Below are 72,089 nucleotides of genomic sequence, written 5' to 3'. Positions count from 1 at the left end.
ACATGTAAATGGCATTGAGCAGCCAACACCTCCTTCACTTCACTTCATTTAGCCATGCAGAGAGCTTCTCCCATTGTCGCCTGGCACTGCTTGGATGGGAAGGACGGGGTGCTCACTTTCTGACTCTCTGCCCCCCACTTTCTGAGCACACTGAAGTGTTGGCCCAAAAATTGGAGAAGCCAGTTGGTGACCTGATCTGCCACTGATCCAAACCCAAGAACAAGAAGTAATATTGCAGCTTTGGTTTTCCTTTTTCTTGTTTTTTCTTCTTTTACTTTCACTTATTGATCCTTTCAGTAACATATTTCCTGTCATTCGCTCCACTGTATCTATGGAGGACTAGTGTTGTCTCCCCAGGACAGGACTACAGAACCCTAAGGGTTCACATTAATGCAGTGTGGTATATAGCATGAGATTCGCACAGGAACCACACCGCATTCCTCTGCAAATCACATGCGATTTGTGTGCAGTGCAATTGGAGCCGTACATTTTGTTTCACATGACTGTCATATGCCTTTAAGTGTTCTTTGTATTTTGTCTCTGCTCCTCCCTTTCCTCTGGTTTAGTTCATGCTGTATAGATAGCTCCACCCTTTCCCAGTAACGCATTTCAGCTTCAAGCTTCATGTCATGAAGCACATCACATTATGATCTTTTGACCTATCCGATGTTCATTGTAAGATTCTCTCAGTTTATGGAATAAACTTCACAAGTGTCAGGAATGGACTTGACAGTAATGGTGGGACTCACCTGCCTTGTGGGCTGCAGTACCAGGGCTGGCCAGCGGGTGCTCTCAGCAATCAGAGACTCAACCCTGCAGTCAGCCAAACACCTGAAGCTGATTACGGAGGTGTATTTAAGGGATGGCCAGACCTGCAGTCTGGGCCTTGGTGTGTGTTTTTCCATGGGCCCCTGTATCTTGTTACCTGCATTCCTGTTCCTGTTCCTGCCTGACTGACTTGTTGCCGACCCTGCTTGATCCTGACCTCTGCTGACTTCTCCTGTTTGATCCCTTGCTTGTGACCCCTACCATTCTCTGCCTGACCCCCTGTACCTACCTGCCCGTTAGTTGCTGTACCCGGCTCGTGACCTGACTACTCTCTGCCTGCTCCTCCTGTTCCTACCTGCCCGATTGTTATTGACCCGGCCTGCCTGACTACGCTTGCATTGTATGTATTGTTATCTGTGGGTGGTTTGGTTTGGTTCGTTTGCACTGTGTTATGTTTTAGTATTGCACTGCCTTTTGTATTGTTAGTATTAATAAATTATATTGTTTATAACATATCTGAAGCCTGCGTTTCCCTGCATCAGTTCACATACCTCTGGTCATACCCGGAGCCCTGACAACAAGATCTACAAGGTGTCATCTGGATCGAGTCACTGCCTGTGTTATTCAACTAAGATTGGAGTTATCGCTATCTCATCACAACTGTAAGTTTCAGAGATCACACTTTCAATGCTTAGATTGGAGAGACAGAACACACCCGCACCAAAAACATGCAGGACCCTTTTTTGGTCCGCACTAGAATCGGGTATTCCCACCTATATGATCCGATTCTGCACATCGCACCGCGTTTTGTGGACCGATTTCGGGGTGTTGTTAACATACACACCTGCAGCGCTTCGCATGGACTGGGCGCGATTCTGATGCGGTGCAGAATTCTGCAGTGTGAACCAGGGCTAACTCTTCTCTGCAACATAAGAAGGAGGGGTTTTGTAGTCCACATAGTGAAATAGGCAGTGTTGATGACAATGTGTGCGATTTCAGTGCAGTGTTGTCAGCTCATTACAGGGCATTGTCAGCTCACTGGATTTCTGATGAGATTGATAGGTGTTTGTTGCACTTATTGAACAGATTGAACAAACCACATTCAATAGTATATTTAATAGATCAAAGAGGAGCAAATAAAGAAGTTCACTGTTGGGGTTTCCATACACTTTACATTTCAGACAACTTTGTTATACTGAGCAACTTCCCTCGTCCTTTTTCCAGCACGGCCCCGGCTTTATGCAAAGTTCCCCGCTGCTTTAGTGAGCATTAGCCATTCCAAAAATAAATGTATTGTTCTCTATAAAATTGCCAGTCAATAAGCTATAAAGCGTTCCTGCTACCAGAGTGCGGCATCTGTGGAAAATGTCAAAATAAATGGACTGCAGAAACAGAGAATTTGTACCATTGTAGTAATCAAAGTTCTGGAAATGCTTGCTTGGAGAGATATCTGCAGACGTGGCTCCGAGGGACGTACGGTTCTGTTGTTTTAGCGCAGCTTTTACATCAAGATCTGCTGCCGAAAAACAAGACAAATTGCAGTTTAATGCAACCCCGGTTGTTCCGCTGACTGCTTGTCAAACCCGTTGAAAAGTAACGTTTCTTCATTTTAGTTAACAGATTGTCGCCAGCGCTTCCTAAAGGTGATTTTGTGCCACATTAAAACAAGCTTCAAGAGGAATTCTGAGCCGGCTGACAAAACATCATTTAACCCAGTTATGTATTCATGAAACAAATTATAATTAATTATTAAATGTATTTTTATATAAATACCCAAACAGATCTTTATATTGGCATCCTGTAGTCTAGGGGTCTCCAAACTCTCCAAAGAAAGGGCCAGTCTACTGTCCTTCAGACTTTAGGAGGGCCGATTGTGCCCAGTGGGAGTAAACAATGCCCGATCTTTGGTATTGGGGGGAGAAATAGTTGGTGCCAGTGGGAGGAACTGTGCCCATTGTTGGTGTCAGTAGAAGGAATTATGCCCCATCGTTGGTGTCAGTGGAAGGCATTATGCTTCAAGGGCCAGATAATAGCAAGCAAAGGTTCACATCCGAACCCAGGGCCTCAGTTTGGAGACCACTGCTGTAATCTGATAGACAGTAGCCTTCAAACTGGGGACAGTGCTGTTAGTCAACAATGTGAACATGCTTAAAGAGAACTGGTCATCAACTTACAAAGTTGCAGGTATCGCATAAATATCAAGCATTTCAAATTCTTATTTACAATGTGCCCTTGAACTTGCTTGTACCACTACTCCCGTAGGGGCCGTTGGTAATAGCTGGTTCTTCCCAAATAGTACAAAGGCTTCCCATCCCCACAAGATACCAGGGGCGGACTGACAACTCATGGGGCCCCTGGGCAATAGGGGATCATGGGGCCCCTGTGTCCTTGCCCAAACTCAAAAAAATCTATGAAAAAGGTACCAGGGTCTACATGGAACTAGCGCGCCAACTTGTCCAGGGCCTCAAGTACGTGTGTGGTGTTTCCTTGGATGTGGCTCCGTTGCTTTCAGAACTCACTGTCTCGCCAAACTCATTACTCTCAAGTCCTCTGGCTTAAGTTTTGGTCTGCGAAACAGACTCCTAAGAAGCTTCTGGCAGATTTGCTCTTCAAGGGTGAGTGGCTATGGGTGAGCCACCCAGAACGACATCATCGAAAACCTTGCGGGAGTGAAAAGTACCTTTCTTTGGCAGTCTAGAAACGGCAAGGAGCTGAGGTACAAGTGGATGCATAAATGGCTTTTTGCTCCCCAGGCTCCTCGGACAAGGGCTCCAAGTCCTTCAAGGCTCCCTCTGGTGGCACAAGTCCACAAAAATCCAAAGAGCCCACAGACAAGCCTTCCAGTGCATGAACGTTTGCCCCTATCTGTTTCCACGAATGTGGGGAGGTAATTTTTGTTGTCTAAGTAGCCTGGTTACAACCTAAACGATTTTGTTTTGTTTTGTTCATAAGACATTAGCAAAGAATTCTATGTTGTGTTGCATATCTAAAGTGTAAGTCCAACCAAAACTTCTTTTTTTGTCAGGGTTTACTGCTCATTGAGGCTCTGTTACAGAGATTTTCCCTCACTTTCACCAGATAGGAAGGCTGAGATTTATCCAGGTGAAATGTTGAAGAATTGATAAGGCCCCTTCTTCCATCTTCTGCTCGTATCTAACACCCTATGGCCTTCAGTTCAACAGGATGGGTAACTATGCCAGAAATATTTCAGTGTGCGTCCAGCTGGCCATTATTACTGGTACTGTGTCCTAGTTAGTCTTCCCAACCCTAACAGAACTGCTTCTACAACGGTGATAAAAATGAGACAAGTAGAAGCTGTTATATTGCTCTCTATTTTCAGAAGGTTGGCAGAATCCTGTTGCTCACTTTTGCAGAGAAAGAAAACATCCGAGTTATTGTCTGCAGAACATAGCAGTTTAGAAATAATGACTAGGCTTGGCACCTGACTAAGATGATGGGGTGGATACAGAATTTTAGGTTTGGGAGAGAAAAAGTATGTTTATGTGTGTTCCTTTTACAAGGAAATGTCACATTTAATGCATTTTACCTGTTTTTTATGTAATCTCTATACAGTTGAGTATAGTAAAAATAATTTTTTTTGTTAAGTGCCATCAGGTTGATAAAAAAAGTCATAAAAAAATTAAAATATGCTGCAGCTATAGGAGGCCAAGCACTTCAGCCAGACACCCCATACACATAGGTTCACCAAAAAGCCAAAGTTGATTACCTGACCGATTAGACATCTCGTCAGGAAAAGTATATCTCTTATTCTCATATTGATTAATGTTGACAGTGTTTCTCCAGAATAATCTTCTCTTTGGGTCTTCAGTTTTTCTGTGACTGTATCTAGCTTTCTCATTGTTGGTCATCCTCTCCCTTGCTCTTCAGCATTTCCAAGTATATTTGTCTTTTCCAATAAGTTAGTTCTACTCATAATATGTCCAGAATAGGATGGCTTGAACCTAGTCATCTGGGCATCTATTGATAGGTTGGGTTTGATTTGTCTGTCAAAGGATACTTTTGTTTATGATATTCTTAGAAATCTTCATTAAAAGCAAAGTTAAAGACCTCAACTTTCTTCGTTAAAAGCAGCTTTCAAAGGCATCAACTTTTCTTATCTTGCTTCATTAATGTGAAGCTTTTACATACATAGAGAGACGATTAGGTGCTGAAATTCAGACCAAATTTCATGAATTTGAATGTCGTGAGGCATAACCAGATTTTAGTGATATTTTTAGAAGATTGGATTTCAAAATGTTTCTTGAAAAAGGGGATCAATGGCTGTTTCTGCCTGATATCTTCTGCTGCTCCCCCCCGAGCACCCTTAGCTTGACCTGCAGTGCCAACAGGTCTCACCCTTCTATCATAGCCCAACTGTGGGCTTAGGGATCCCCAATGTTTGCCCTTCCTACATTGGGTCGCCACTGACCTTCAGTAAAAAAATATATATATATATATATATTGTATACAGTATCTCCCAGAAGTGAGTACACCCCTCACATTTTTGTAAATATTTGATTCTATCTTTTCATGTGACAACACTGAAGAAATTACACTTTGCTACAAGTAAAGTAAGTGGCAGCCAAAGTGAGTCCACCCCTAAGTGAAAATGTCCAAATTGGGCCCAAAGTATCAATATTTTGTGCGGCCGCCATTATTTTCCGGCACTGCCTTAACCCTCTTGGGCATGGAGTTCATGAAGGTCAAATTCGGGTACCCCCCCCCCCCCTCCCCATAGGTGCCAATTCTTAATGGGGAGCGGGGGACAAAACATTAAAGTTGAATTTCCCCTTATGGGTGGAACTCCGCTTTAAATTATGGAAGAAGAAGAAAGAGGATTGGCACAGCAACACTGCATATTTGAATTTGCAAGAAGCAACTCCAAGATCGGGTGAATATAACAGCCGGAGTTGATTATTTTTATATGGAGACTGACATTTTTTTCCTTTAAGCTGATAGAGGCTGCTTGTATCTACAATATCAGTATGGACTGGTCCTTTTAACACTCCTGAAATCACCTCATAATAAAATACCAATTTTGTGCTTAATGAAGCCTTTAAACATTTCTGACCTTTACAAAACGTAACCTAGTGATGGCTAAAACCAACAACTCTATCCACAAGAAGGATAAACAGGATTCTGTTTTTTTTCTTTGCATTTCTGTTAAAAAAATCAATATTTAGTTAATTACTGAAAATAATTATTCCTTCAGGATTCCCACAGTGTGACAGCATAGCAATTTAAAGGAATCACTTGAATTTGTATGTATGTGTCAAAGCTGAGCCTATAGCCCAGGCTGATCAATAATATTACATTATAGTGTGACACTGAAAGGTCAGCAGGCTCTTTGATTAATGGAGCCTGGCCAAATATGTCACAGTATTTCAGTAAATCTTTTTTTTTTCCTTAAAGGTACATTGCCTTCAATGACCACTCCAAATATTACTTTATATTTTAAAAAAAAAATAAAAGTAATAATGCAGTGATTTTTTGAATTTGGGAAAGGGTGACAAAGATATGGAAAAATCTGCTGGGTTTTTAATGCTGTGCTGTGTCCCCTTTGGGGAGTTTTCTTTTTACTTCTTGTCTTGGTTACTACACAGGAAGTGAATATTTTCAAGGATACAAGGGGGACATCTGCTGGCTAGATAGAAGGCTACGTACCATTAGTGCGAACATACGACGTCATAAAACTTTCCAAAACAGGCATACCTGCAAAATAAAAGAAGGCATATTTAGCTTTTCCCCTGTCAGAATGCCCCAGTTCAGTAGAAATCTTAATCTGATGTCCGCTGGAAAACCAAAACTGAATCCTGGTTCACACCTATGCATTTTTTAGTGCCTTTTTGCATTTTGCAGATACTCACTACAGTCCATTTAATATGGTTTTCTATGGGACAGGTTCACATCTCTGTGTTTTCAGCCGCTGCATTTTTGGAAAGGGTTAGGAACTTTTCTCTTCCTGCAGCAGATCGCAACACGCATAGGTGTGAACCAGGCCTTAGGGGAGGGTTGACCATCTGGGTCTTCTGCAGCTCTTCATCATTGCAGGACACAGCAGTAACCAGTTAGAAACCATGGGGCCCCATACAGCCAACCTGACCCCCCCCAAAAAAACCCTATGCTTCAGCTATGAATGAACACAGTGCGTAATCGGTACTGATCACTCATTGTGTTTATTCAGGAAAGGAAAGGTCTGGCAAATGTGACATATTTACCGGACCCCTCTCCCACTCTTCATCCTGAAGCATCCTATTGTGTACTTGCAGCTGGCGGTGGGAAGGAGAGGAGCGAAGCCTGCAGCACTGTGGGCACATAGAGGGGCTTGGGCAGCAGGGGGAAACGTATAGTTCACAGGGAGGGTGATGGGTGCAGCGGGGTGGGGGGCAATTGCTGGAACTGATCCCCTATATGGCTCTCCATATAGCATCTGAATGCCAGTGGAAGGGAGAGGAGAAGAAGCCAGCTTTAAGCTGCTGCAGAGAAAGTCATACGGGGGAATGGTTCCAGTAATTGCCCCCCAGCCGTGCCCACATCCAATTCACCTAGTTTCCTGGGCCCCCGTGCTGGCCCCATACAGGAGGACTGGTGGTACCCCCTTATCCACGGCCCTGGCAGTAACATGGCAGTTAGCAGAAGTGACTAGTGAGAAATGTAGGGGACCCTGAAGAATTGATCATCCTGGAAGTATCGGTGTGATGATGGACTTTGGGGGACGCCTCCTGCCAAATGGAGCCATGTTCAGCACTGCAGGTGGTAGTAGAGTACAGTAGTCCATTACTACCTAACAGGTTTGCTTTTGAGTCAAATGTGTCTGGGAGATTTTTCTATACTTCCTGTCCTGGAGATGCAGCAAGAAGTAAGAGGACATACAAAATGATTCCCTCTCTTAGACAGCTGTCCCTGGAACAGGCACCCCAATGGGAAGAATAACCCTTACAACTTGTTCTGGAAACAACTATAGAATTGTGGGTTCCCCATTACTTTCTGTCCGTGGTTACCAGGACAAATAGAAGGGTAAATCTCCCCAGCAAGGACACAGACAGCAAAAAAAAAACAAACAATACAGTGACAGGGTTTTACTTTTAACATGCTTTATGCATTGGCATGCATCTTTAGATTCAGTCTGTCCAGACAGTATGGTCACCTGCAGACCTAGGACCATCCACAGGCAGCTTAAGTCCTCATGCACACAGGATGTTTTTACAGCGGCTGTTTTTGGCTTTTGATGGGTTTTTTTCTACAGCCAGTAAACCCCCCCCCCCCCAGCATGTTATCCTATGTGTCCATGCACACATACACTGGAATCAATGTTTTTGGCTGGAAAAAAAACCCAGGACTAGTGGGTTTCTAGAGGAGTTTTTTGGCTTTAAAAACGTTCTAATGCTGAAAAACTCAGCAAAATGCCACAAGCTGGTGTTTTTGGACATTTTTGTGACCCCTCCAAAAAATTTTTGGGGGTAAAAAAATGCTACAAACCACAAATGCGGGAAAACGCCTCAAAACGCTAAAGAACAGCTGAAAAACTCACGATTTTAATGTGACTTTACACAGCTAACCTTACCGGCGCTATCAAAACACCCCGTGTGCATGGAGACTAACTCTTTAGTAAGACACAGAAGCTGAATACAACTCAATTTTACTTCAGCAAACTGCAGTACAGAGGATGTTTTTGTAGTCTTTTGAAGACATTCCTAAGCCCTTTATCTGCAAAGTGCTAACAGTAACTGAAGGAACATGGAGGGAAAAAGGGAGGGTCTAATTAGGACTACGATAACGTCCTCTAAACAGGAGGGGAGGACAGAGGGGAATACCAAAGCACAAGTAAACAAGTAGTGAGTCTAAAACCACCACTAGATGTCAGCATACTACAGAACAATAATAGTCCGATGCAGTTCCATACAACATAGAAAAAAAGAAATCTAGGAGAGACAGAACAAGGGTTTTAATCCACTCACAAGTGAGTATATCAAGGACAGGGGGACACGATAATGTGCTCTAAACAGGAGGGGAGGACAGAGGGGAATACCAAAGCACAAGTGAACAAGTAGTGGGTCTAAAACCAACACTAGATGTCAGCATACTACAGAACAATAATAGTCCGATGCAGTTCCATACAACATAGAAAAAAAGAAATCTAGGAGAGACAGAACAAGGGTTTTAATCCACTCACAAGTGAGTACATCAAGGACAGGGGGACACGATAATGTGCTCTAAACAGGAGGGGAGGACAGAGGGGAATACCAAAGCACAAGTGAACAAGTAGTGGGTCTAAAACCAACACTAGATGTCAGCATACTACAGAACAATAATAGTCTGATGCAGTTCCATACAACATAGAAAAAAAGAAATCTAGGAGAGACAGAACAAGGGTTTTAATCCACCCACAAGTGAGTATATCAAGGACAGGGGGACACGTTAGACATGAACTGTAGCACTGGGTACAGGATAACTTTTGGTAAATGTAATTGTTTTCCTAAAAGATGTCCATGCCAAATAACATTCACACACACACTTCTGTTACCCTCCAAGAGAACCTGTTGATGACCCAAAGAACCATGACCATTTAGCATTGACCATTAGGCCTTTGATGAGGTGAAAAATATTTGTGCGGTCCATTGAGGACCATAATATGTTTTCTGAGTGGCCCTTTAAATTGTTGCAGGCCTAACAAATGTCATTAATGTTCCCCAACATAACAAGCACCGTGGAGCAAAATGATTCTTTGATTTGTCCCTAGTTAACCTTCCCTGGCGCTAGATGCCTGGCACAGAGGGATGTTTCCAGGAACCCAGCTGTGCCCCAACTGCCCCGAATGCAGAACTTGTTTGTTTTGAAAAAGCTCCACACTTCTTAATATTGAAAAGCTTTTCTGCAGAATGTCACACGGGAACCTTGGAGCAACAACAAACCACTGAGCCAAGTTCATAGATGAGTGTGTTTGCTGGGTCTGCGTCATCAATGTAACTCCAGGATCACATGAATGGTGGAAACACAATCATATAAGGAATTACATCAATTGGAAGAAGACGTGTCCATTGGGACAGACCCAACGAGGACAGGGGGTTTTTTTTGGAGGGGGTGCAGGCTAGCCTCTTGCCTACTGACCATGGGCCCTGGCATCTGAGCGGGGATATTCTTTGGGAGGTGTGTGCCTGGGGAACCTTTTGGAGTAGCTTTACTTCACGGCCATAAACACACAGACCCTGAGAATTAGAGGACCCTGATACAGACTTGGGGTCTCTGTGCCCAAACATCATTGACTGCTTCTACCCCCCTGACTCAGAGACTCTAAGCAGATCTTAATCTGCCCAAAACAACCTGATCCTGAGGTCCCTTGCTGTAATCTGTTTATTAAGGTGTGATGGGTTTACTGTGTCTTTCTCCCATTGTTAATGGAGTCATCTATTGTTTGTGTATTGGCTAGTCCTCCTGGAGGTTCCTACATGATGGGATTAGTCTGGTGTCAGCTTTACCTCGTTAGCTAATCAGTGTGGGATGTTTATCCCAGTGTGTAATATTTGTGTTTATTGGTCACGTGGGGACAACCCATATTTCTGAAGTGTATAAAAACCTGTATTTCTGGTTGAGGGTTAGGGACTGATGCAAATGTACAATATATATGTAAAGCGCTGCGAAAATTTATGGCGCTATATAGGTACCTGAGTTAATGGAGTCACCTATTGTTTGTCTATTGGCTAGTCCTCCTGGAGGTTCCTACATGATGGGATTAGTCTGGTGTCAGCTTTACCTCGTTAGCTAATCAGAATGGGATGTTTATCCCAGTGTGTAATATTTGTGTTTATTGTTCATGTGGGGACTATTTCTGAAGTGTACAAAAATGTAGGTTTTCCATTAGCTGGGATGGTGTTGTATATGGAGCTGTAAGAGAGCCATGGTTGCAGAAACTTTTCATCTCTTTCGACATGCTGGTAGGTTAATTGGATCCTGTCTAAATTGGCCCTTGTATATGAATGTGAGTTAGGGACCTTAGATTGTACGCCCCTTGAGGGTTAGGGACTGATGCGAATGTACAATATATATGTAAAGCGCTGCGAAAATTGACGGCGCTATATAGGTACCTGAAATAAATAATCTCTTTCATTTTTTTTAACAATAAAAAAACATGGATAGCTCGAATGACATGACCTCAGAAATGTGTTTACTGTATCTGTCTCCCATTATTAATTGAGTTAATGGAGTCACCTATTGTTTGTCTGTTGGCTAGCCCTCCTGGAGGTTCCTACGTGATGGGATTAGACTGGTGTCAGCTTTACCTCGTTAGCTAATCAATGTGGGATGTTTATCCCAATGTGTAATATTTGTGTTTATTGGTCATGTGGGGACATCCCATATTTCTGAAGCGTATAAAAACCTGTATTTCTGTTCAATAAACAGTTCCAGCTTCACCTAAGCTAGTGCTGTATTTCTGTTCAATAAACAGTTCCAGTTGCACCTAAGCTAGTGCTGTCTAGTCCTTGGGTGTGATCCCCAGCTATAATACCTTCGTCTTGTGTCCCAGCAGCGAGGAAGCTGTTCTCTGACGGAGATACTCAAGCGGGATATCAGGTGGTCCATCACATCCATCATGTTCAACCATATGGAAATAAAATGCCTTGCATCTGCAGAACCCTAAACCCATTGATCCAGAGCCAGAAGAAGGCAAAAAGAGCCTACTAAAGGGTGATCCAATTTGCTCCAGCAAGGGAAAATCCCTTCCCGATTTCCAAAGGTAATCTAATACTTTTTGAATCAGCATAGCTGTAGTTCTAAGGTTAGGTTTACCCTTGAGCTTGAGCTTCCTAAAGCATTTTGGAATGTTTTTATTTTTATCTTCAAGCGACAAGTTTCAAGCAACACGACACACGAACAGGCACCATGGAATGTAATTGGAATCTTGATTTTGAGCTTTTAGGTGCTTCCAGAAATGGGCTTCCAATCGCCCAAGTGTGAACCTAGCCTGCAGCCATTTAAACTGTGTGCATTAGAAACACATCCAGACTCTTGAAGTGTGTTCCCCATTTCCACAGCTTTTGCAATAAAGAACTGTTCCTGTATACTAAAATGAAACCTTTATCCTTCCAGTATGAAGAAACCTTACAGCTCCACGCTCATGAATACTCCACCTTGGAGATCTCGGTGGTGGCCATCAGTCACACTCCACAGCTGGACACAGACCACAGGAAGTCACACTCCAATAATGTCTGTATTATCCAACTTTATAAAACATGGTTAAAGCACATTGCAGGGCCACCTAGAACCACTCCTCTCAAATGCTTTTCACCCAATGGTGGCATGACCAATGGTGGAGAGCATACTGCACATTCGTGACTCTTGAAAGTGGGAGAGCGCTCACTCCTGTGATACTGGGGCAGACCCAATGTTTAGTGCGTTCCAGATCCTAGGCAAGACAGGGTGATCTCTGTTTTTTGCTCAGGCTGTGGAGGAGTCACCATTGGCCTATAGGTATTGCATTTAAACAAAGCCCCTGTAACAAGATGCGTGATTGGCTGAGCAATCAGTAGAGGGTAGGGTAGGGTAGGGAAGCACAGTGGCTAAATGGTTAGCACTTCCACCTGGCAGTATTAGGTTCGTTGGTTTGAATCTCAACCTCGGCACCACCTGCCTGGCAAGACAAGGTGATCTCTGTTTTTTGCTCAGGCTGTGGAGGAGTCACCATTGGCCTACAGGTATTGCATTTAAACAAAGCCCCTGTAACAAGATATGTAAAAGGCTAAGCAATAAGAAGAGGGTAGGGTAGGGCAGCATAGTGGATAAATGGTTAGCACTTCCGCCTGGCAGCACTAGGGTCGTTGGTTCGAATCCCAACCACAGCACCACCTGCCTGGAGTTTGCATGTTCTCCCTGTGCCTGCGTGGGTTTCCTCCGGGTATTCCGGTTTCCTCCCACACTCCAAAGACATGCTGGTAGATTAATTGGATCCTGTCTAAATTGGCCCTAGTATGTGTATGTATGAATGTGAGTTAGGGACCTTAGATTGTACACCCCTTGAGGGCTAGGGACTGATGTGAATGTACAATATATATGTAAAGCGCTGCGTGAACTGACGGCGCTATATAAGTACCTGAAATAAATAAATTGTTATAACTTGACATTTACTAAATAAATACAGAGTACGGAAAACAATGCAAACACAGTTAGAAAAGCAAAAGCTAAACATATAGTACATGGCAGTGTGAAAGTAGCTGTTACTGAACAGAGGCATCTAGGAACAATAGATTACAGAAATGTATGACTAATACCAGGAACTAAGTGAAGTACGTATGGCTACTGGTGCTTCCCCTATGGCAGCATCCCTCTTACAGTGAGGCAGGCTGGATCTGGTAGCCCAGGTGAGCAACTGGAGGAATCTTAGGACCGGCTCCACAGGCAAGTGAAGAGGGAGTCTCTGATCTGGATACACAAATGGCTATAGATACAAGACCCTCCACATCAGGCTCAGCACTGGTCTTCTCAGGAAGCTGTGTGCTATTGTGCCCCAACCCAGCTGTCCACACATTATTATTATATTATACAGGATTTATATAGAGCCAACAGTTTGCTCAGCGCTTTACAATATAACGGGAGACAATACAGCAACAATACAGTTCAATACAAGAGGGATAGGAGGGCCTGATCCTGGGAGCTTACAATCTAAGCGGGAGGGGCTAGTGGTACAAAAGGTAATAACTGTGGGAGATGGACTAGTAGGAGGAAGAGAAGATTCCATTATTAACTGAAGGCAGGATAGGCTTCCCTAAAGAGAGAGGTTTTCAGAGATCGCTTAAAAGTGAGCAGAGTAGGCGATAGTCTGGTAAATTGGGGTAGAGAGTTCCAGAGGATGCGGGAGGTTCTGGAGAGGTCCTGGAGACAAGCATGGGAGGAGACAAGGGAGCTAGAGAGCAGGAGGTCGTGGCAGGAGCGGAGAGGACAGTTTGGGTGATATTTGGAGACAATATTGGTGATGTAATTTGGCGCAGAATTACAAATGGCTTTATATGTTATTGTTAATGTTTTGAATTTTATCCATTAGGCAATGGGAAGCCAGTGGAGGGATTGGCAGAGAGGGATGGAGGACACTGAGTGGAGGCCAGTGGAGGGATTGGCAGAGAGGGATGGAGGACACTGAGTGTAGACCAGTGGAGGGATTGGCAGAGAGGGATGGAGGACACTGAGTGGATGCCAGTGGAGGGATTGGCAGAGAGGGATGGAGGACACTGAGTGGAAGCCAGTGGAGGGATTGGCAGAGAGGGATGGAGGACACTGAATGGAGGCCAGTGGAGGGATTGGCAGAGAGGGATGGAGGACACTGAGTGTAGGCCTGTGGAGGGATTGGCAGAGAGAGATGGAGGACACTGAGTGGAGGCCAGTGGAGGGATTGGCAGAGAGGGGTGGAGGACACTGAGTGGAGGCCAGTGGAGGGATTGGCAGAGAGGGGTGGAGGACACTGAGTGGAGGCCAGTGGAGGGATTGGCAGAGAGGGGTGGAGGACACGGAGTGGAGGCCAGTGGAGGGATTGGCAGAGAGGGGTGGCAGATACAGAATGGTTAGTAAGGTGAATGAGTCTGGCAGCAGCATTCATGATAGACTGAAGAGGGGATAGCTTGAGATGAGGTCGGCCAATGAGGAGGGAGTTACAATAGTCGAGGCAAGAGGTAACCGGGGAGGGACTAAGTTCCTTAGTGGTTTCCGAGGTTAAGAATGTGCGTATCTTGGAGAGGTTGCGGAGGTGAAATCTACAGGATTTGGACACACTTGAGGATTCTCAGCACCTGGTGACAGATTACATGCCCAGTCACTTCTGTCTTATCAGGGATGGTCTCTCTGAGCACCTCTGGGCAGGAGAGTGAGCACAACATACACCTTGGGCATGTCCAGGGGGTTGTGGGAATTCAGAAGATTGTGATAAAAGGAGTTAAAAAATCCCACACCTACCTCTGAGCATGGTACTGGGGCCCCGAAATGCATGGATTCCCATTATTTTCACTTTTTTGAAACTACCCCAACCTACATCTATTACTTGCTGACATATGTGACATTGGTTTAACCATTTTGAAAATGTTTCTATGTAAAGCCCCTGTGAAAGCACAATATTATATTGCGGCAAGGACAGCGCGTCTCACATAAAGCTGACGTTTCCATCAAAGTGACCTAAAACACAACGGCCCGGACAGGCATTAGAAGACGTGACAGCTAGGTACGCGTCTATTTATTGTACCCGCGCTGGCCATCACTTCTTTTCCACTGAAAAGATCAGCAGCCGCGTTGCTGGCAAATCACAAGACAGATGAGGGCACGACGCAATGTGACAGTCGGAAACGGCGGGCAGGCTTCCAGCTTCTATCCTGGCACTTTATGAAAATGGAGCGGGCTATAAAAATGAACAAAGCGCTATATCAGCCGCACACAACGGATTCCATAAGCAGACTACATAATAGCGTCATGTAGATTTTCCATTAGCTGGGATGGTGTTGTATATGGAGTGGTAAGAGAGCCATGGTTGCAGAAACTTTTCATCTCTCCTTTTTTTTAACAATAAAAAAACACGGATAGCTCAAATAACTTGACTTCAGAAATGTGTCTTTCTCCCATTGTTAATTGAGTTAATTGAGTCACCTATTGTTTCTGTCTGTTGGCTAGCTCTCCTGGAGGTTCCTACATGATGGGATTAGTCTGGTGTCAGCTTTACCTCGTTAGCTAATCAGCGTGGGATGTTTATCCCAATGTGTAATATTTGTGTTTATTGTTCATGTGGGGACTGCCCATATTTCTGAAGTGTATAAAAATCCTGTATTTCTGTTTAATAAACAGTTCCAGATGCACCTGAGCTAGTGCTGTCTAGTCCTTGGATGCAATTCCCAGCTATAATACCTTCGTCTTGTGGGGGGTGCCACAGGTCACTGCAATCAATCCTGCATTACCTTGCCTAGCAGCTACAGGCATTTCACTGCTCGTATTTCAGGCACCCTTACTAAAGTCTATGCAACCAAAAACGCATAACTCAGATGCTTTTTCCATCTTCATGTGACTGATGACTAGTGACACAATGGTCAGGCGTGAGGAAAAGCCCACTGAGAATAATGGGATTCTCCACCTTGAACGGTGGTGCTGAGATAAGGACAATTACAGGCAGGGACAGACTGACAACTCATGGGGCCCCCGGGCAATAGGGGATCATGGGGCCCCTGTGTCCTTGCCCACATTCAAAGCACACCCAAAAAAGCCTATGAAAGGTGCCAGGGGCATTTCATTTACTGACCCTGGGCCCTCAGGCAGTGCCCGAGCAGGGGCGGACTGACAACTCATGGGGCCCCTGGGCAATAGGGGATCATGGGGCCCCCGTGTCCTTGCCCACATTCAAAGCACACCCAAAAAAGCCTATGAAAGGTGCCAGGGGCATTTCATTTACTGACCCCGGGCCCTCGGGCAGTGCCCGAGTACTCAAATGGTCAGTCCGCCCTGATTACAGGATAGGCCACCTACAAGACTGTATTGTGTCCAGGGAATATTCCTGACTTTTTTTCTTTCTCTTTCTATTTGTCCTTGCTTGTAAGGCAAGACAAGTAAATGGTGCATCCTGTGACTGCCTGACCGTCTATCGAATTGTAGGACGTCACCTGAGGTTCTTCATAACAAGGGGAATCGGATTAGAAGTCCATTGTGAATATGGAAATTCACATTCATACACCTTGCTGAGACAACATTTTTCTACAATTGCAGAAGGCATCATAACAGGGGAGGACTGATAACTCATGGGGCCCCCGGGCAATAGGGGATCATGGGGCCCCTGTGTCCTTGCCCAAACTCAAAAAAGCCTATGAAAAAGGTACCAGGGGCATCTCATGGGGCCCCCACTGACCCCGGGCCCTCAGGCAGTGCCCGAGTTTCCAAATGGTCAGTCCGCCCCTGCATCAGACGTCATTGCTGCACGTGCGGTACTCTATGATGCTGCCACTGTAAGAGAGGTGAATGTCATTATCAAAAAACATCTAATGATTGAATTAGGGGAGAGATCTTAGCTAAGGCGTGGAGAGAGGAAGGCATCTAGTATTTAGCTGTATATTTATGTAAAGTGGATCTAGTATCAAATATATGTGCAACTTTGAAGAATATTTTACCTCTCGCAAAGAGCTCACAGTACACCCCCTGACAATGACTTCATCAGTTTATCTCTCCAGAAGGACAGTGCCATCTTTGTTCAGGCATCATTCAGGGTCACCATCCACTTTCTGGACTGAGATGCCAGCTCAGGGATGACATAATCAAATACATTTTGGTGTGTGTGCAGTTCTTGGCTGTATTCACAAATGTCTGACACAGATCAGCCTCTGTGCAGCTTCTCATCTTCTGAATTGCTACGAATTTACATTCTACATCAGTAGGGGAAAGAGGAGACTGAGGAAACGCTTCCTCCTGCATGCAGCAGACTGATGACATCATCTCACTGACCGGAGCTTAATTTTAATAAAAAAATATACAGTATACCAATGCTGTGGATTGTGATACGCCAGGAATACATGTATACAGATATCTAGCTTTTCATGTTATAGAACCTCAATGGTAAAGTTTGTCATGGACAAATGAAGAATAGGAATGCTAAAAATGCAAGAAAAACGCAAGAAAAAAATGTCCCTTTAAATTCTATGGGACTCTTCTCATCACTGCATTGTGGGTGCGGTGCATTTTGAAAAGTCCCGCATGTTGCATCTTCTGGTGCACTTTTCAAAACCACACCAAAAATGCAGCTCCCCATTAAAATAAATGGAAAAGTGTCAAAATGCATCAAAAATGTACCGCGGTTTTGTTTTTGGGTGTGTTTCTTAAGTCACATGTCCATGTGTCACGGGAGTCAGGCACGCAGAAAATGCACCGGAAATGCATCAAAAACACATATTAATGCATCTTTTCAATGGAGCAGTGTGAAAGCACCCCAACATCAGAAGTGAGATAGCTTTCCTGGAGAAAATGCTGGTCCTCGCAGCACATGGTCACATGACCCTTGCTGAAGGGAGTACTAGCATGTCTTCTCCAACCAAGATCACATGGATACATGATCAGGATTTCCAACATGTATTCAGCACTGGAGCGAGCCAACAGCAGCACTTTACCCAGAGTTAAATATTTTGCTTGTTCTGTTACTCTTTGTAACAAGAATGTTAGCATTGTATATGGGTATGGTAATATCTCCGTACATCTCCAGCCCAGCCACACCTATCTGCATCCTCCATGTGTACATTGGCCACCCTCCATATCCAGGCATCCATCATTAATCTGCACATTCCCACCGTGCTTATCTACATCTCTCCCCTCTCTGTCTCTATGCATGTCCATGTGAACAATAGGCATTTTTCCAATATTTTTTTATTTACACACGTTTAGGATTCCTTGCAAGGTTTCATTTCTCTTTTTTATGTTTTTGGTTCTTTTTAAGGTGTTTCTTGTTCCTAAAAATGTGCTTTCTCTTCTGGTGTTTACAGTTGTATTTGTCTAAAGCAGTGGTCTCCAAACTTTGGCCCGAGGGCCAGTTGTGGCCCTTTGCTTGCCTTTATCTGGCCTTTGGGTCACTATTCCACCAAGTGAAAGCAATGATGGAGCACCATTCCCCCTACTGACACCATCAATGGGGCACTGTTCTTCTTGCTGATATCAGCAATGGGGCACTATTCCTCTCATGAAAACCAATGATGGAGCACCATTCCCCCTACTGACACCATCAATGGGGCACTGTTTTTCTTGCTGATATAAGCAATGGGGCACTATTCCTCTCATTAACACCAATGATGGAGCACCATTCCCCCTACTGACACCAGCAATGGGGCACTGTTCTTCTTGTTGACATCAGCAACGGGGCACTATTCCTCTCATGAAAACCAATGATGGAGCACCATTCCCCCTACTGACACCATCAATGGGGCACTGTTCTTCTTGTTGACATCAGCAACGGGGCACTATTCCTCTCAATAACACCAATGATGGAGCACCATTCCCCCTACTGACACCATCAATGGGGCACTGTTCTTCTTGTTGACATCAGCAACGGGGCACTATTCCTCTCAATAACACCAATGATGGAGCACCATTCCCCCTACTGACACCATCAATGGGGCACTGTTCTTCTTGCTGATATCAGCAATTGGGCACTATTCCTCTCATGAAAACCAATGATGGAGCACCATTCCCCCTACTGACACCAGCAATGGGGCACTGTTTTTCTTGCTGATATAAGCAATGGGGCACTATTCCTCTCATTAACACCAATGATGGAGCACCATTCCCCCTACTGACACCAGCAATGGGGCATTGTTCTTCTTGTTGACATCAACAACAAGGCACTATTCGTCTCATTAACACCAATGATGGAGCGCCATTCCCCCTACTGACACCAGCAATGGGGCACTGTTCTTCTTGCTGATATAAGCAATGGGGCACTATTCGTCTCATTAACACCAATGATGGAGCACCATTCCCCCTACTGACACCAGCAATGGGGCACTGTTCTTCTTGCTGATATAAGCAATGGGGCACTATTCTTCTCATTAACACCAATGATGGAGCACCATTCCCCCTACTGACACCAGCAATGGGGCACTGTTCTTCTTGTTGACATCAGCAACGGGGCACTATTCCTCTCATTAACACCAATGATGGAGCGCCATTCCCCCTACTGACACCATCAATGGGGCACTGTTCTTCTTGTTGACATCAGCAACGGGGCACTATTCCTCTCATTAACACCAATGATGGAGCACCATTCCCCCTACTGACACCATCAATGGGGCACTATTCCTCTCATTAACACCAATGATGGGGCACTGTTGCCAGGACATTTTCTACTCCCACTGGCTGAGGTCCAGACCCCCATAAAGCATAAAGGACAGAAACCTGGCCCTTTGCTTAGAAAGGTTGGGGACCCCTGGTCTAAAAGGTCATAGCAAAATATGGTATTTGTCCTTTTCTTTGCTTTCAATTGCCAGGCATTCTATATGCTGTTGTACATCGTTTTATATTTGTAGAGGAGATATGATGCTAGTAAAACCCAACTCTAAGCAAACAGCAAAATGAGCAATTAAATATATTTATATGAACACAGTGGTGTCCGTAGGGGGGTGCGGGCCGCACCGGTGACACCATTACAGGGGATGCAGGAGCGGGATACCAGCAGAGCTTCTGGGCTCTGTGAAGGGCCTGGTCAGTTATTGGGGTGATCCCGGATTCCCGGCACAGTGACAGCTGCCCCTGATGTAGCGGTAAAATGAGTATCCCGTGAATATATGTATCCCCTGAAGCAACTGCGCATGTGCCGGTTTCAGGCTGAAGAAGCCGATCGATGATCTCCGACTTTAGCACAGAGCTGCAACAGTTAACCCCTTACAGACTGCAAATCACTGAAGCTGATCCCGCAGATCACTATAGGTTGCAAGATTAGTTAACCCCCTATAGCAGCGGTTCTCAACCTGGGGGTCGCGAATCCTTTGGGGGTCGAACGACCATTTCCCAGGGGTCGCCTAAGACCATCGGAAAACACATATTTCCGATGGTCTTAGGAACCGAGACACCGCTCCTGTCTCCGGCGATGTATGGGCGGGATGATATGCTGCCCCTGTCACCGCCTCCTCGCCGCTGATTGGCCACCGGAACTGTAGCTCAGGAGAGGCACACAGGCGGCCAATCACCGGCGAGGAGGTGGAGCTTGGAGAGGAGGAGCCGAGCGGCAGCGCGCGGAGATCGAAGAAGATCGAGGGAGCTGCAGGAGCGAGTGAAGAGAGAGGCCAGAGAAGGAAGACAGCTGACAGGTAAGTGCAAATTTTGCTGCTGCAGCCAGGTATGCAGGCTGTAGATGGGAGAGGGAGAGAGCGAGCCCAGGCTGGAGCAGGGGTCAGCAAGGTAAGTATCATTGGTGTCAGTGGGAGGGATAGTGCCCCATCATTTGTGTCACTAATACCAACGATGGGGCACTATTCCTCCCCCCACTGACACCAACGATGGGGCACTATTCCTCCCCCCACTGACACCAACGATGGGGCACTATTCCTCCCCCCACTGACACCAACGATGGGGCACTATTCCTCCCCCCACTGACACCAACGATGGGGCACTATTCCTCCCCCCACTGCCACCAACGATGGGGCACTATTCCTCCCCCCACTGACACCAACGATGGGGCACTATTCCTCCCCTCACTGACACCAACGATGAGGCACTATTCCTCCCCTCACTGACACCAACGATGGGGCACTATTCCTCCCCCCACTGACACCAACGATGGGGCACTATTCCTCCCCCCACTGACACCAATGATGGGGCACTATTCCTCCCCCCACTGACACCAACGATGAGGCACTATTCCTCCCCCCACTGACACCAACGATGGGGCACTATTCCTCCCCCCTCTGACACCAACGATGGGGCACTATTCCTCCCCCCACTGACACCAACGATGGGGCACTATTCCTCCCCCCACTGACACCCACAATGGGGCACTATTCCTCCCACTGACGCCAATGATGGGGCACTATTCCTCCCACTGACGCCAATGATGGGGCACTATTCCTCCCACTGACACCAATGATGGGACACTATTCCTCCCACTGACACCAATGATGGGGCACTATTCCTCCCACTGATACCAATGATGGGGCACTATTCCTCCCACTGATACCAATGATGGGGCACTATTCCTCCCACTGATACCAATGATGGGGCACTATTCCTCCCACTGACACCAATGATGGGGCACTATTCCTCCCACTGACACCAATGATGGGGCACTATTCCTCCCACTGATACCAATGATGGGGCACTATTCCTCCCACTGATACCAATGATGGGGCACTATTCCTCCCACTGATACCAATGATGGGGCACTATTCCTCCCACTGACACCAATGATGGGGCACTATTCCTCCCACTGACACCAATGATGGGGCACTATTCCTCCCACTGATACCAATGATGGGGTACTATTCCTCCCACTGATACCAATGATGGGGCACTATTCCTCCCACTGATACCAATGATGGGGCACTATTCCTCCCACTGACACCAATGATGGGGCACTATTCCTCCCACTGATCCAATGATGGAGCACTATTCCTCCCACTGACACCAGTGACGGAGCACTATTCCTCCCACTGATACCAATGATGGGGCACTATTCCTCCCACTGATACCAATGATGGGGCACTATTCCTCCCACTGACGCCAATGATGGAGCACTATTCCTCCCACTGATGCCAATGATGGGGCACTATTCCTCCCACTGATACTAATGATGGGGCACTATTCCTCCCACTGACACCAATGATGGGGCACTATTCCTCCCACTGATACCAATGATGGGGCACTATTTCTCCCACTGACACCAATGATGGGGCACTATTCCTCCCACTGACACCAATGATGGAGCACTATTCCTCCCACTGATACCAATGATGGGGTACTATTCCTCCCACTGATACCAATGATGGGGCACTATTCCTCCCACTGACACCAATGATGGGGCACTATTCCTCCCACTGACACCAATGATGGGGCACTATTCCTCCCACTGACACCAATGATGGGACACTATTCCTCCCACTGACACCAATGATGGGGTACTATTCCTCCCACTGATACCAATGATGGGGCACTATTCCTCCCACTGACACCAATGATGGGGCATTATTCCTCCCACTGACACCAATGATGGGGCACTATTCCTCCCACTGACACCAATGATGGGGCACTATTCCTCCCACTGATACCAATGATGGGGCACTATTCCTCCCACTGATACCAATGATGGGGCACTATTCCTCCCACTGATACCAATGATGGGGCACTATTTCTTCCACTGATACCAATGATGGGGCACTATTCCTCCCACTGATACCAATGATGGGGCACTATTCCTCCCACTGATACCAATGATGGGGCACTATTCCTCCCACTGATACCAATGATGGGGCACTATTCCTCCCACTGATACCAATGATGGGGCACTATTTCTTCCACTGATACCAATGATGGGGCACTATTCCTCCCACTGATACCAATGATGGGGCACTATTTCTTCCACTGATACCAATGATGGGGCACTATTCCTCCCACTGAAACCAATGATGGGGCACTATTCCTCCCACTGATACCAATGATGGGGCACTATTCCTCCCACTGATACCAATGATGGGGCACTATTCCTCCCACTGATACCAATGATGGGACACTATTCCTCCCACTGACACCAATGATGGGACACTATTCCTCCCACTGACACCAATGATGGGACACTATTCCTCCCACTGATAGCAATGATGGGGCACTATTCCTCCCACTGATAGCAATGATGGGGCACTATTCCTCCCACTGATACCAATGATGGGGCACTATTCCTCCCACTGACACCAATGATATGGCACTATTCCTCCCACTGATACCAATGATGGGGCACTATTCCTCCCACTGATACCAATGATGGGGCACTATTCCTCCCACTGATACCAATGATGGGGCATTATTCCTCCCACTGATACCAATGATGGGGCACTATTCCCCCCACTGATACCAATGATGGAGCACTATTCCCCCCACTGATGCCAATGATGGGGCACTATTCCTCCCACTAATACTAATGATGGGGCACTATTCCTCCCACTGACACCAATGATGGGGCACTATTCCTCCCACTGACACCAATGATGGGGCACTATTCCTCCCACTGTCGCCAATGATGGAGCACTATTCCTCCCACTGATGCCAATGATGGGGCACTATTCCTCCCACTGACACCAATGATGGGGCACTATTCCTCCCACTGACGCCAATGATGGAGCACTATTCCTCCCACTGACGCCAATGATGGGGCACTATTCCTCCCACTGATACTAATGATGGGGCACTATTCCTCCCACTGACACCAATGATGGGGCACTATTCCTCCCACTGACACCAATGATGGGGCACTATTTCTCCCACTGACACCAATGATGGGGCACTATTCCTCCCACTGACACCAATGATGGAGCACTATTCCTCCCACTGATACCAATGATGGGGTACTATTCCTCCCACTGATACCAATGATGGGGCACTATTCCTCCCACTGACACCAATGATGGGGCACTATTCCTCCCACTGACACCAATGATGGGGCACTATTCCTCCCACTGATGCCAATGATGGGGCACTATTCCTCCCACTGATACTAATGATGGGGCACTATTCCTCCCACTGACACCAATGATGGGGCACTATTCCTCCCACTGACACCAATGATGGGGCACTATTTCTCCCACTGACACCAATGATGGGGCACTATTCCTCCCACTGACACCAATGATGGAGCACTATTCCTCCCACTGATACCAATGATGGGGTACTATTCCTCCCACTGATACCAATGATGGGGTACTATTCCTCCCACTGATACCAATGATGGGGCACTATTCCTCCCACTGACACCAATGATGGGGCACTATTCCTCCCACTGACACCAATGATGGGGCACTATTCCTCCCACTGACACCAATGATGGGGCACTATTCCTCCCACTGACACCAATGATGGGACACTATTCCTCCCACTGACACCAATGATGGGGTACTATTCCTCCCACTGACACCAATGATGGGACACTATTCCTCCCACTGACACCAATGATGGGACACTATTCCTCCCACTGACGCCAACGATGGGGCACTATTCCTCCCACTGACGCCAACGATGGGACACTATTCATCCCACTGACGCCAATGATGGGGCACTATTCCTCCCACTCATACCAATGATGGGGCACTATTCCTCCCACTGATACCAATGATGGAGCACTATTCCTCCCACTGATACTAATGATGGGGCACTATTCCTCCCACTGATACCAATGATGGGGCACTATTCCTTCCACTGATCCCAATGATGGGGCACTATTCCTCCCACTGATACCAATGATGGGGCACTATTCCCCCCACTGATACCAATGATGGGGCACTATTCCTTCCACTGATCCCAATGATGGGGCACTATTCCTTCCACTGATCCCAATGATGGGGCACTATTCCTCCTACTGATACCAATGATGCGGCACTATTCCTCCCACTGATACCAATGATGGGGCACTATTCCTTCCACTGATACCAATGATGGGGCACTATTCCTTCCACTGATCCCAATGATGGAGCACTATTCCTCCCACTGATGCCAATGATGGGGCACTATTCCTCCCACTGATGCTAATGATGGGGCACTATTCCTCCCACTGACGCCAATGATGGGGCACTATTCCTCCCACTGACACCAATGATGGGGCACTATTTCTCCCACTGACACCAATGATGGGGCACTATTCCTCCCACTGACACCAATGATGGAGCACTATTCCTCCCACTGATACCAATGATGGGGTACTATTCCTCCCACTGATACCAATGATGGGGCACTATTCCTCCCACTGACACCAATGATGGGGCACTATTCCTCCCACTGACACCAATGATGGGGCACTATTCCTCCCACTGACACCAATGATGGGACACTATTCCTCCCACTGACACCAATGATGGGGTACTATTCCTCCCACTGATACCAATGATGGGACACTATTCCTCCCACTGACACCAATGATGGGACACTATTCCTCCCACTGACACCAACGATGGGGCACTATTCCTCCCACTGATGCCAACGATGGGACACTATTCATCCCACTGACGCCAACGATGGGGCACTATTCCTCCCACTGACGCCAACGATGGGGCACTATTCCTCCCACTGACGCCAATGATGGGGCACTATTCCTCCCACTGACGCCAATGATGGGGCACTATTCCTCCCACTGATACCAATGATGGGGTACTATTCCTCCCACTGATACCAATGATGGGGCACTATTCCTCCCACTCATACCAATGATGGGGCACTATTCCTCCCACTCATACCAATGATGGGGCACTATTCCTCCCACTGATACCAATGATGGAGCACTATTCCTCCCACTGATACTAATGATGGGGCACTATTCCTTCCACTGATACCAATGATGGGGCACTATTCCTTCCACTGATCCCAATGATGGGGCACTATTCCTCCCACTGATACCAATGATGGGGCACTATTCCTCCCACTGATACCAATGATGGGGCACTATTCCCCCCACTGATACCAATGATGGGGCACTATTCCTTCCACTGATCCCAATGAAGGGGCACTATTCCCCCCACTGATACCAATGATGGGGCACTATTCCTCCCACTGATACCAATGATGGGGCACTATTCCTTCCACTGATACCAATGATGGGGCACTATTCCTTCCACTGATCCCAATGATGGGGCACTATTCCTCCCACTGATGCCAATGATGGGGCACTATTCCTCCCACTGATACTAATGATGGGGCACTATTCCTCCCACTGACACCAATGATGGGGCACTATTCCTCCCACTGACACCAATGATGGGGCACTATTTCTCCCACTGACACCAATGATGGAGCACTATTCCTCCCACTGACACCAATGATGGGGCACTATTCCTCCCACTGACACCAATGATGGGACACTATTCCTCCCACTGACACCAATGATGGGGTACTATTCCTCCCACTGACACCAATGATGAAGCACTATTCCTCCTTCTGATACCAATGATGGGGTACTATTCCTCCCACTGATACCAATGATGGGGCACTATTCCTCCCACTGGCACCAATGATGGGGCACTATTCCTCCCACTGACACCAATGATGGGGCACTATTCCTCCCACTGACACCAATGATGGGACACTATTCCTCCCACTGACACCAATGATGGGGTACTATTCCTCCCACTGATACCAATGATGGGACACTATTCCTCCCACTGACACCAATGATGGGACACTATTCCTCCCACTGACACCAACGATGGGGCACTATTCCTCCCACTGATGCCAATGATGGGACACTATTCATCCCACTGACGCCAATGATGGGGCACTATTCCTCCCACTGACGCCAATGATGGGGCACTATTCCTCCCACTGACGCCAATGATGGGGCACTATTCCTCCCACTGACGCCAATGATGGGGCACTATTCCTCCCACTGACGCCAATGATGGGGCACTATTCCTCCCACTGATACCAATGATGGGGTACTATTCCTCCTACTGATACCAATGATGGGGCACTATTCCTCCCACTGACACCAATGATGGGGCACTATTCCTCCCACTGATACCAATGATGGGGCACTATTCCTCCCACTGATACCAATGATGGAGCACTATTCCCCCCACTGATACCAATGATGGGGCACTATTCCTCCCACTGATACTAATGATGGGGCACTATTCCTTCCACTGATCCCAATGATGGGGCACTATTCCTCCCACTGATAACAATGATGGGGCACTATTCCCCCCACTGATACCAATGATGGGGCACTATTCCTCCCACTGATACCAATGATAGGGCACTATTCCTTCCACTGATACCAATGATGGGGCACTATTCCTTCCACTGATCCCAATGATGGGGCACTATTCCTCCCACTGATACCAATGATGGGGCACTATTCCCCCCACTGATACCAATGATGGGGCACTATTCCTCCCACTGATACCAATGATGGGACACTATTCCTCCCACTGATACCAATGATGGGGTACTATTCCTCCCACTGATACCAATGATGGGGCACTATTGCTCCCACTGACACCAACGATGGGACACTATTCCTCCCACTGACACCAATGATGGGGCACTATTCCTCCCACTGATACCAAGGATGGGACACTATTCATCCCACTGACATCAGTGATGGGGCACTATTCCTCCCACTGATACCAATGATGGGGCACTATTCCTCCCACTGATACCAACGATGGGACACTATTCATCCCACTGACATCAGTGATGGGGCACTATTCCTCCCACTGACACCAATGATGGGGCACTATTCCTCCCACTGATACCAACGATGGGACACTATTCATCCCACTGACATCAGTGATGGGGCGCTAGTCCTCCCACTGCAAAATTACAGTTATGATGTAGCAACGAAAATAATTTTATGGTTGGGGGTCACCACAACATGAGGAACTGTATTAAGGGGTCGCGGCATTAGAAAGGTTGAGAACCACTGTTCTATAGGTTCAACCTTTACAGGGTTAACTGATCTTGCAACCCATAGTGATCTTCAGCGGTTTGCAACCTGTAAGTGGGTTAACTGTGGCAGCTCTGTGCTAAAGTCGGATATTGGCTTCTTCGGCCTGAAACCGACACATGCGCAGTGCTTTAGCGGATACATATATTCACGGGATACTCATTTTACCGCTACACCAGCACCGCTCCTTCCTCTCTGACGGGGTGACACCACGTGTTACCGCACCGAGTGACACTAACCCTAGGGACGCCTCTGTAGGAATGGTTTCAGCAAAAGGACCCCTGCACTCGGTGTTCTGATCCAAAGTGGGAGTGAGAGGCTAATTATGGATGCTAAACCAGTAGATAGGAGGCCTTTATGGGATCCAACTGGCCTAGGTTTGGTAGCTCTCCACAAAGCCGTGGGGACTAGCCTCTTCCTCAGAGCCAGTCCTTGAAATGAGTCTGTTGGAGGTCCTATTTGCCCTGCATGTAACACGATGAATTGTGGATTGGACTGTGCTGTTTCTGTATGCTGAGTTTGCGAAATTTGCAATTTTTTTAGTATAATACCACTTTTCTATAATAAATACTTGTTTTAACCACATGCCATCTGCCTGCTGTTTATAAACGGCAGGGTGGTGGCACTCCAGGGGCGGGTTGCCGTTCATAAACGACACCCGCCATTTCTAGCTGTGCGCGCTCCCTGGGAGCGCGCAGCACCACAATCCGGTGTCCGCTGTATCCTCCGGACACAGTGAAACACCGATCGTCAGACGGGACCTCTGTACGAGGTCCGATCATGTGATCACTGATTGGCCAATCAGTGATCACATGCAAAGTAGTAAGCAAGATGTCACTTGTGACATCATTGCTTACTACGTGTGAAATCTGTGAATGATCACAGAGGTCACATGGTACAAGGCTATTCATAACAGCCTTGTACCATGTGACAAGCTGTGACCAATCACAGCTCACTAGTTCTCAATGGCTGCAAGAATGCAGACAGAGAGAAAGAGAAATGATTGCTTTTACATCCTATATGGGTGTTAAAGCAATCACTGTAAAAATAAAAAAAATCTTCATCACCCCCCACAAGTAGTACAGTGTCACCATGGTGACACTGTACTGCTAGGGTGACAGTATGTAAAAAAAAAAAAAACATAAATAATAATATAAAAAAAATAAAATAAAAATGTAAAAAAAGTTTAAAAATTATCATTTTTGGTTATAAACTAATTTGGCTTATTTTTTTTTTTGTAATAAAAAGATAACGGAATACATTTTGGCCAAGATTTATGATGAAAGATTATTTATTTGCAAACGTTTATAAGAAAAACACTTTTTTTCAAAATTTTTGGACTTTTTCATTTACATAGCAAAAAAATAAAAATCCCAGCGGTAGATAAATATCACCAACATAAAGCTTTATCTGTCTCAAAAAAATGGTAAAAAATTCATATGGGTACAGTGTTGCATGACCGCGCAATTGTCATTCACAGTGTGATAGCACAGAAAGCTGAAAATTGCCCTGGACAGGAAGGGGGTAAAGGTGTCCGGACAGGAAATGGTTAAGGATAATGCGCTAGGCCGGTGCGCCCTCTCCTTTTTGTTTGATGGATCTATTGTATCCTTTTGACTTGGGCATGCCAACACTGTTTTACCCTCCTGGCTTTGATTGATATGCCCCAAAGCCTAGCTCTGAATCCATTAGATACTGTGATTCATGCTGATGAAGGACTGTTTGGCCCCCGAAACACGCCTGATGCCTTTTGTTCTCCTGTTTAAACACAAAAAAAATTAGACGCTGGATACAGATTTTTAATGGGTCAATCAAATTATCACTGGGCACACTACCTCCGGTTCAGCAGCATTCCATAAATCGGGGGAACAGCTTGATAACAGGGAAAACACAGAATTGAGATCCCACGCTTATACAGTCCAAGTAGCGCGCCAAATAAACATCCAAAGTTTGAAATAATAAAGAGCTGTGCATAAAACTATTTACTATGAAGACACCATGAGCCTAATTATCAGAGAAAAGGAAGCCATACAATATTCCTCCACAACGTCAGGTAGACTCCCCACCAACAAATACAAATACTGTCGGGGAGATTCTATTGATGGCATTGTTACAATGGGTTCAAAAGGCTTTTTTGTTTTTTTGCATTGCTCTCCTCGGTGAAACAGTAGAATAAAAGGGGAATGGATGTCAGTTTCTCGAGCTTTCTTCTTTCTACTTAGGTAATTTAAAAGAGACAATAGGCTACAATCAGCCCAATGTAGTACATTACTGCAAACAATATTCTACTTCATGGGGCTGCAAGGGGGAGAGGGAGATCCAACTGTCAGTGAGTCAGAGTATGAGGAAGAGAGATACAAGGGAAGGAGGATTGGGAGGGAGAGAAGAAAGGAGAGAATGGGGAAGAAAAAAAGAGGGGAGGGAAGAAGAGACAAAAAGGAAAGAAAAGTAGAAATAGGAAATGGAGAAAAGGGAACATGGAAGAAGAGAAAGAATGGAGTAAGAGGAAATGAAAAGGAGAGAGAGGAGGAAGGCAAGAGGAGACAGAAGGGAAAGAAGAGAGAGGAAACAGAGGAGAGGAGGAAAGGAGGAAGAGACAGAAGGGAAGGAAAAGAAGACAGAGGAAACAGAGAAGAGGAGGAATAGACATAAGGGAAGGGAAGGAAAAGGAGAAAAAGGAAACAGAGAAGAGGAGGAAGAGAGGGAAGGGAAGGAAAAGGATAGAGAGGAAACAGAGAAGAGGAGGAAGAGAGGGAAGGGAAGGAAAAGGATAGAGAGGAAACAGAGAAAAGGAGGAAGAGACAGAAGGGAAGGGAAAGAGAAGAGGAGGAAGGGAAAGGAGAGAAAGGAAACAGAGAAGGAAGAAAGATACAGAAGGGAACACACAGAGAGGAAACAGAGAAGAGGGGAAGGGAGGAGGAAACAGAGGGGAAAGGAGAGAGCAGAAACAGAGAACAGGAGGAAGTAAAAGGAGAGAGGAAACAGAGGAGGTAGGAAGGAAGAGAGGGAAGGGAAGGGAAGGGAAAAGAGAGAGAGGAAACAGAGAAGAGGCGGAAGAGAGATAAGGAAAAGGAGAGAGAGGAAACAGAGAAAAGAAGGAAGGGAGGAAGAGACAGAAGGGAAGGGAAAGAGAAGAGGAGGAAGGGAAAGGAGAGAAAGGAAACAGAGAAGGAAGGAAGAGACAGAAGGGAACACACAGAGAGGAAAGAGAGAAGAGGGGAAGGGAGGAGGAGACAGAAGGGAAAGGAGAGCAGAAACAGAGAAGAGGAGGAAGTAAAAGGAGAGAGGAAACAGAGAAGAGGAGGTAGGAGGGAAGAAAGGGAAGGGAAAGGAGAGAAAGGAAACAGAGAAGAGGAGGTAGGAAGGAAGAGAGAACAGAGTGGAAAGGAGAGAGATGAAACAGTGAAGAGAAGGTAGAAAGGAAGAGAGAGAATGGAGGGGAAAGGAGAGAGAGGAAAAAGAAGATCAGAGTGAAAATGACTCTCTTAGTAAATGAGCCCATTAAGAAAAGCTGTGGCTGAAGAGAGATAACATAACTAAATGACAAAAATAACTGCAGTCAAATCTTTTTTAAAGCACTTTAAATAATTGAACTCAGATGTTTTAATGAAATATACAGCCTAATTAATATTTTGCTTTGAAACATGAAGTGGGTGAAAATCCTCTGAGAACCAAAATATTCCATTTATAATTAAAGATAATGCATTCTCTGTCTGACCAGCCAACCCAAAGCTTTAGAATAGTATGAATTCTTTGGGAAATAATTGCCTTCCCACTAATGAATGACAGTGATCACTCCCAGAAGGGGGATGTTGTTGTTTATATGTCACTATATCTGTTGCGGCATTAAAGTGGTACTCCAGACAAATGGCTGAACACACGTACACACATGCATGTCTGCTGATTTACCTGCTAAAGGACTTTTAGTTCTGTTCAGTCGTTCTTGTGATGTAGATATCTCTGCCACACTGCACAGCCAGGCAGGTCATTCCTGGATCCCCTTTCTGCTTTTTTGACAGATCTGGTGATGCTACACAAGTTCAGGCAGAGAGCTGCAATGCTGAATCAGGCAGTGCCCCCAACCTTCCTGATTTTTGCAGAATGTTCCTGGACAGAATACAAATCTTGAATGTGTCTCAGCCATAGTTCTTAAAATTATAGCTGGGGTGGATTTGGGGTCCTGTTTCCCACTATAGCAGCTATTCTAACATATACTGTATATCTAAATCTAAACACTAAAGGATCTCTCTCTCTCTCCCTCTATATATATATATATATATATATATATATATATATATAAAATCATTGGACAAATGTGACAAGTATTCACCCACACTGACTGTATTTTGCTTAAAATGTAGATTTTCTTTGATCATCAGCACCATCTAATGGCCACAATGCTCTATTTTTCCTGAAATGCCGTAATCAGAAAAAATACTGCAGTACGCCACTAGATGGAGATGACAATCATAGGAAATCATTGTGTTACCCAAAATACACTCAGATTTTGTCATATACATACTATCGCTGCGATCATCAGGAACAGGAGAATTTATTTTGGGTTGTCCTTTTGTGATAAATGATGGTAATAGCAAGCAATATACAGCTACATTTAAAAAATGATTTTTTTTTTTTTTTACTAATTTTGGCCAAAACAAACAGGAGATATCCATTACCATTTACCACCAAATGAAAGGCTAATTTGCCTGGAATTAACCACTTTATAGACATGGGCCAGATAGGAGCACTGCTGAAGTGGGTTGTCGTTTCTAAACGTCACCCGCATTCACTGCCTGTGTGCGCTCCCTGGGAGCGCTCGGCACCGCAATCCGGTACTGGAACACTGATCGCTGTACAGGACCTCTGTGTGAGGTCCCGATCATGTGATCACTGATTGGCCAATCAGTGATCACATGAATAGTAGTAAGCAAGATGTCACTTCTGACATCATTGCTTACTACGTGTGAAATCTGTGAATGATCACAGAGGTCATATGGTACAGGGCTATTCACAACAGCCTTGTACCATGTGACAAGCTGTGACCAATCACAGCTCTCACAGTATTTCTCAAGGGCTGCAAGAATGCAGACAGAGAGAAGGAGAAATGATTGCTTTTTACAGCCTTTATGGGTGTAAAAGCAATCAGTGTAAAAAAAGAAAAAAAAATCTTCATGACCCCCCACTATGGTGACACTGTACTGCTAGGGTGACAGTATGTTAAAAAAAAAAAAAAAAAGACCATAAATTATAATATTAAAAAAAAATAAAAATGTAAAAAAAAATTTAGAAAAACTATAATTTTTGCTTATAAACTAATTTGGGTTGTTTTGTTTTTACTAAAAAGATAACTGAATACATTTTGGCCAAGATTTATGAAGAAAGATTATTTATTTGCAAAATTTTACAAGAAAAACACTTTTTTCAAAATTTTGGGACTTTTTCATTTATATAGCAAAAAAAGAAAAATCCCAGTGGTGAATAAATACCACCAATATAAAGTTTTATCTGTCTCAAAAAAATGCTAAAAAATTCATATGGGTACAGTGTTGCATGACCGCGCAATCGTCATTCAAAGTGTACTTAGATTGTAAGCTCCCAGGATCAGGCTCTCCTAACCCTCTTGTATTGTTGCTGTATATTGCAAACTGGTGCTATAAAAATCCTGTATTATAATTATAATAATAATAATGGGCGGCACAGTGGCTTAGTGGTTAGCACTTCTGCCTTGCAGTAATTGGCTCATGGGTTCGATTCCCAACCATGGTCCCTCCTGCATGGAGTTTGCATGTTCTCCCTGTGCTCTCGGGGGTTTCCTCCGGGTACTCCAGTTTCCTCCCACACTCCAAAGACATGCTGGTAGGTTAATTGGCTCCTGTCTAAATTGTCCTAGTTTCATCCCTGGCCACGTGGGATCTCCTACATGGTGGGGGTTGAGGAAAGACCTGGCAACCTACCCTACAACATAATTGCTAAGAGAATTCATGAAAGAAGTTGCTTGCAAGTGACGGTCCATGCCAGGGGCGGACTGACAACTCATGGGGCCCCTGGGCAATAGGAGATCATGGGGCCCCTGTGTCCTTGCCCAAACTCAAAAATGCCTATGAAAAGGGTACCAGGAGCATCTCATGGGGCCCCCTACTGACCCCGGGCCCTCGGGCAGTGCCAAGTTTCCAAATGGTCAGTCCGCTCCTGGTCCATGCAATCGCCAAGGGTCGGATACAACTGAATGGATAGATAGAATAATAATAACACTGAAAGCTGAAAATTGGCCTGGGCAGGAAAGGGGTGAAAGTGTCCAGACCAGGGGCGGACTGACAACTCATGGGGCCCCCAGGCAATAGGGGATCATGGGGCCCCTGTGTCCTTGCCCAAACTCAAAAAAGCCTATGAAAAAGGTACCAGGGGCATCTAATGGGGCCCCCTACTGACCCTGGGCCCTCGGGCACTGCCCGAGTTTCCAAATGGTCAGTCCGCCCCTGGTCCGGACTTGAAGTGGTTAAACATGGCATAATCCACCTAGATACAGAAAGTAGTTGTGATGATATGTACAGTTTTACTAACACGTGTCAAAGTTGAAAAATTGTGCTCAGGCATTAACCTCCCTCACTAAGGGGTTAAGGACTGGCAGAATACTTGAAAAGTACCCCCATCTGTTTGGATGCGGACGTTGTTTGGTTGACAGTTTGTTGACAGGCTCCTTCAACAAAAGTTTTCCCTTTTTATAGCTTTAGAAATTCAGAAAAAAGTGAAAACACATGAAAATCAAGTTCTACCAGATCAATCCTTCCTTTGTGTCAATTTGTCAATTTAGATCTTTTAGAAAGACTTGTTTGTGGCCGGCATAAAGGGATGCTGGCAGTGCAGTATGTCATCCAACTCTGGGACTTGTGTTCATATGAAATGCAGGACTTCTGGCTTAGCACTCATTTTTTCTCATTTCAGCAGCTGCAGATCCATGACCTGTGCTCATTATATTCATAAGTCATGATGAATCCACTTGCAGAATATCCTGACAGTATCCACAATGTAGCGCTTGTGTTTTTCCGGAGTGTAAATCCTCGGAGCACCTTGTCACCCAGGCGGTAACTTTTTGTCCTCATGTTCCTGTAAAGTTATTACCCGTCAGCTGTGTGAGTGTCGGGGGGGATTGATTGACCTGTTCCAGCCCGCTACAAGCACAAAGTCATTTGTCACGGCTCTTCTGTGGTTTAGGCCATCAATCCCCTTGTTTCACCCTTTCATTAAATTTCGTCTTCAGCTCGTCATTTTATCGTCTTCCTTTTTCCTACATAAAAGCATCAAATCTTCTCCATTCTTCAGTCTTCAATCCCATTGCTGGAACTGATGGAAGACCGCTTCCGTAATGTTCTGTATTATAATCCATTTCTCTGATTAAATGAAATTACTTTCCGTAAGAAGTGACAAAAAAAACGACTTGGCAATTATTAGATTTTGGGCTCAAAAGCCACCAGAGAGAGAATTCCTGCTTTTCGTTTTTTGCATTTATATGATTGTTTAATAGTTAAAGAGGAACTCCTGTCAGACGTGAATATTTGTTTTATTTAAAACTCCCTGACTACTGACACCCTGGGAACGTCCTAATTGAGAGTCTGTTATTCTTTTCCGGGGCTCCCAGCTCCGCCTATCTCTTTAAAACTGGTTTTGCAGGGAGATTTCTCTTCATTTCCGGTCCCAGAGCCACAACAGGAAGTGAGAAAAATCCCTCCTAAGCAGTGGTGTATTTCAGTTTTGTGCTGCCCTAGGCAAGATGAAAATCACGTGCTCCCCATCTAAATTTGCCCCACCCCTTCCTTTTTAGGACCCACCCTTTCATCTGTATACTCCACCCCTTCCACTTTAGGCTCCACCTCTTCCTATTGGAGCTCCACCTCAGAAGATGGTCAGGATACAGGAGAGGGTCCCCACAATCCCTCCCCTAGCATCAGGGTCCCCAAGTTCCCCCTCCTTAAATCATGGTCTCCAGAGTCCCCCCACCTTATGTGCATTAGGGTCTCCATAGCCCATCCCCTTATATCAGGGTCCCCCAGAGCCCCCTCCTTAAATTAGGTTTCCTAAAGTCCTCCCTCCTTACATCAGGATCCCAAAAATCCCACCCCCAATACATCATGGTGTCCAGAGTCCCCCACCTTACATCAGGGTCCCCATAGGCCCTCCCTTTACATCATGGTTCCCCAGAGCCCCCCTCCTTAAATCCTGGTCCCCGTAGTCACTACCGCTTACATCAGGGTCCCAAGAGTCCCCCCCAATACATCAGGGTCCGCCTGGCGTTTGCATGTTCTCCCTGTGCCTGTGTGGGTTTCCTCTGGGCCGGAGAACCTAGGGACCTAGCTGTATGGTACAGAAGAGAAAAGAGTTAATTATGCACGTACATGGGGTCCTTTCCAGTTCCTGGAGGGACGCATTCTGTCACTGGAGTATCCCACAGTTACCCTACTCCCCATCCAAGTTCAAGTTATAATAAAGCCTAACAAAAGGATACCTCTAGACCAGTGGTTCTTAACCTGGGTTCGATCGAACCCCAGGGGTTCGGTGAGTCAGTCTCGGGGGTTCGGCGGAGGTGACCCACACCCGACTCATATGATTTGTGATGACATGCCCCGCTTGTCCATCATTGGCTGCAGGTGGTCACGCAACATCGCTTAGCCCAGTGGTCGGCAAGCCGCGGCTCTTGTGTGCCGGGCGCCCGCTCCCCTCCCTCCTCTCGGGCGGCAGGGACTCAAATGCAATGATTGGCCAGTCTCGCTGCCACTCACATCCTGATAGCCAGTGATTGGCTGTCAGGATGTGTGTAGGCGGGGCAGCGTGACGAACGTGAGAGGAGCTAGGCTCCTCTCACAGTCCGCCCTGAAGACCGGAACGGCGCGGGAATACAGCGAGAGGAACGCGCGGAGCAAAGGTAAGTGAATTGACACAGGGGGGACTTGGGGACTTAATATGGGGGATGAATTAATATGGGGAATGAATTACTATAGGGGGGATGAATTACTATATGGGGGATGAATTACTATATGGGGGATGAATTATTATATGGGGGATGAGTTACTATATGGGGGATGTATTACTATATGGGGGATGTATTACTATGGGGGATGAATTACTATATGGGGGATGAATTACTATGGGGGATGAATTACTATATGGGGGATGAATTACTATATGGGGGGATGAATTACTATGGGGGATGAATTACTATATGGGGGATGAATTACTATGGGGGATGAATTTTCATACCGTTTGTTACAACATATCTTTGCGAGCAATCCTTTTCGAGGATGCTGGACATAAAGACGAAGAAAAGGAACAGACTTTGTTGCGAAAATGACATGAGAGTGGCACTTGCCAAGGTAATGCCGCGCATTTCTGAACTGGCCTCTGAAAGACAACAGCAGAAGTCACACTGATTTGCGGTAAATATTCATTATTTTGTTTTTGTGTGAAAATCATGTTTTAATGGTTTTGTTCTTTGTTCTTAATGGTTTTGTTCATTTTGTGCACCTATGTATAAATATATACCTATGTTTTGAATTTTAAAAATCATATTTTATTTTTCCAATTAAGAAGGGTTCGGTGAATGCGCATATGAAACTGGTGGGGTTCAGTACCTCCAAAAAGGTTAAGAACCACTGCTCTAGACCATGGGTGTCAAACTGGCGTCCCTCCAGCTGTTGCCAAAGTACAAGTCCCATCATGCCTCTGCCTTTGGGAGTCATGCTTGTAACTGTCAATCTTGCAATGTTTCATGGGACTAGTAGTTTGGCAACAGCTGGGTGGCCGCCAGTTTGACACCTGTGCTCTAGACCATTCATTGAGCCAGAAGAGTGACTGAGATGGTGTTCCTGGCTAAATATACGTTAGCTTGGGAAAGAACCCTGGGACTACTCAGCGGGCCCTTTAGGGGGTGAGCGCTACAGAGGTATGATATACAATCAAGCAGAGGCATTAGGAGGCACCAGGGTAAAGGGATGTACTGAATACTGCTTTGATGTTTGTTGGAACTCTGATGGAAATCCAACTGTAATGGAAGAATGCCTTCAGTAAAGAGAAGTCTGCTATTAAACATTTTCTGCCTGGTCTGAAGTTATTCAGAGATACGCAAAAGTGGTGCATGCTTGGCATATCACATACACTCACCGGCCATTTTATTAGGTACATCTTGCTAGTGCCAAGAAAATCTCCCCCACACCATGACACCACCGCCACCAGCCTGAACTGTTGATACATGGCAGGATGGATCCATGCTTTCATGTTGTTTATGCCAAATTCTGACCCAACCATCTGAATGTCGCAGCAACCAGTCTGCCCATTTTCCTCTGACATCAACAAGGCATTATTGTCCACACAACTGCCGCTCACTGGATATTTTCTCTTTTTTGGACCATTCTATGTAAACCCTAGAGATGGTTGTGCATTAAAATCCCAGTAGATCAGCAGTTTTTGAAATATTTATACCAGCCCGTCTGGCACCAACAATCATGCCACATTCAAAGTCACCTAAATCCCCTTTTTTCCCCCGTTCTGATACTCTGTTTGAACTTCAGCAAGTCTTCTTATGCCTAAATGCATTGAGTTGCTGCCATGTGATTGGCTGATTAGCAATTTTTGTTACCAAGCAATTGAACAGGTGTACCTAAGTGGGTGGTGAGTGTATGTAGCACCCTCTAGTGTGCTAGTAGAATAGTGTAGGAAAAGCTATTGTGTATGAGTCTGTGATTAAGGTCAGGTTACTGCAGGTCAAGCTGGATGGCTTAACAGGCTGGGACTCTATCACCTCCACCTAGTTCTGGAGGACCATGGGAACCTTCCAGAAACCAGTAGGCAATAAGAGGTGCATGTTCATGGGAGTTTAACCAATCCCAGGTTTGGAGGCCCTGGTAGAGATGGTGGACAGCTCATAAATATGGGATATTCATGCCAGCTCAGGAGTCAGGTGGAGGATGGAGTGCTGGGGAGACTGTTGGTGACTTTGGAGGGGTCCCCTAGGTCTGGGGGGGGAGGCTGGGATTGGACTGGCTAAGGAGAGTCCATTCAGCAGTATGGCAACAGGATCATTGCCTGGGAGCAAGGAGGACAGAGTGAGTACACCAGACAGAGTGAGTACACCCAGGGATATAGAAGGGGAGAGACTGCCACATGTAGCAAGTTTTCAAAGACAATGCTGTGCTTAATCCTCTATCCTTGTCCTGGGAGATCTTCATAGCAGCCAGGAGGGCTGGTAGTGTCTGCAGGCTGTGGAGCTGGGAGCAATTCTATAGGGGAGAGGAGACATCTCTGTGTAGTTTGCAAGAAGCAGCAGTTAATTTCAGAGGGGCTGTGAGTTCCTCGCCTGTAAGAGGCAGTTGCTACTGATCCGCAAAGACTGATGGAAAGAACAGTCCAGGGTCTCTCTGTAAATAGGAAGGAAGTTGTCCCCGTTCTTTGATTCAATTAAATTGGGCATCCTATAATCCCTTTTTCCATATCCAAGTTATTTCCCCTAATAAAATAACAAAAAACAAGTTCAAGGACTATTCACTGACTGTGGATGCAAGTGTGGAAAATGTGTGTTGGCTGGCTATATGGAGCTTAGGGGTACCTAGAAACACAGCGACCCTCATGAGGGTGGCGCTACAAATAACATGGTCATTGTAAGGAGAAGACCTGTGTATTACAGTACAAGTGTTAAATTATGGACAGCAACCAGCTGGCCAGGAACTTGAGACGTCTTGGCATAGGTGACATCCCTGGTGGTGAAGGAGCCTATGTGTTCCCTAGTGATCGGTAACCCCAGCTTGGGACTGATTGCGGTTCGGGGCAACGTAGGGACCTGGCCTGGGAAGTCTAATTGAAGCCTTGGGGGATAAAAGCATAGATGGAGTATGGTGTTGAGTTTCCTGCTGTTTATCTGTATGTTACCATGTCATGTTGGAGTGGATGATATGACAGTGCAAGAGAAGGAACAAAGAGGCTAATACAGATAATGGTGTCACCAGGAGAGGTGATGAGTGCGGGGCTGGTGAAGACTAGTGCAAGCTATGCGGCACCAGCTCCAAAATGCTATACAAAGGGTGAAGAGTGTCAAAGAGTTATATCAGTGGTGTCCGGCCAGAGAAGAGAGTGAGTGACAGTATCCAAGAGTCAAGCTAAATGTCTGTTGGGGTGAGTTGTCATTCATAACGAGACAGCCAGCTCTATGCCATACCCCATGTTCAGGAAAATGCCTCTCACATCCTCTAGAGGGCATGAGTGTACACTTTCACCGTGTCCCAGCTTAAATCTGCTTACATGTGTAAATCTCCAGTAGAAGTCTTTGGTGTATTTTTCTGGGTATTTAGCCCTTTTCTTTAAGGTGCTTATTTATGTTCTCTCAGAAATGAGCAGAGAGGAGTAGCTGCAAGGCAGAGAAAATTAAAGGTTTTCTCTTTTATATTAAAAAATATGGAGAAAAGAAATAAATGGGAAGATGATGGCAAACTGGGGACAGGCAGTTATCACCTTGGAGGGATCAATATGCTGACTATTCCTATAGTGGTCTGCTGGTCTGATGGAAAGGTCAGGTTTATTTATTCCAAGCAAACAGAAGACAAATGTGTCAATCAGTCTAATCCTGATCATAGCTAATGATGCCTCATCTCTGCTAATCATCGCACAGGGCATATATTGCTTCTTTCAGGTTTATTTAAACATGGTACAAAAAAAGAAAGGGCGCCCTTCAGATATCTATGAGCATCCATCAGTTCAGCATAGGCAGAGCTAGGGAGGGTGATTTCTGCTGATTTATCTACCAGGCAGGGGCGGACTGACAACTCATGGGGCCCCCGGGCAATAGGGGATCATGGGGCCCCTGTGTCCTTGCCCAAACTTAAAAAAGCCTATGAAAAAGGTACCAGGGGCATCTCATGGGGCCTCCTACTGACCCCAGGCCCTCAGGCAGTTTCCAAATAGTCAGTCCACCCCTGGGCTAGGAAGTTGATAGCAAGGTACTGGTTATCATCGGCTCCTCCAACTCATAAGCAATGCATAGATTATGTTAATTCTTTACTTCCGCGGGGGAAACTCACATACCAACATCGCAATGCTTATCGTAAGTTACAGCAGGTATGGCAGGGCTGGCTGGATACACCTGGGCTCGCCCCTCCTCAACTGATAGTGGACCGACTTTTGCAGGTTTGACATTTTATATCAGGTGTGTGGCTCCACTCCTCCCCCTCCCACGTGCGTCTTCCATTCTTTTTGATGAGACATCTCAGGTGAACCAGTGGTTGTTGTTGATGTGGGTTTTTTTTTATCATTTGAAGGCATGTTTGGGCTTTGTCCCTTTCTCCCATTTCTATTTACATCTGGACGGGAAGTAATAAAAAGTAAAAAGTAAGGTATTGTCAAGAACGTTTTGGATCCTTGTAGTCTCTGTTTCGTTTGATTACTATTTCTGTTACTCTATTAGGGGATCTGCGTATCCACGTTGATCTATTTATGTGTAATCCTGCTGGGGCCCCATGATCTCCTATTGCCCGGGGGGCCCCATGAGTTGTCAGTCCGCCCCTGTCTTTGGAAGCCCAAAAAAGCAGGGGCAACACTGCTGAAGTTGTCCCTGGGAAAACTGAGCCCATCCCCAGGGTTGGTACCTGTGTTCATGTGAAAGAGACAATTGTGGAAGTAGGCCTTGGGCCGTTTACATTTGGGCAGACCTCTGCCGCCACCATTGTGTTGTAATCATCCCAACCATCAGTTGGCCTTCCATTTGGTCCACAGCTGAGATACAGACAGAAATAAAACCCTGATAAAGTTTTGTCTCTTGCACTCTTAATTCATCTAGACTTACTCTTTAAATACAAAACTTCTAATATACCTTATAATATGCCTTTAGTAAAAGGAATGAATGATCCTTCCATGGCTCGGAGTACACGTTTCTCACGTAATATTTATATGACAAGGACACGCTCCCTTTAAGTTGAATTTTACCAGTTGTGATGCAGCTTTATGTTCACTTTCCCCAAAGTCACTTTAGCGCTTTAGTTTTAACTTTCTAGGGAAAATGTCAGATGAAATGACAGAATCAGGCTATAGAAAGCATACAATATTCACAGCTTGGTATATTAAACAGATGTTCACTGGGGAGCCAAAATCCTCCTCTCAGCGGTTTTATATATCTCTTTCTAGTGGGGTGTCTTTTGGTAGATGAGAACACTTCAGACTTCTAAGATGGGAACGCTTGAGACCTTTTATAGGAGGAAAGCTGTAAACTCTCTTCTGAACGTTTTACGGATATATGTGCTCCCAGCTCCACCCACAAGCTATTGTCTACCCAGGTGTTCCCAGCTCACTGAGAGGAGCCCAGCTTATTGCATTTGCCTCCATTTAAAGTATACTGATACCTAAATAATTTGTAAATACAATCACTAAAAGGGGGAGTGAATTTTCTCTTTAATGAGACTTGGAATGGACAAAGTGACAGGTTCTCTTGAAGGAAGAACTTTCTTTGCTCTGTTCCAAATTTGCATAATCTCCATGTACACAGGGTTGTGTTCCTTCATCCTGTACGCCACAGTCCTGGGACCTCTTGGCCACTACATCATTGGTGGGGGTCAGATGCTTCTCCATTGTCATGGATCCGGGTATGACCAGAGGTGTGTGGACTGACACAGGGAAACGCAGGCTTCAGGAGTGATGTATAAGAATATAATTTATTAGGAACTAGACAAGTATACAATGCACAGTACAAACAAAACCAAACCTCCAACTAATGTCAGTATGTTCAGGAACACAGACAGGCGTAGTCAGGCTGGAGAGGTAGAGTGGTCAGGCAGGCCAGGTCAGGAGCAATCGGGCAGACAAGGTACAAACGGAGCAGGCAGGAGAAAGGTCAGGAATAGCCGAGGTCAGTGCAGGCAGAGTTCGATCAGTGTCAGAGTTAAGCAGGGGAAGCTGGCAGGCAGGCAGACGACAGGACCAGGTACAGGGGCTCATGGGAAACAAACACCAAGGCACTGACTGCAGGCCTGGCCATTGCTTAAATACACCTCCTGCAATCAGCCTCAGGTGATGGCTTGATTGCAGGAGTGAGATTCTGGCTGCTGAGAGCATCCGCTGGCCAGCACTGGTACTGCAGCCCACAAGGCAGGTGAGCCCCAGCACCACCTGTGCTGAGCCCATTCCTGACCTCCATACATCAACTGAAGTGTTATCAAGCAATAGAGCAAAATAGAGGTGATGAAGGTGAGCATCAATAGATGGAAGGACTCTTCTCTAAACTCCTCTGATTCTTTTAAAGTGACAGTTGACCTATTCAGAAAAAATAAATAGATGAAATAACACCCTACACCCTCTGCACCCCCCCCCCCCAGGGGGCCCACTGAACTCCATTGGTGATACAGTTTCAACATCCATGTAGCCTAGTGCAGTGGTTCTGGGTTTGAAAACCACACTGTACTTCCACTTCTTTCTCTATGGATGCCAGGGTCAGATCAGAGCAGGGGCGGACTGACCATTTGGAAACTCGGGCACTGCCCGAGGGCCCGAGGTCAGTAGGGGGCCCCATGAGATGCTCCTGGTACCTTTTTCATAGGCTTTTTTGAGTTTGGGCAAGGGCACATGGGCCCATGATCCCCTATTGCCGGGGGCCCCATGAGTTGTCAGTCCGCCCCTGGATCAGAGTAGATCTGATTGGTTAGCATTGGCACATGACCTCAGGCATTTACCCCTAAAGTCAAAGACCCATTCACAGTATGTGAATCTATTATTTACCTCGTCCTTATGCACAGTTAGAAGAAAAGTTTTAATACCCATAAAAAGATAAACAAAATGAAAAACAGACAAGTTTAGCTTGCATGTTCCATTCCGCAGTCAGCAGTTTCATGAGTATTTTAATATAAATGCTGAAATTGCAAAAAATAAAAAAAAAAACCTGTTTAGAAACTTTTGAGGGGAACGGAAAATCTGTAATTTCTACATTTGACACCTACTCGCTATTTTGGTCACACAACTCTGGAACTCCTTTTGTTGTCTGCTCCGAGCTGAGCGCATCAGATGGTGTACGAGGGTAGAGCCATCACATGTGCTATTGTCAGCAAGAATTCAATATCGCATTATTACAAAAGTACGCTGGAGAGGTATGTAATCACCATCAATGCGACAACAGAAACATAATGCGCTGACGGCGTGTAATTATAAACAATGAAATGTGACAAGCTCTTCTCTGGCTGAACAGACGCCCGTGTCCCGACATGTCTTATCACATAAATGCTTTGTATGAAAACAGTCTGTCCTTGTGTAGTGTAGATCAAGTAGAATAGTCTCTCCACTCTTTTATTTATGTCTTAGTGTACAGAGACCCGGGACGACCATATTATCTCACACATTACCAATCACTGTTTCTTCACGCATAATTTACATCTATTATACTGCTGGAGCTCAAACTATGGCTTGTGGTCTACCAACCACTGTAAAAAGAGGGCCCTCTATCTTTGCCGGCACATTTCATGCCCAATGGTGCCTGCTGTGATGTCATTTGGCCAGAAGAAGAGCAGCGAAGGACTTGGAGCATATACAAAAGTGAATGACCCTGAATATCAATGCTGGAGACTTTTGGTGTTGGAGTGTCACTTGGAAGAGTGCTGTTCCTCCAACTGACACTACAGATGGGGCACTACTCCTCCCACTGACACCAACAATGGAGCAACTTTCCTCCTCCTGACACCAACAACAGGAAACTACAATTCTTGCCACTGGCACTAACAATTGAGCACTATTCCAGACACTGATACCAATAAAGGGGTACCTTTCCTCCCACAGACATCAACAAAGAGGCCATATTCCTCTCACTAACACCAATAACGGGGTACCTTTCCTCCCACAGACACCAGTGATGAGGCATTATTCCTCCCACTGACTCCAATGATGGGGCATTATTCCTCTGACTGACACCAATGATAGGGCACTATTCCTCCCACTGATACCAATGATAGGGCACTATTCCTCCCACTGATACCAATGATAGGGCACTATTCCTCCCACTGACACCAATGATAGGGCACTATTCCTCCCACTGATACCAATGATAGGGCACTATTTCTCCCACTGATACCAATGATAGGGCACTATTCCTCCCACTGATACCAATGATAGGGCACTATTCCTCCCACTGATACCAATGATGGGGCACTATTCCCCCCACTGATACCAATGATAGGGCACTATTCCTCCCACTGATACCAATGATGGGGCACTATTCCTCCCACTGATACCAATGATGGGGCACTATTCCTCCCACTGATACCAATTATGGGGCACTATTCCTCCCACCGATACCAATGATGGGACCCTATTCCTCCCACCGATACCAATGATGGGGCACTATTCCTCCCACCGATACCAATGATGGGGCACTATTCCCCCCACCGATACCAATGATGGGACACTATTCCCCCCACCGATACCAATGATGGGGCACTATTCCCCCCACCGATACCAATGATGGGGCACTATTCCTTCCACTGATACCAATGATGGGGCACTATTCCTTCCACTGATACCAATGATGGGGCACTATTCCTCCCACTGATACCAATGACGGGGCACTATTCCTCCCACTGACACCAATGACGGGGCACTATTCCTCCCACTGATACCAATGATGGGGCACTATTCCCCCCACTGATACCAATGATGGGGCACTATTCCCCCCACTGATACCAATGATGGGGCACTATTCCCCCCACTGATACCAATGATGGGGCACTATTCCTTCCACTGATACCAATGACGGGGCACTATTCCTTCCACTGATACCAATGACGGGGCACTATTCCTCCCACTGATACCAATGATGGGGCACTATTCCCCCCACCGATACCAATGATGGGACACTATTCCCCCCACCGATACCAATGATGGGACACTATTCCCCCCACTGATACCAATGATGGGGCACTATTCCCCCCACTGATACCAATGATGGGGCACTATTCCCCCCACCGATACCAATGATGGGGCACTATTCCTCCCACCGATACCAATGATGGGGCACTATTCCCCCCACCGATACCAATGATGGGACACTATTCCCCCCACCGATGCCAATGATGGGGCACTATTCCCCCCACTGATACCAATGATGGGGCACTATTCCTTCCACTGATACCAATGACGGGGCACTATTCCTCCCACTGATACCAATGATGGGGCACTATTCCTCCCACTGATACCAATGACGGGGCACTATTCCTCCCACTGATACCAATGATGGGGCATTATTCCTCTGACTGACGCCAATGATAGGGCACTATTCCTCCCACTGATACCAATGATGGGGCATTATTCCTCTGACTGACACCAATGATGGGGCACTATTCCTCCCACTGACACCAATAATGGGGCACCATTCCTTCCTCTGACACTAATAATGGGGCACTATTTCTCCCACTAGCACCAATCATGGGACACTATTCCACACACTGATAACAACAGAGGAACTATTCCTCCCAGTGACACCAACGAAGGGGCAACTTTCCTCCTTCTGACACCAACATTCAGGAAACTTTTCTCGTTCTGGCACCAAGAATAGGGAAATACTCATCCCACTGAAAATAATGTTGGGGTACAATTCCTTCTACTGACACCAAGACGGGGTAACTTTCTGCTTCTGACATCAAGGATGGGTCACTATTCCTCCCACCGACACCAATAATGTGGCACTGTTGCTCCCACTGACATCAATAATGGGGCACTATTGCTCCCAATGACACAAGTGATGGGGCAAATTTCCCCCTTTGACACCAATGATAGGGAAGTTATTTCTCCCACTGAAACCAACGATGGAGCACTATTTGCTGCTACTGACACCACATTATTTTTTTATCACTACAGTTTGATGAACATTAAGGAAAGTTTTAGGACCCATGTACACTTGCAGATTTAAAATACAAAGGTGAGAAAGAAAAGATAAACTCTGGCAAAGACAATTATTGTTACTACTACAGGTACTTATATAGCGCTGTCAATTTACGTTTACGCTGTTTATTGTACATTCACATCAGTCCCTAACCCTCAAGGGGCGTACAATCTAAGGTCCCTAACTTACATTCATACATACACATACTAGGGACAATTTAGCCAGGAGCCAGATAACCTACCAGCATGTCTTTAGAGTGTGGGAGGAAGCTGGAGTACCCGGAGAAAACCCACGCAGGCACAGGGAGAACATGCAAACTCCAGGCAGGTGGTGCCATGGTTGGGATTCGAACTGACGACCCTAGTACTGCCAGGTGGAAGTGCTAACCATTTAGCCACTGTGCTGCCCGCAGTGAGACAATGAGAACATTAATATAGATTCAGCAAGTCAGTGGACCTGAGCTATTGGTTAGGAATGAAAGGGACAGTTCTTTGCCATGCACAACAGATTGTGATGTTTCCACAAACCCCATCCACTTTGGTGTAATTTTTTGAACAGAAACCTTGGTAATTTCATGGCAAACTCAATTTAGCCAAATCAGTCCATTCAATCCAAGTCTGGAGCTCCAAGAAAATCAGCCAGTATGAGAAATGTAATAATATGGGAGAGCTCTGCAGGGAGGGGCAATCAGCATATCAAGGTCGGTCTATGAAATCCGGCTGTGGGACAAACGACTAGGAATCAGCCCACATTATTCATGCTTCTTTTTTCATGGATTTGGTTGGGCAAACAAGCAGATCATTACCAGGAGCGGCAGACAAGGCATTAACAGCAAAGGTCTTTTCGCTGTCTCATATGATTTGCCTGGCAGCATCTTAGGCTAATACGATATAACACACTTCTCTGGCCTCCTGTTCCACCAATAAAGGATAATCACTAAAATAGAATTCCGTAGCACGCTCCTTAATCTGAAATAAATCTACGAGACACCTTAAAACACCGGCAGAGAATTGGTGATGTGTCTTGTTATATGTGCGCTGATGGACGGGGACTGGGGGAAAAGAAACCAGCCAGACACTGCCTGTGTTCCACCAATAATAACCCAACGGTTTCATGAGCAGAGGGAAGTGTAATAGAGATCTCTATTGCTAATGTGCTTTTTTTCCTTGTCTGCTTCAGAAAATCAAAGCTGACGGTAGACCAAAAATAATTTGGTATATGGTATATGAATATATTGCATTTTATATCCAGGCAGCAATTGGACCTTTTGTCATCTTTCCAAGTATCTTCTTACCTCTTGTTGTAAAAATCTTCTTGTTCACAGAGCCCAATAGCTCAAGTGACAACTTCTACAGGGAAGTGGATGAGTCAGGGTAGTGACTCCTCCCTTTCTGCAAAATTGATCCATACCAGGTTTCAATCAGACATAGGGGGGATTTACTAAAACTGCAGCCTGTAAAATCTGCTGTAACTCTGCATAGAAACCAATCAGTTTCCAGGTTTTATTGCCAAAGCTTAACTGACCAAGCTGAAGTTAGCTGATTGGCTACCATGCACAGCCACTGTCAGGAGAAAAGACGAGGAAGCCCAGGCAAATGTGCCAATGCTCAATATGGCCGCGCAAACTAGTGCAAAAATGTGCACATGCGCATAGGCGAGCGGTAAGTAATTGCGCATTCCTGTGCGTGAAAATGCACTGGCACACGCAGGGCGTGATAATTGTTGACACTCAGTGGCCATTATAAGGACTGAAGCTCTGCTCAATAATTGCTGGGTTATCGTCAGCCCCTCCCGTTCCTGTGTTCCTGTGCATACTGCTGATTACCCATTACCGACCCGGCTTGACCCTGGCCTTGCTTTGGCTCTCTTCCTGGCTATCTACCCCGGCTTGATCCTGACCTTGCCCCTGTCTGCTGCTCTGTGAATGATCCTGGCTTGATCCTGACCTTGCTCCTGTCTGCTGCTCTGTGAATGATCCCGGCTTGATCCTGACCTTGCCCCTGTCTGCTGCTCTGTTAATGATCCCGGCTTGATCCTGACCTTGCTCCTGTCTGCTGCTCTGTGAATGATCCCGGCTTGATCCTGACCTTGCTCCTGTCTTCTGCTCTGTGAATGATCCCGGCTTGATCCTGACCTAGCTCCTGTCTGCTGCTCTGTGAATGATCCCGGCTTGATCCTGACCTTGCTCCTGTCTGCTGCTCTGTGAATGATCCCGGCTTGATCCTCACCTTGCTCCTGTCTGCTTCTCTGTGAATGATCCCGGCTTGATCCTGACCTTGTTCCTGTCTGCTGCTCTGTGAATGATCCAGGCTTGATCCTGACCTTGCTCCTGTCTGCTTCTCTGTGAATGATCCTGGCTTGATCCTGACCTTGCTCCTGTCTGCTGCTCTGTGCATGATCCCGGCTTGATCCTGACCTTGCTCCTGTCTGCTGCTCTGTGCATGATCCCGGCTTGATCCTGACCTAGCTCCTGTCTGCTGCTCTGTGAATGATCCCGGCTTGATCCTGACCTTGCTCCTGTCTGCTGCTCTGTGAATGATCCCGGCTTGATCCTCACCTTGCTCCTGTCTGCTTCTCTGTGAATGATCCCGGCTTGATCCTGACCTTGTTCCTGTCTGCTGCTCTGTGAATGATCCCGGCTTGATTCTGACCTTGCTCCTGTCTGCTGCTCTGTGAATGATCCAGGCTTGATCCTGACCTTGCCCCTGTCTGCTGCTCTGTGAATGATCCCGGCTTGATCCTGACTTTGCTCCTGTCTGCTGCTCTGTGAATGATCCAGGCTTGATCCTGACCTTGCCCCTGTCTGCAGCTCTGTGTATGACCTCGGCTTGATCCTGACCTTGCTCCTGTCTGCTGCTCTGTGAATGATCCAGGCTTGATCCTGACCTTGCCCCTGTCTGCTGCTCTGTGTATGACCTTGGCTTGATCCTGACCTTGCTCCTGTCTGCCCAATTGTACTTGTCATGACATTGTGGAGATCAGGGGCAGACTGACCATTTGGAAACTCGGGCACTGTCCGAGGGCCCGGGGTCAGTAGTGGGCCCCATGAGATGCCCCTAGTACCTTTTTCATAGGCTTTTTTGAGTTTGGGCAAGGACACAAGGGCCCCATGATCCCCTATTGCCCGGGGGCCCCATGAGTTTTCAGTCCGCCCCTGGTCTGGACAGCATCTGGACATGGAACAGTTAAAGAACACTTCTAAACACAAACGCTTAGAAAGGCATTTAACCGCATTTACACGCATTTGCAAGCATTTGTCGTTTGAAACGCCAGTAAAATCTACTCCTGAACGCAAGTTTGGTGCGTTCAAAAAAACGACTGTAAACAACGATGTGTACATGGACACATAGGAAAACATTAGGGAGAGTTCAGGGGCTGCTGAAAAATATGCTGAACAACTCCTAAAGGTCAGTTTATCAGCTGCAGTGTACATGAGCCCTTGACAGGCTTTTCTTTACTACTAGAAAAAATGGAGAAATGGTAAAAAGAGCCCTGGTGGAGACTATTTACTAAAGCTGCATGGTGCAATATCTGGTGCAACTCTGCATAGAAACCAATCAGCTTTCATGTTTTATTGCCAAAGCTTCATTGAAAAAGCTGTAGTTAGAAGCTGATTGGCTATCATGCCCAGCCGCACCAGGTTTAAAAGTGTACCAGTTTTAGTAAATCTCTGCCTTAGTGTGATCATGAGCGTGCGTGATATTATAGAAATCAAACTTAGATCCCCAACCAGGGGTGGACTGACCATTGGAGCACTCGGGCACTGCCCGAGGGCCCGGGGTCAGTAGGGGGCCCCATAAAATGCCCCTGGTACCTTTTTTATAGGCTTTTTTTGAGTGTGGGAGAGGACACAGGGGCCCCACGATCCCCTATTGCCCGGGGGCCCCATGAGTTCTCAGTCCACCCCTGTCCCCAATCTTACACTTTTGCTATTACAATATATATATATATATATATATTTGAAAACAGAGGTATAAATCAGCACCTTTTAAAAAAACCAAACACAAAAAAATAAAAAAATTGGCCCAAAGTCATTATATTCACCTCATTAGGAATTCTTGACAAGTCATCTTACAGTACATCACGTTGTTGTTACTCTGTTCCCACCAGCCCACAACGGCACCGTACTCCAACCTTACAAACTGGAACTGCCCCAAAGTTTTGTTCTTACGATATGTTGTGGTTTTCGGTCACAGCTTGTTGAGCTGCCACATCCTGTAACTCGGCGATATTAATAGACATGTTATGATGTAAAATAGCTTTTAGGAATCCTGTTGATTTAGTGAGGACAGTTTGGCATGCCAGCGGTTCATTTTAATTCATAACCTACAAGTCATAGTTTTCATAATAATAATTTCTAATATTATTATGATTTGTATTAAATGAATTAAAATGAACTGTCGGCATGCCAAACTGTGCTTCATGAAGCAACAAGATTCCTAAAAGCCATTTTATTGAATATATGATAATAATAATAATAATTGAATAAGCTGCTTCCCAAGCTGGCCCAACTGTGTGTGTATGACTGTGATAGGGGCATTCGATTATAAGCTCTTGCAAGGAACGGGGACTCTGCAAATCCCCAAATAACCTGTTAGTGCTATATAATACTAAAACTAATTTATATAATTAATAAGTCCTCCTGACCTAATTCATCCTCCCTATCAATAAAAAAATATGTTTATACATTCAATTAAAAAAGCTAAAAACATAAAAAAATTAAACATCAATAAGCCCCCTCTATGTTGCATACAGCAGGACATGTGTGTGTCCTCTTCTCTATGTTCCATACAGCAGGACATGTGTGTGTCCTCTTCTCTATGTTCCATACAACAGGACATGTGTGTGTCCTCTTCTCTATGTTCCATACAACAGGACATGTGTGTGGTCCTCTTCTCTATGTTCCATACAGCAGGACATTTATGTGTCCTCTTCTCTATGTTCCATACAGCAGGACATGTGTGTGTCCTCTTCTCTATGTTCCATACAACAGGACATGTGTGTGGTCCTCTTCTCTATGTTCCATACAGCAGGACATTTATGTGTCCTCTTCTCTATGTTCCATACAGCAGGACATGTGTGTGTCCTCTTCTCTATGTTCCATACAACAGGACATGTGTGTGGTCCTCTTCTCTATGTTCCATACAGCAGGACATTTATGTGTCCTCTTCTCTATGTTCCATACAGCAGGACATGTGTGTGTCCTCTTCTCTATGTTCCATACAACAGGACATGTGTGTGGTCCTCTTCTCTATGTTCCATACAGCAGGACATTTATGTGTCCTCTTCTCTATGTTCCATACAGCAGGACATGTGTGTGTCCTCTTCTCTATGTTCCATACAACAGGACATGTGTGTGGTCCTCTTCTCTATGTTCCATACAGCAGGACATTTATGTGTCCTCTTCTCTATGTTCCATACAGCAGGACATGTGTGTGTCCTCTTCTCTATGTTCCATACAACAGGACATGTGTGTGGTCCTCTTCTCTATGTTCCATACAGCAAGACATTTATGTGTCCTCTTCTCTATGTTCCATACAGCAGGACATGTGTGTGTCCTCTTCTCTATGTTCCATACAGCAGGACATGTGTGTATCCTCTTCTCTATGTTCCATACAGCAGGACATTTGTGTGTCCTCTTCTCTATGTTCCATACAGCAGGACATGTGTGTGTCCTCTTCTCTATGTTCCATACAGCAGGACATGTGTGTGTCCTCTTCTCTATGTTCCATACAGCAGGACATGTGTGTGGTCCTCTTCTCTATGTTCCATACAGCAGGACATGTGTGTGGTCCTCTTCTGTTTGGATCTACTCCTGGCAGCGGGCAGTCATCAATGATGAATTGTAAAATCCATATTTATTGTTTGCAGAATTCATTTACAAGCTAACCTATAAAAGGGCCAATGCTGGAAAGGGCCCGATTTATTAGGGGGCTGTGGCACCTATACCAATATTTGAGCAACCAGCTCCGCAAGAGCTCTGATCCTTTTCTACCAGATCTCCCCAAGTTTAGCACTTCCTAAGCTACAATGAAGGGGGCCTCAGATAGCTCCAGAAACATGTTGGCTCCGGTAAACAGATTCCACAAGTAATAGATTTTATCTGGATTTTAATGTTCATCTAGTCCTCTTTTTTTATGTACATTTTGATTCTTCTTACAAGGGCCCCTGTAAAGTGAAGAGTTACCCAATAAAAAACTAACCTACACCGGAGAACCCAATGCTTCATCGACCTACTCCCCCATCAAGTTGGATCTCAGCCTGGAAAGACTGGCTGTACAGAATTATGAATTCTTTGCCAGGGAGAAGAGTTTTTCAATTGTGCATTGGTCTGTTTATCTAGAGTTCTGCTTTAGCAAAAGCATATCCCAGCAAGAAGCACATTGGGAGCAGGGGAGCCAAGCTGTACCTCGGGAACCATATCATTCGCACCAACCCTACTCACACTTAGGCTCCCTCTGATGAGTTTGTTTAGTAATGTTCATTTTACAAGGCACTGCTCCAAGGCGTGTGCTGTAACTGGATAATATTGGCACACGTTCTTCAGTACAAGCTTTTCAAACTCTTCATGTATAAAGCAACAATGGAAAGCAGCGGCAAGGAACCATGTATTATCTCACAAGTGCTTTGTGCTGAAGGGGTATCATTACTGTGAGATTACAGTATCATCTAGAAGGCTTGAAAAATGTAGCTTTACTCTGCTTCGGAAGTGTGGATTTGCATTCGCTTTGTGATAAAGGGTAATTGACATAGGTTCCTCCATATGTTTCCTGGTAAACATGTTACTTTATAAAGCTGATGGATTCAGGGTTGCTAATGAGTCACTTTAAAGACCAGAAATTCAGAGAGGAATTTTGGTTCTGACTCCTCAAAGCCTTACCCAACCTCAGTTAGGTTTTTATTCTTGACTGGGCTCCTGTCTAAGTGAGAAGAAATCTCTCCAATGGGTACACAGATAGCAGTTAAATCCTTCCCCAATTTACTGAATGTGCTTCAGTTGGAGAACTTTCTGCTGACTTCCTGATCTAATGATAGGAATGCAGGAAGTGCAAAGAAATCCCCCTAGGTGACACAAAGCAAAAGTCCTGAGGAGGTTCTAACCTTTCTATAATTTATCAAAAGCTAAGTTTACAAAAAATTCAGGAGCTAGGCTTTAAAGCTATGAGGGAAATAAAGAGCTGTAAATGCTGCCCTCCTGAAAATGCAAGATGGCTGGTTGTTATGGAAGCCATAAAGAAAGCCTTGGCACTACCTTCATTTATCTGAAACAAGAACACAGATCAGGAAATTAATGGAAAAGGCAGAAGTCTTTGTCTGTATACATGTTTTATTTCAGGGGTTCAAAGAATTGGGGAAAATGGGTAAATGTGACAACCAGGCAAGTAGCTTGAATTCCGCTCATAACACTTGCTGCATGGAGTTTGCATGGTTTCCCTGTGCTTGCATGGGTTTCATCCCACACTCCAAAGACATGCTGGTAGAGTAAAAGGCTTCTGTCTAAATTGGCCCCAATATGTATGCATGTGAGGTAGGTGTCAGGGCTCCCAGGTATGACCAGAGGTGTGTGACTGAAGCAGGGAAACGCAGACCTCAGATATGTTATAAACAATATAATTTATTAACACTAACAGTACAAACATAAACGCAGTGCAATACTAAACATAATACAGTGCAAACAAACCAAACCACCCACAGATAACAGTATATACAAGCAAGCGTCGTCAGGCAGGCCGGGTCAATATCAATTGGGCAGGTAGGTACAGGGGGAGCAAGCGGAGAATGGTCGGGGTCACAGGCCAGGTTCAGCAGGTAGCAAGCAGCATAGTACAGAGGGTCAGACAGAGGGATGGTCCGGGTCACAAGCCAGGGATCAGAACAGGTAGCAAGCAGCGTAGTACAGAGGGTCAGACAGAGGAATGGTCAGGGTCACAAGCCAGGATCAGAGCAGGAGAAGTCAGCAAAGGAACAGAAACAGGATGCAGGACAGATACAGGGCCCAGGACAAACACAACACCAAGGCAGAGTCTGCAAGTCTGGCCATCCCTTAAATACCCCAGTATCATCAGTTCCAGATGTTAGCTGGCTGAAAGGTTGAGTCTCTGATTGCTGGGAGCACCCGCTGGCCAGCCCTGGTACTGCAGATCAAAAGGCAGGTGAGTCCCACCATTGCTGGCCAGTCCATTCCTAACAGTACCCCCCCCTCAAGGAGCGGCCTCAGGACGCTCCAAACAGTCCTAGCTGGGCAAAATGTTCCACCGCCCGGGTCTGGCAACTGGCGGGATAGCAAAGACTGGCACACCGGGCAGGACTCCGGGCAGCGGCACACCGGGCTGGACTCCGGGCAGCGGCACATCGAGCAGAGGCACATCGGGCAGGACTCCGGGCAGAGGCACATCGGGCAGGACTCCGGGCAGAGGCACATCGGGCAGAGGCACATCGGGCAGAGGCACATCGGGCAGGACTCCGGGCAGAGGCACATCGGGCAGGACTCCGGGCAGAGGCACATCGGGCAGGACTCCGGGCAGAGGCACATCGGGCAGAGGCACATCGGGCAGAGGCACATCGGGCAGAGGCACATCGGGCAGGATTCCGGGCAGAGGCACATCGGGCAGGACTCCGGGCAGAGGCACATCGGGCAGGACTCCGGGCAGAGGCACATCGGATTACCAGGCGAAGCAGCAGGCAGCGGGCCACCAGGCGTAGCAGCAGGCACCGGGCCCCCGGGCGGGGCGACAGGCACCGGGCCCCCGGGCGGGGCAGCAGGCACCGGGCCCCCGGGCGGGGCAGCAGGCACCGGGCCCCCGGGCGGGGCGGCAGGCACCGTGCCCCCAGGCGGGGCGACAGGCACCGTGCCCCCAGGCGGGGCGACAGGCACCGTGCCCCCAGGCGGGGCGACAGGCATCGTGCCCCCAGGCGGGGCGACAGGCATCGTGCCCCCAGGCGGGGCGACAGGCATCGTGCCCCCAGGCGGAGCGGCGGGCGCCGGACCCCCAGGCGGAGCGACAGGTCTCGGGCCCTCAGGCGGAGCGGCGGGCGCCGGACCCCCAGGCGGAGCGACAGGTCTCGGGCCCTCAGGCGGAGCGGCGGGCGCAGGACCCCCAGGAGGAGCGACAGGTCTCGGGCCCTCAGGCGGAGCGGCGGGCGCCGGACCCCCAGGTGGAGCGACAGGTCTCGGGCCCTCAGGCGGAGCGGCGGGCGCCGGACCCCCAGGCGGAGCGACAGGTCTCGGGCCCATAGGCGGAGCGGCGGGCGCCGGACCCCCAGGAGGAGCGACAGGTCTCGGGCCCTCAGGCGGAGCGGCGGGCGCCGGACCCCCAGATGGAGCGACTGGTCTCGGGCCCTCAGGCGGAGCGGCGGGCGCCGGACCCCCAGGTGGAGCGACAGGTCTCGGGCCCTCAGGCGGAGCGGCGGGCGCCGGACCCCCAGGTGGAGCGACAGGTCTCGGGCCCTCAGGCGGAGCGGCGGGCGCCGGACCCCCAGGTGGAGCGACAGGTCTCGGGCCCTCAGGCGGAGCGGCGGGCGCCGGACCCCCAGATGGAGCGACAGGTCTCGGGCCCTCAGACGGAGCGGCGGGCGCCGGACCCCCAGGTGGAGCGACAGGTCTCGGGCCCTCAGGCGGAGCGGCGGGCGCCGGACCCCCAGGTGGAGCGACAGTGGGCTCCGAGTCAACTGGTATGACCGCAGGCACTGGGTCAGACATTGTATGGTCTGGCTGGACAGCGGGCATCGGGTCACCAGGCATCAGGTCATTTGGCTCGACAGCGGGCACCGCGTCATCTGGCAAGGCAGTGGGCTCCGAGTCAACTGGTATGACCGCGGGCACTGGGTCAGACATTGGATCGTCTGACCGGACAGCGGGCATCGGGTCACCAGGCATCAGGTCATTTGGCTCGACCGCGGGCACCGCGTCATCTGGCAAGGCAGTGGGCTCCGAGTCAACTGGTATGACCGCAGGCACTGGGTCAGACATTGTATGGTCTGGCTGGACAGTGGGCATCGGGTCACCAGGCATCAGGTCATTTGGCTCGACAGCGGGCACCGCGTCATCTGGCAAGGCAGTGGGCTCCAAGTCAACTGGTATGACCGCGGGCACTGGGTCAGACATTGGATCGTCTGACTGGACAGCGGGCACTGGGTCACCAGGCATCAGGTCATTTGGCTCGACAGCGGGCACCGCGTCATCTGGCAAGGCAGTGGGCACCGGGTCACCAGGCATTGGATCGTCTGGCTCGACAGCGGGCATCGGGTCACCAGGTATGACAGCGGGCACTGGGTCACCAGGCATCAGGTCATTTGGCTTGCCAGCGGGCACCGCGTCATCTGGCAAGGCAGTGGGCACCGGGTCACCAGGTATGACAGCGGGCTCTGAGTCAATTGGCACGACAGCGGGCACTGGATCAGGTACCGGATCATCTGGATCAACAGCGGGCATCGAGTCAACTGGCCTAATAGGATCGTCGGGCTGGATCAGTTCATCATGCTGAGTAGCGGCATCAGGCTGAATGCAGGCATCAGGCTGAATGCAGGCTTCAGGCTGAATGCAGGCTTCAGGCTGAGGAGAGGCTTCAGGCTGAGGAGAGGCTTCAGGCTGAGGAGAGGCATCAGGCTGAGGAGAGGCTTCAGGCTGAGGAGAGGCTTCAGGCTGAGGAGAGGCTTCAGGCTGAGGAGTGGCTTCAGGCTGAGGAGAGGCATCAGGCTGAGGAGAGGCTTCAGGCTGAGGAGAGGCTTCAGGCTGAGGAGAGGCTTCAGGCTGAGGAGAGGCTTCAGGCTGAGGAGAGGCATCCGGCTGAGGAGAGGCATCCGGCTGAGGAGAGGCATCCGGCTGAAGAGAGGCATCCGGCTGAAGAGAGGCATCCGGCTGAAGAGAGGCATCCGGCTGAAGAGAGGCATCAGGCCGAAGAGAGGCATCCGGCCGAAGAGAGGCATCAGGCCGAGTAGAGGCTTCAGGCCGAGTAGAGGCTTCAGGCCGAGGAGAGGCATCCGGCTGAAGAGAGGCATCCGGCTGAAGAGAGGCATCAGGCCGAGTAGAGGCTTCAGGCCAAGTAGAGGCTTCAGGCCGAGTCACGGAAGGCAGGCTCACCGGTTTGGATACTGGCAGGATGGTATTGGTTGGAAAGAATTTTCGCTTTTTTCTGGTTTTAACTACTGGAGCACTGCAAGTAAACGCAGGTCTGCAAACGAATGGAGCACCTGGAGACAGAGAAAAACTGGAGGATGGAACAGGAGAGGGAGCAGTTGCTACAGAGGGCTCTTTTACAGGGTTAAAGGCAGGATAGGTGCAGCGAGTGGGAACAGGGGACTGACATGCGGTAGATAGCAGGGCAGGAGGAGCTGGTGGGAATACAGGAGTAGAGTTAGAAGCAGGACTGGGTCTTTGTAAGCTGACTGAGGCTGGGTGCAACAAGTCTGTCCATGTCTGCAGTAGGGGTTGAACAAAGCTGAGCTTACACAAAGCCTGTCTGGTCAATGACTGCACTGCGTTGATACAATCTCTTAGTGTCTGTGGTGAACATGTGGAGTAACGCTCCAAAAGGTAACCCACATCATCCTCTAATAACCACACCAGGGACTCTACCTGGTCTGCACTAAATGGTGGCAAAAATTCATCCCTGCATTCGGGGGAACCAGATGAAACCAACTCTGCACAAACCTCAATCAATGGCTGCACCTCAGAGAACACTGTGCCCTGATCTACTAGAACATGAGCGAGCCGTATACATTCTAGCAGTTCATCCCGGGTATACTCCTTCAGAGTTTGATAAGCATACTCCCTGTCATCAAACACTAGCAGATATAAATACTCAACCTCATCAAGATCCATCCTTCCCATCAACAAGCCAAGATGGCTTCCCTGTGCAGCCACTTCTGGTCAGGATTGGCCTTGGTGTAATGTCAGGGCTCCCAGGTATGACCAGAGGTGTGTGACTGAAGCAGGGAAACGCAGACCTCAGATATGTTATAAACAATATAATTTATTAACACTAACAGTACAAACATAAACGCAGTGCAATACTAAACATAATACAGTGCAAACAAACCAAACCACCCACAGATAACAGTATATACAAGCAAGCGTCGTCAGGCAGGCCGGGTCAATATCAATTGGGCAGGTAGGTACAGGGGGAGCAAGCGGAGAATGGTCGGGGTCACAGGCCAGGTTCAGCAGGTAGCAAGCAGCATAGTACAGAGGGTCAGACAGAGGGATGGTCCGGGTCACAAGCCAGGGATCAGAACAGGTAGCAAGCAGCGTAGTACAGAGGGTCAGACAGAGGAATGGTCAGGGTCACAAGCCAGGATCAGAGCAGGAGAAGTCAGCAAAGGAACAGAAACAGGATGCAGGACAGATACAGGGCCCAGGACAAACACAACACCAAGGCAGAGTCTGCAAGTCTGGCCATCCCTTAAATACCCCAGTATCATCAGTTCCAGATGTTAGCTGGCTGAAAGGTTGAGTCTCTGATTGCTGGGAGCACCCGCTGGCCAGCCCTGGTACTGCAGATCAAAAGGCAGGTGAGTCCCACCATTGCTGGCCAGTCCATTCCTAACAGTAGGGACCTTAACCTGTAAGCTCCTCAAGGGCAGGGACTGATATGAATTTACAGTATATGTATTGCTGTGTAAATTGTCAGTGCTTTATAAATACTTGTAATAGGATAGATACAAATATGAAAGGAGAGTCCAGTAATGGCAGCCTACATATCCCTCTTCATTATAGGAAGGCTGTTGGTTTACAAAAAAGATGAAATTTTCTCCAATTGGAGAGGTAGTATACTCACCTCTCTGCCAGGATATTCCTTGTAACGTCTCCGCATTCCAGCATGGCAGCCTCCATAAGACTCTCAGTATTCAACACTTCCATAAGTATTGGATGTCTAGGTCTCCTGCCATGTGCCGTAATTCCTTCCTCCAACCCTGTGTCACTTCTGAGTCTTCTGTGATAAAGGGGCCTGTAGATGTCTGGGTACCTGGCATCTGATACACCAACAAATGAGTTGGATGTGTAGAGGCCAGAGAAGAATTCCTCCCAGAATCTGTGGTCATGTGATAGACCAGGTTTCATGTCTTCATTCTTCAGGTTTGTGGTGTGGTAGGGTCCTTCCTCAAAGGCGTATGTCACTTCTTGGTAAGGTAGACACTTCCCATTGACTATAAGAATTATTCACCAATGAGGTCCTCACTGGGTCCTGATGACCCCAAGCTGGGGCAACATAATGCAAGGGACAGCAACATGGACTGGTCTGCAGTTTACTGGTCTCCAGAAAAGGCCATGGAGGCTCAGGCTCATGGTATGGCAGACACAGGTTAAAAAAAAGAATTATAAATGGTCAGGTGTAACAATAGCCTGCTTGTTGCCCATGTATTATAACAATTACCTATTTGACCACTAAAAAGACACAGAAGACACCATGTACACCTGTGATATTGTCAGTACGATTAACGCTGCCAGAAATAGCTGTGACCTTCCTAACCAAGAGTCGTAAGCAGACGATGGGAGCTGTTTGCAGAATTAGGACATAGGAAGACTAATAAGCATTCAGGACCTTCACCGCCTTGTTTGTTTCCATCCAGTGTGATAGATGCTGTATTATAGGCCTGGTTATTAGCCAGATGCATATTCTTTCATGTACCCTGTCTAATGGAAATCAATATCAAAGCGCCTTGTGAAACGACAGAGCCCTGAATTATGCAGAGCGCAAAAAAAAATCTGTGAAGGGAGATGGGATAACATACAGATAATTCACCATTCTGAGAGGCGGATGAGGGCATCTTCTAAAGTTCAAGAATTTACACCATATATAGCTTCTTTGACTACTTGTTCATAGAGAACAAAAGTCTCTTCTGGCATTTGATTTTCTGAAGTTGTGGAGTTCAGTGTTCTGGAGAAATTTATAACTTGTGCTAAATAAACCTTACTTTAAAGAATTTCAATGTAACTACAGTATTTTAGGGAGAGAGCCTCTCACAGGCTTGTACTGGTTTTTGGGCCTCTGTTGGTGATTTTTTTTTGTTCTAGACCAGCAATGGGCAAACTACGGCCCACGGGCCGTATACGGCCCGGCGGACCTTTTAATCCGGCCCGCGGAGCTAGGCTCCTCTCACAGTCCGCCCTGAAGACCGGTGTAGCATGAAAATCTGTCTCCTATGAGGATCTGTCCCCCTCGACGTATCTGCGCATGTGCCAGAGATCGCCGATCGGCTGCTAATGTCTGAAACTGGCACATGCGCAGATACGTCGAGGGGGACAGATCCTCATAGGAGACAGATTTTCATGCTACACCGGAACGGCGTGGGAAGACGGCGAAAGGAACGCGCGGAGCAAAGGTAAGTGAATTGACACAGGGGGGACTTGGGGACTTAATATGGGGAATGAATTACTATAGGGGGGATGAATTACTATAGGGGGGATGAATTACTATATGGGGGATGAATTACTATGAGGGATGAATTACTATATGGGGGATGAATTACTATATGGGGGATGAATTACTATGGGGGATGAATTACTATATGGGGGATGAATTACTATATGGGGGATGAATTACTATGGGGGATGAATTACTATATGGGGGATGAATTACTATATGGGGGATGAATTACTATGGGGGATGAATTACTATATGGGGGATGAATTACTATGGGGGATGAATTACTATATGGGGGATGAATTACTATGGGGGATGAATTACTATATGGGGGATGAATTACTATGGGGGATGAATTACTATAGGGGGGATGAATTACTATATGGGGGATGAATTACTATGGGGGATGAATTACTATATGGGGGATGAATTACTATGGGGGATGAATTACTATGGGGGATGAATTACTATGTGGGGGATGAATTACTATATGGGGGATTAATTACTATGCTTACTATGGGGGAATATTACTATACTTACTATGGATGACACATACACATCATTCATCTACTCTTGGTCCGGCCCCCGGGTCCAATATATGAACCCATTGCGGTCCTCAAGTCAAAAAGTTTGCCCACCCGTGACATAGGGGGTATGAGATGAGGCTCTTTTCAGCAGGTATCACAGACGCTATTGTATTCCTGTACCCAGAAAAAGCCAGACACCTCAGCACCGATAATCTGAATTCAAAGTACTATATAGTATCCCTATGTTAGGACAAGAAGAGTCAGACTATTCTGAGCTTACACCTATAATGGATACAGGTGAACTCATGGCTGCAGGTCTCATTAGAAGAAGACTGAATGGTGCTTAGAACTGCAGAGACTGATATGGAGTGTGCTGTTTTCTGCACATGGAGACTGCTGGGACTTCCCTGTTGTCTGTGCTGCTTTCCTAACACTGGAACCCTCCTTTTCCATGCTTTGTAGACCTTTTTCTGTGAGAGCCACTTGCTGCCAGAACGTGTGGGGGCCAAGGCTTCTGTGTACTCAAAGTTCTCCATGGATTACCTTGCCTGCCTGCCCTCCTTGTGTGCCCAGTGTCCACCAAGGATTGCCCTGCCTTTCCTCCCTGCTGTGTGCCCACAGTCCTCCACAGATTGCCCTGCCTGCAGTCTCTACTGTGTACCCAAAGTCTTCCAGGGAGTGCCCTGCTTGGACCCCCCCAACACCAAAATCACCACACCCACTACCCAGGACAGTCACACTTCTGGAACATGCATCTTTGAACCCCTCTGCCCCTTATTTCTTCTTGCTGGGCTATCATGCTACCCTGTGGACCAGTTCCCCATGCAGTGCCTTATTGTGGCCCAATGGGCTGTTTCCCTTTGTTGTGCCATTTTTCCACTGATGGGACTGTTAACCCTTGCTGTGTCATTCTACTGCCCTGAGGATCATCTCCTCTTCCTGTGCCATATTACTGCCCTGAGGATCATTTCCCCTTGCTGTGCCTTATTGCAGCCCCGTGGACTGTTTCACTTTGCTGTGCTGTATTTACACTCCATTGACTGTCAACCCTTGCTGTGCCTATTACTTCCCTAAGGATCACCCCCCCCTTGCTGTGCTAGCTACCCACACACTGTTTATCAGCTCTGTACCATATTGCTACCCCGTGAACTGTTTATTTGTGCTGTACCTTTTTGCTACTCTGTGAGCTGTTTACCTGTGCTGTGCTATATTGCTACTCTGGGGACTGTGTCCTATTGCCACCCCTTGCACACCCAAGTTGCTCAAAAAATACCTGCTTGTTGGGTTCTATGTTATTTGCATCCACGTACTCTCTCTATATCTATGCGCCCCTAGCTTATTACACTACCATTATGCCCGATATGTTTGGCTTCACATATATACAATGCTGCACATATATACAGTGCAGAAATAGTTCAAAGGCTAGTATAAAGATAAGAGGCAAAAGAGGGCAGCCCTGTTGATATCTGTTAGTGATGTCAAATGGTGATGGTAAGATTCCATTTACATTAACCTTTGCTGAGGGTGAAGAATATAGGGCTCCTATCCAACTCTGATGAAAGACCAGTTGACCCCGTGGAAAGTCTCAGTTAATAGGATAAGGTTTGATTGGACATGGCCAAGTGGATAATGCATATTGATCTAATGGTGCTGTCTCTAGCCCAGCAATGGGCAAACTACGGCCCGGCGGACCTTTTAATCCGGCCCGCGGAGCTAGGCTCCTCTCACAGTCCGCCCTGAAGACCGGTGTAGCATGAAAATCTGTCTCCTATGAGGATCTGTCCCCCTCGACGTATCTGCGCATGTGCCGGAGATCGCCGATCGGCTGCTAATGCCTGAAACTGGCACATGCGCAGATACGTCGAGGGGGACAGATCCTCATAGGAGACAGATTTTCATGCTACACCGGAACGGCGCGGGAAGACGGCGAAAGGAACGCGCGGAGCAAAGGTAAGTGAATTGACACAGGGGGGACTTGGGGACTTAATATGGGGGATGAATTAATATGGGGAATGAATTACTATAGGGGGGATGAATTACTATAGGGGGGATGAATTACTATGGGGGATGAATTACTATATGGGGGATGAATTACTATGGGGGATGAATTACTATATGAGGGATGAATTACTATATGGGGGATGAATTACTATGGGGGATGAATTACTATATGGGGGATGAATTACTATATGGGGGATGAATTACTATGGGGGATGAATTACTATATGGGGGATGAATTACTATATGGGGGATGAATTGCTATATGGGGGATGAATTACTATATGGGGGATGAATTACTATATGGGGGATGAATTACTATATGGGGGATGAATTACTATGGGGGATGAATTACTATATGGGGGATGAATTACTATATGGGGGATGAATTACTATGGGGGATGAATTACTATGGGGGATGAATTACTATATGGGGGATGAATTACTATGGGGGATGAATTACTATATGGGGGATGAATTACTATATGGGGGATGAATTACTATGGGGGATGAATTACTATAGGGGGGATGAATTACTATAGGGGGGATGAATTACTATGGGGGATGAATTACTATATGGGGGATGAATTACTATGGGGGATGAATTACTATGGGGGATGAATTACTATGGGGGATGAATTACTATGTGGGGGATGAATTACTATGTGGGGGATGAATTACTATATGGGGGATTAATTACTATGCTTACTATGGGGGAATATTACTATACTTACTATGGATGACACATACACATCATTCATCTACTCTTGGTCCGGCCCCCGGGTCCAATATATGAACCCATTGCGGCCCTCAAGTCAAAAAGTTTGCCCACCCCTGTTCTAGACAGTACAAGGAAAATCTTACCAATGGGTAGATTAACATGGCTATCTGGAGCCCATAGCAGAGGACAATTAGTCCTCAATTTGCTCTTGCCAGCCTGAAAAAAACAGCACAGTGCCACCTTCAGGTTGGATGATATACTACAGCCTCCACCTGCCTACAGGCCCATTGATACTTGTGTTGCTATGGCCTTTCATAATTAAAGTAATATGGACAATAGATTTTTTTTTTCAAATGTTTCTTTTAGATGGCTCAATTATCAAATTAGGAGCTTTCAGTTTGGGAGCAGCACAGCGGCTTAGTGGTTAGTACTTAGACCCTGCAGCACTATGGTTTATGGTTCAAATCCAAAGCAGGACTCTACATTCATGGAGTTTGCATATTCTCTGTGCTTGCATGGGTTTCCTCCTGCACTCCAAAGACATGCTAGTTATTAGGCTCATTTGAGTGCTCCCATGATGGCTGCCTCACCTCCTAAGCACTTAAGTCCCCGGGGGGGGAGGAAGCACTATAGAAATACAAATAATCAAGATTTTTTTTTTTCTTTTTTTATTACAGCTTTTGTCACATGAATACTTCCAGCTGAAAAAAAAGAGGAACAATTAGTCAGGGCAATGAGCCTGTTCTCCCGCAAATTCCACTTACTATAATTAGATTTACTGTCATAATCCCTGTTCATAAGAACGCTCATAAATATGAATAAGTGTACAGTGAAGCAAATATTCTAGGTGCTTTCCACAAAAAAAATCCAAAGCAACCTTATATAGAAACCAAGGAATCCTAAAAAAAATCATAACCTTTACTGACATCCTTTCCCTCTTCTTATAAATATACAAATTTCCCACAAGGGCAGTGCTCAGTAATACAACTGAACAACTCCTGTATCACGTAACAGCAGATAACAGGAACATGGCGAGGCTTTTTTTTTTCTTGCCCTGAAAAAGCTTTTATTGAGTCATTAAACAGTTGCACAGAATGAGAAAATATAGAAATGTAAAGCTGAACTTAACTCTTGCAGGGAGTCCCCTTCCTCAACTCCAAAGGATCAATGGCTTGTTTTGACTAGGGAATAATGAATAAGGTGATATACTTACCTTACTCCAAGCTCCTGAAGGGTTTTTCTTCCTCTTGCACCATTTCCCCAAAGCCTCTACCATTGGCTGCCCAACCATTTTCAGAATTCAGACATCATCCCATACAATACATGACCAGCAGTCCTGCATTGTACATGAGAATGCTGAAGGCCCGCCCGTAGGTTTTGGGCAGCAGAGAAAAGCACCGGGTGTCAAGGAAACAAGGAACAAAGCAAGTATATCACCTCTTTTATCTCAAGGACACAACACGCAATCAATTCTTCAGACGGCAAGGAGGATCCACTGGAAATATAAGTTGTTCTTCCCGGAACTCAGCTTTAACATTGTTTATTATTTTGCATATCACTCAATGTAATACAAACATTAACGCATGGGGAAAAAAGGACATGGAAGGCTTGGTGTGGCCCATAACAAAGGGTAACGCCAATATTTCTGGGGGGCACCATTTTTGAAATAGTGAGACCTTTACACACCTTACCAATGTCGCCCAATAGATCTCTGTCCAAATCAGAGCAGAACCAGTGGGCTCAGCCACCAGTGGAGATTCAATGAGGTGCAGAATACAACCATTCATTCGTCACTTGCAACAACCCCTCTCCACTTCTTACTTCCTCCTAATCAGACCTCTCCCCAAAGCCTCTACCATTGGCTGCCCAACCATTTTCAGCATTCAGACATCACCCCATACAATACATGACCAGCAGTCCTGCATTGTACATGAGAACGCTGAAGGCCCGCCCGTAGGTTTTGGGCAGCAGAGAAAAGCACCAGTTGTAAAGGAAGCAAGGAACAAAGCAAGTATATCACCTCTTTTATCTCATGGACACAACACGCAATCAATTCTTGAGATGGCAAGGAGGATCCACTGGAAATATACGTTTTTCTTCCCGGAACTCAGCTTTGACATCATTTATTATTTTGTATATCACTCAATGTAATACAAACATTAATGCATGGGAGAAAAAGGACATGGAAGGCTTGGTATGGCCCATAACAGAGGGTAACACCAATATTTCTGGTGGGCACCATTTTTGAAATAGTGAGACCTTTTTCACACCTTACCAATGTCACCCAATAGATGTCTGTCCAAATCATAGCAGCACCAGTGGGCACAGCCACCAGTGGAGATTCAGAGAGGTGCAGAATACAGGCATGCGCTCATCACTCGCAACAACCCCTCTCCACTGCTTACTTCTTACTAATCAGACCTCTCCTCACTTTTTTGATATAGAGACAAGGTAGATTTTATCAAGAAATAAAATTAGAGTGTATTATTTCCCAGGTGCACACTGATATGTAGCCCACCACACTGCAATTCACTGTAATGTCGTACAATCCAGCACTGTGTATAGCACTGTATAGCAGAAATGATCTCTTTCGGACAACATACTCTTCCCATCTTCTCCAAGTCTCAAACACACAGATTGCCTGGAACCCGGCCTTTGATAAGGACATAAAAACACCATTATTGTCCCTTGTAAGCCACCTGACCACACTCTAAGGCCGGGAAGTACATTAGTGGTAATTGGTTGCTATAGCAGGGAATGGCTCCATTTGATCACCATTTTCCCAAACTGAAAACAGTGTAGGTTCCCCTTGGACTCATTTTCAGTCTGAACCCGATGCTTATCCCTAATCACCGCAATAAAATTGTTTGTTTTTTTTAATCAATGGAACAGCTGGTATTTTCTTCATACTGTAGATGGAAAGCTGAAAAGTCTTTTAGAAGATATTAATTTAGGACTCAGTATGCTAAAAAGCAAAAAAAGAAACAAGATAATATTAGCAGGGAACAGGTGGTCATTTTATTCTTCGATATTCCACTCTGCTCTTTACCTTGAAGTCTTAGTTTTGACTTAACTAGAAATTATTAGAAACAAATCTTGCATTGAGGAACATAGAACCACAAGTTGTCAACTGCAGGTAACCTTCTATGGAGGACCATGCTTGTTAGATCTAGGTATGAAATTTATAAGAAAACTGGAATTCCAAACAAAGTGGAAGTATAAAGAATCTGCTTTCAATATGAACAACCATGATTCTGTGTCTGTGAATAGATGTATTATGTGCAATACAGAAAGTGGAGATTTATGCTCTTTTTACCATTTCTCCATTTTTTCTAATAGTAAAGAAAAGCCTATTAAGGGCTCATGTACACTGCAGCTGATAAACTGACCTTTAGGAATTTTTCAGCATTTTTTTCAGCAGCCCCTGAACTCTCCCTAATGTTTCCTATGTGTCCATGTACACATCGTCGTTTACAGGCAGTTGAGTTTACAGTCGTTTTTTTGAACGCACCAAACTTGCGTTCAGGAGTAGATTTTACTGGCGTTTCAAACGACAAATGCTTGCAAATGCGTGTAAACGCGGTTATACGCCTTTCTAAGCGTTTGTGTTTAGAAGTGTTCTTTAACTGTTCCATGTCCAGATGCTGTCCAGAGCAGGGGCGGACTGACAACTCATAGGGCCCCCGGGCAATAGGGGATCATGGGGCCCCTGTGTCCTTGCCCAAACTCAAAAAAGCCTATGAAAAAGGTACCAGGGGCATCTCAAGGGGCCCCCTACTGACCCCGGGCCCTCAGGCAGTGCCTGAGTTTCCAAATGGTCAGTCCGCCCCTGGTACAGAGCCTTTTTTTCATCATCAGAAATGCATGCAAAGCATTTTCCATGTATTCAAATGGACCTGGTACACCAGCGCAGTCAGTTCCAGGTTTTGCGTGAAGGAGAAAATGGTAAAACGTGCCAACCAGAAAAGACAGGTCATCTCAACACATACTGCTCTCACTGCTTCTGCTCTCTCTATTTCTCTCAAAATATCTGAAATAGGGAATTATTTACTATTTTTCAGTGCATTCTGGGCATTTGGGAAGGTCTCCTGAGGTTATCTTTTAAAACCGCTTCTAAACGCAAACGCACATAAACACGGTATGCAAACGCAGCTAAACTGACATTTTTTAACCTACGTTTTCCAGCAGTCAGTTTCCATTGTTCAAAAGAGTTTTCCAAACACCCCGTGTGCATGAGCCCTAAAAGACCTCATTTGCACACATGTGAATGACTCCTCTCTTTCCCTCCATAGGGCTCCCTCTGAGATTTCAATTAGAGACAGACCATCTGAGATAAGAGAACTACGGCTGCACTCACTCCCTCTCGTTAGCTAACCCAAAGTGTTCTGAGAATCGTTTGTCATTTTTTAAATGTATGTTAAAAAAAAAAGAAGAAGAATATAGGGTCCATTCACATAAAAGATGGGATTAGCAATTCAGACAAGATTTACCCAAACAGAAACATTACAAATCTTGTAGTGTATTCAGATAAATCAATGACATTTGATGCAGCGATATTTGATTTGGAAGAATTTGCTAATTCTCCCCGGACCCCGCATTCACTATATCTGGTCTCCCCGGACCCTGCATTCACTATATCTGGTCTCCCCGGACCCTGCATTCACTATATCTGGTCTCCCCAGAACCTGCATTCACTATATCTGGTTTCCCCAGACCCTGCACTCACTATATCTGGTCTCCCTGGACCCTGCATTCACTATATCTGGTCTCCCTGGACCCTGCATTCACTATATCTGGTCTCCCCGGACCCTGCATTCACTATATCTGGTCTCCCCGGACCCTGCATTCACTCTATCTGGTCTCCCAGGACCCCGCATTCACTATATCTGGTCTCCCCAGAACCTGCATTCACTATATCTGGTTTCCCCAGACCCTGCACTCACTATATCTGGTCTCCCTGGACCCTGCATTCACTATATCTGGTCTCCCCGGACCCTGCATTCACTATATCTGGTCTCCCCAGACCCTGCATTCACTATATCCGGTTTCCCCAGACCCTGCACTCACTATATCTGGTCTCCCTGGACCCTGCATTCACTCTATCTGGTCTCCCTGGACCCTGCATTCACTAGATCTGGTTTCCAACAGTAAGCAGAACATGGAAATGCAATTATTTTAGTAAATATAAACGGCAAAATACCTTTTCTCATCCGCAGTTAGAGCAGTCTTGTGACTACTTTCATTGTTCAGCAGAGCACTGGTTAAAGCTTGTAAGAGGCGTTTTCTCTAGGAGGATGCAGAACCCCTGACCTCTGTCTGCCCTGTGCTAATCACATGCACTCTCCTAAGAAAAGAAAAAAAAAACCTCTCTAGCAATACACACCAAAGTGGGCATGTGCAGAGTGACTCCACAAGATATGTCTTATCAGGAGATAAGAAGGGAAAGATCAGAGAAGTAAGGATCAAAAAGGCTTTTTTCACAATGCAGAGGATTAACCCCTTGGGTTCCACAGTGAGTATAACAAGCATGCTTTACTGCATCTACAGACTGATTGTACTGTTGTGGGTTTAGTAACACTTTAAGCTTTGACAATAAAATCCCACTCCAACTTTAGTAAATCAAGCCCATAGTATGTTGTACAGTATAGTGGCTCTGTTTGTAGTGCCTTGTCTTATATATTGGGCATGACTATTCAGAGACAAAGATGGTTGGGCTTTTTAGGCACCTCATTTACACCACTGCTTATTTTTCTTAAAAACACAATATATTATTGATTCACATTTTTACATTAAAAACATACATTTTTAAAAGACAAAAAAAAAGTGAATTGCCTGTAATGACCCATAAATATAAAGATGCCTTATCACCCAATATACCCATTCAAAATTCACATTGGATAAACCCAATTCCTTCTTCATTGAGCTGAAATAAATGGTGTCACATAGTCAATGTTCTACTCACAGGAAACTCTCTGCTTCCTCAGGAGTACATGCAGAGGCGTATCTACTACAAGGCAAACAAGGCACTTGCCTAGGGCGGCATTTTTCAGGGGGGCAGCACCTCCCCCCAGAAGAAGGGATGAAAGAAGGGATACGTGCACCATGGGAACTAGGTAGGATCTGAGAGAGGCTGCGAGCTGCTTGATGGTATGTAGAGCCAGACTCTCATTCCTGGGGATGTCCAGAGCTGTGAAGAGGAGTGTCTTTCTCTCTATCGCCAGGGGGGTGGAAGGCTCTGCCGGGTGGGGGTAGGGGTGTTGGTCAAGGTCAGGCTCTCTCTGAGGGAGGGGGGGTGTTGGTCGGTGTCCGTGGGGCAGGGGTGTTGTTGGTCAAGTTCAGGTTCTCTCTGCGGGAGGGGGGGGTGTTGGTCAGTGTCTGTGGGGGCAGGGGTGTTGTTGGTCAAGGTCAGGCTCTCTCTGGGGGGGGGGGTGTTGGTCGGTGTCCATGGGGGCAGGGGTGTTGTTGGTCAAGGTCATGCTCTCTCTGAGGGGGGGGGGGTGTTGGTCGGTGTCCGTGGGGCAGGGGTTTTGTTGGTCAAGGTCATGTTCTCTCTGCGGGAGGGGGGGTGATGGTCAGTGTCCGTGGGGGCAGGGGTTTTGTTGGTAAAGGTCAGGCTCTCTCTGAGGGGGGGGGTGTTGGTCGGTGTCCATGGGGCAGGGGTGTTGTTGGTCAAGGTCAGGCTCTCTCTGAGGGGGGGGGGGGGTGTTGGTCGGTGTCTGTGGGGCAGGGGTGTTGTTGGTCAAGGTCAGGCTCTCTCTAAGGGGGGGGAGGGGGGGTGATGGTCGGTGTCCGTGGGGCAGGGGTGTTGTTGGTCAAGGTCATGTTCTCTCTGCGGGAGGGGGAGGGGGGGTGATGGTCGGTGTCCGTGGGGGCAGGGGTGTTGTTGGTCAAGGTCATGTTCTCTCTGCGGGAGGGGGGGGTGATGGTCGGTGTCCGTGGGGGCAGGGGTGTTGTTGGTGAAGGTCATGTTCTCTCTGCGGGAGGGGGGGGGTGATGGTCGGTGTCCGTGGGGGCAGGGGTGTTGTTGGTCAAGGTCATGTTCTCTCTGCGGGAGGGGGAGGGGGGTGATGGTCGGTGCCCGTGGGGGCAGGGGTTTTGTTGGTCAAGGTCATGTTCTCTCTGCGGGAGGGGGAGGGGGGGTGATGGTCAGTGTCCGTGGGGGCAGGGGTTTTGTTGGTCAAGGTCAGGCTCTCTCTGAGGGGGGGGGGTGTTGGTCGGTGTCCATGGGGCAGGGGTGTTGTTGGTCAAGGTCAGGCTCTCTCTGAGGGGGGGGGGGTGTTGGTCGGTGTCTGTGGGGCAGGGGTGTTGTTGGTCAAGGTCAGGCTCTCTCTGAGGGTGGGGGAGGGGGGGTGATGGTCAGTGTCCGTGGGGGCAGGGGTTTTGTTGGTCAAGGTCAGGCTCTCTCTGAGGGGGGGGTGTTGGTCGGTGTCCATGGGGCAGGGGTGTTGTTGGTCAAGGTCATGTTCTCTCTGCGGGAGGGGGAGGGGGGGTGATGGTCGGTGTCCGTGGGGGCAGGGGTGTTGTTGGTCAAGGTCATGTTCTCTCTGCGGGAGGGGGGGGTGATGGTCGGTGTCCGTGGGGGCAGGAGTGTTGTTGGTCAAGGTCATGTTCTCTCTGCGGGAGGGGGGGGTGATGGTCGGTGTCCACGGGGGCAGGGGTGTTGTTGGTCAAGGTCACGTTCTCTCTGCGAGAGGAGGAGGGGGGG

This window comes from Staurois parvus, unplaced genomic scaffold (assembly GCF_062004578.1).
Source record: "Staurois parvus isolate SC_StPar_1 unplaced genomic scaffold, SC_StPar_1.0 ptg000151l, whole genome shotgun sequence".
Taxonomy (NCBI): Eukaryota; Metazoa; Chordata; class Amphibia; order Anura; family Ranidae; genus Staurois; species Staurois parvus.
This window is presented reverse-complemented; position numbering follows the sequence as displayed.